This window comes from Trichomycterus rosablanca, chromosome 4, assembly GCF_030014385.1.
Source record: "Trichomycterus rosablanca isolate fTriRos1 chromosome 4, fTriRos1.hap1, whole genome shotgun sequence".
In the NCBI taxonomy this organism is placed as follows: Eukaryota; Metazoa; Chordata; class Actinopteri; order Siluriformes; family Trichomycteridae; genus Trichomycterus; species Trichomycterus rosablanca.
This window is the reverse complement of record NC_085991.1, coordinates 3,672,372-3,744,276: the sequence shown is the minus strand read 5'-3', so window position 1 is coordinate 3,744,276 and position 71,905 is coordinate 3,672,372. Positions and strand designations below refer to the sequence as shown.

Below are 71,905 nucleotides of genomic sequence, written 5' to 3'. Positions count from 1 at the left end.
AATCAGGGTATTATTGATCATGCATGTGCTATGAAAATGTCGGTGGGAATTTATTGTCTGCTACAGATTTACTTCACCAAATACACTCAAATGTCGTCTGTATGTAATGCACTGGTGTAATTTATTAGTAATTTATTATTTACGGGCTAGAAGACGTTGAAGCAAGCAATCAGGGTGGAGGTATTCTACATGATAACAAGGATGTTGTTCTGTTTTTTTTTAGAAATTAAAGAAGAGACTCCTAATGATGAACGGGGCTCTCTCAGAACTAAACCATCCGTATCTAGAGCTGGACATTGGTGGTAGAGTAGAAGAGATAAGGAAGGACGTTAACCTGTATCAGAAACGATGGGTCCTTCAGTTCAGGTCTGCAAACAAATGTTGTTTATCCTGGTAACTTCATACATAAAACCATTTAATAGAGAACATTGATGGTTTCATACTTAACCAAATAATGATAATGAAAATTTCCTTCCTACAGGCAGCCATTTAACTTCCTTCCACAAAGTCTTCATCTCCAGGAGACCTTCACCGTCGATCTCCATAAGGATAACTATGTTCTTGAGTCGAAGGTGCTGGTCCACAACAACAGAAAGGCCATTCATGTGCTGACTCTCGGGTATCAACCCCAGCACCCATATGTGAGTTCAGTCAGATTATCCATAATTTGTCATGAAAAAATAAGCTCAGAAGATTAAAGAAGACAAAGATTTTGGAGATTTTGTTGGCCCGATTGTGGTTTCTTACAGCAGTGTATTAGCTGAAGAATAAAAAACAGAACTGTGGGCCTCCCTTTATACTGCTCTAGTCACGTTACAGTTTCAGCTTTTCCTCTAAAGCTTGGGTGTAAACCGTTCTGTGGTAACTGTTGTTTCTTCTGCTTACAACATTCTGCTATGGCTTAGTGACAGACATGTTGCTTATCTCTGTACTTTCCAACCCAGCCACACTTCCTAAAAACAATACACGATCAGGCATAACATTATAACCACTGACAGGTGAAGTGAATAACACTGATTATCTCTTCATCACGGCACCTGTTAGTGGGGGGGATATATTAGGCAGCGAGGGAACATTTTATCCTCAAAGTTGATGTTAGAAGCAGGAAAAATGGACGAGCGTGAGGATTTGGGCGAGTTTGACGACTGGGTCAGAGCATCTCCAAAACTGTAGCTCTTGTGGGGTGTTCCTGGTAAACCGGCGACAGGGTCATGGGTGGCCAAGGCTCACTGATGCCCGTGTGGTCCGATCCAACAGACGAGCTACTGTAGCTCACAATGCTGAAGAAGTTAATGCTGGTTCTGATAGAAAGGAGTCAGAATACACAGAGCATTGGAGTTTGTTGCATATGGGGCTGCATAACCCCAGACCAGTCAGTTAGGAATGTGGTCATAATGTTATGCCTTATCGGTGTATGACTATGAGGATTTAATGCACAAGCAGCATAATTCTAAGATTCAGATTATACTGAGCATAAAATCTAACCGGTCCAATACACAACTTTGGCTCATTCAGAATGTAGTCTGATCATGCTGTTCCAGTCTTACTCTTAATATTCATACCTACAAACTCAGACTACAAAACCCTGACATTGACCTCTAAATTATTAATGCATAAGTTATTAAATAATTTACTGATCTGCTGAGGCAGTATAGCCCATTCCAAGACGACTGTTTACGAATCGTTAGTCTTTCATGAAGCAGTTAGTGATTAAAAATGTACTTTGTTTATTTCAGTTGTGCTCCTCTCTGATTCATTCCTTCAATTTGAAAAACATCCCTCAAGACTCAGAGATTTGCATCAGTATCCATAAAAAACAGGTACATTCAGGGTGTTATGAAATGTTAACGCTTGTAATGTCACAATTAAATATTATATTTTCATATAAAGATAATATCCAGAGTCTGCAGAGTTAACCTCCAAACAACATGCCGTTACTCAGTATTATCTTTCTTTATCAGTAGTTTGCTGTTTTTGGACGTTTGTTCTCTTTGTTGAAACGCAGGAGCTGCAGTTGAGAATCTTGTCTGCAAAGAAAGAGAAGCTCGTTGTTTTTGGTCAGGTTCATGATTATAGTGAAGAGGCGTCCCAGCAAGGCATCACAATCAAGGTCAACCTGACTCAGTTGCTTCAGGTAAACCAGTAAGATGGTACAAACACAAATTTATTATGAGTAGTTTAATGACGTATTAGCATACTGTGTGCTAATTTCACCTACACTTCATTATAAGATAAGATGAGGATGAGATGATATTTTTTTCTTGATCCATTTGGGGGAAATTCGAGTGCTCCAGCAGCTCCAGCACAGAGTAAATACAGTTAAAGTAAACAAATAGGGTAGAATAAAATATAAATCTTGACTATATAATGGTAATTACTAGGGATGTCCCAATCTGATCTCAAAGGCATTTTTTAACTGATCGGTATCGGCTTTACTAATGCCGATCCTAAACCCGATCTTTTGTTTTACATCAGCATGTCCGCTGTGTGGAATACTTTAAATTGGAAAGTGAAACGAGTCCAACAGCGGTGTAATGTCTGTAATGTGAGCGCTTCACGAGGCGGTGGGAGCAGAGCTGCGTTCATTACTGTAGAATTTTACTATTTATATGGTGTGTGAGTCGAGGATCACTCCGTTTTACAAAACAATAACTTTTAATCCGAGTATGAAAACTTCAGGACCATAACATACAGCTTTTACGAGTTTACGTGTTACAAGACTGAACGACATCTCAGTATCAAGCCCTCTGATTGGCTTAGTTATGTAACCGAGCGTCGTAGTGATGCACTCGCTAAATAAAGATATAAATACACGGTTTATTCACAAATTGTCGGGAGCAGAACACTTTATTAACTTCTTCTGTTACGGCACCGAATAGCGGACAGATAGCGCCATCGCGTTAGCCAAGCACGCTATTCCATGCACTATGGAGGCCCCATCAAACCATTGTCACAAAACAACCACAGAAATGTTTGTTACAGTTATAACACGCCTACAAGTACGGTGGCTCATAAGAAACAAACCAGATATCATTTAACCAAACGATCTACAATTACTACCAATTTGATACGGCACCTAAAAAATAAACACTCAGTCGAATACAGCGAGTTTATTATTATATGATGAGAAGAGGAACCGGCCGTCCGCTAACACGGCAGAGATGCTGATTTTCCTCAAAAAGAACCTTCACTTCATTTTGAGTGTTCTAGTTTTACTACTACGTACAATGCTGCACTAAGTTTGTTTACTTTTATTTTGTAAAAGAACATTAAGCAATAGCTTGGATGCAGGCAATTTTTTTCCTACAGCACTGCAGAGCTATTCAGTTGTTAAACATATACATTGGATTAATTTGAATAACTGTAATGTACTTGAAGTGTGCACTGTGTGAACAGTATTATCCGGTTCTTATCTAGACAATATCTAGAAAATACAAGTATCGGTTTGAGACTCGGTATCAGATCGGGATCAAAATTAATGATCGGGATCGGGAACAAAAAAACGTGATCGGGACATCCCTAGTAATTACTATTATACAGCAGTATGACAAATTACAACTATATACACCGATTAGGAATAACATTATGACCACCTTCCTAATATTGTGTTGGTCCCCCTTTTGCTGCCAAAACAGCCCTGACCCGTCGAGGCATGGGCTCCACTAGACACCTGAAGGTGTGCTGTGGTATCTGGCACCAAAATGTCAGCAGCAGATGCTTTAACTCCTGTAAGTTGCGAGGTCAGGCCTCCATGGATCGGACTTGTTTGTCCAGCACATCCCACAGATGCTCGATCGGATTGAGATCTGGGGAATTTGACTTTGGATGAGTCAACACCTCAAACCCGCTGTTGTGCTCCTCAAACCGTTCCTGAACCATTTTTGCTTTGTAGCAGGGCGCATCATCCTGCTGAAAGAGGCCACAACCATCAGGGAATACCGTCTCCATGAACCTGACCTTACAATATCTTTGGACTCAATGCAAGCAAATTTCCACACAAAAGTGGAGCCATAAAGAAAGAGTCGACATTAATGAACATGGTTTTTAAATAGCACATCCAACATGCTAAAATATCCTCAATCCGACAGTCTTAGGATGCTGAATGTCTGAACAGATGAACAACTTCCTTCTCTTAATTTCCTTCCAGATGGAGATCCCGTCGTTCATGAGCTTTGATGCTGACCTGAGACGTCACCGAACGAACAGAGTGCATGAATACACTGCAAAAGGAAACGTGGTCATTGATAATCACGACTATGATGTAAACACCTACACATGACTAGATAAAATGCTCACAGTGTCAAGCGTCAATAGATTTGTTTGTATTTAAATAAAATGTCACCCCTGTTCCTGCTTGTTTTTCATTTGTAGGCGTATTTAACAATACAGAAATTTAATGCTGGAAATCTCAGCAGCTCAGTGTCTCTGAAGTCTGATGGTAAAATGAAAGCCATGCTAGGTGTCTCGCTGGCTAAGGCTGCACGATCCGGCACTCGTGATGTCAACTTCAGCCTCAGCGTTCAGCAAACTGTATTTCCAACGGTCGCAGCCGATGCTCACCTTCGTCTCATCACAAGTTCTTCATCAGACAGGTAAGTATCGTACATGCTCTAATTATGACAGGCTGTTGTGCATTAAACTACACATTGTGCCAAAAGTATGTGGACACTCCTGATTTAAAAGTTTAGTTTTACGAGTTTAGGTGCTTTATCCACACCCATTGCTAACACGTGGATTAAATCAGTCATGTAAAGGGAAACTACACTGATCAGCCATAACATTAAAACCACCTCCTTGTTTCTACACTCACTGTCCATTTTATCAGCTCCACTTACCATATAGAAGCACTTTGTAGTTCTACAATTACTGACTGTAGTCCATCTGTTTCTCTGCATGCTTTGTTAGCCCTCTTTTGAACCCCCACAGGACCACCATCATTGTCAGCACTGCAGTGACACTGACATGGTGGTGGTGTGTTAGTGTGTGTTGTGCTGGTATGAGTGGATAAGACACAGCAGCGCTGCTGGAGTTTTTAAACACCTCACTGTCACTGCTGGACTGAGAATAGTCCACCAACCAAAAATATCCAGCCAACAGTGTCCCATGGGCAGCTTCCTGTGACCACTGATGAAAGTGCTGAGAATGATTCACCACCTAAATAATACCTGCTCGGTGGGGGTCCTGTGGGGGTCCTGATCATTGAAAAACAGCATGAAAAAGGGCTAACAAAGCATGCAGAGAAACAGATGGACTACAGTCAGTAATTGTAGAACTACAAAGTGCTTCTATATGGTAAGTGGAGCTGATAAAATGGACAGTGTGTGTAGAAACAAGGAGGTGGTTTTAATGTTATGGCTGATTGGTGTATGTGACCAATAAAGGCGTCCTTCTTCTGCTTCTTCTTAATTCTTATATTGTTTTCATTATACTATTGTACCATTAAACATCGACTCCTGTCATTTCTTGTGTTTTCTTCTTAGTTTGTTCATCTTGTGTGCTTTGAGAAAAGAGGAGGGAATGCTTCAGGCTCAGGTGAACGCAGCTCTAGTGAAAGACCTAGGCTTCCTATTATCTCTTTCAGCAGACCTGATTGTCTCAATACTTGGCTTCTCCATGTTGCCACGCATCTCTAGCCTAGCAGGGCATCTAAATCAGACGAAAACACTGAGTGAGGGTATGTCCAGTATGTCCAGTACGTCCAAGATCTAATAAATGCATTCGGTCGTGAAACTTTCATCTCTGATCCTGATCATTGTTTGATTTCCTTTTTGGGATTTTCTGTAGGAAAGCTGACAGTGACGCTTGGTCACGCCGTGTATGCTGTAATGCTAAGCAGGGAGGAAACTAATGGACCTGAACGTTTCGGGATGTGTTTTTTGGCTCAGGATCGGTCGATCTGTGCAAATATTAGCAGCAGCTTCGTACAGCACGGACGGAGGGGTTTTCATGCTCAGCTCACTCACACATTCCCATGGCTGCTATCTGCAGGTACTTTCACATCGTTTGTAACCAATAGCAAAATCATAAACAATCTAAACAGGTAAATTAGCACATTTTTGTGCATAAAGGTAGCATAAAGCTACTTCTTGTTTCAGAATACACAACCCTTGCTCCATTGTATTTTTTTGCATCAACATTTTTCTACATTCATGGGAGATTACACAAAATCTCAGGTCCCAAAACTCAGCCAGGGCTCCCGGATCTTAAAAGTGTGTAGTGTTTAGTTCTGGGCAGGTTAAGTAATCTGTCTGCATCAGAAAGTCATAATAAAAACAAGTGTTGAATTTGAGCCGCTCAGGTGGATCAGTGGTAAAACACACCAGAGCTGGGATTTCGAATACACTGTATCTGCCATCCGGCTGGGCTGGGCGGCTGCATGAACAACGACTGGCTGTTGTTTGCAGGGTAGGATAAAGCCAGATAGGGAGTCCTCATACCTGAGCGAATTACGACCTCTGCTGGCTGGTTGATGGTGTCTGCACAGAGTCAGGGAATCATTCTGATCAGGGTGTGGTTCTCCGTACACAAAGGTGATCCGCATACGAACTCGCCTCGTGCAGGTGAAAAGATGCAGTCGGCTACTGCACGCGCGTCGGAGGGGGCGTGTGTCAGTTCGCTCGCCTCAATCGCGGCGGGCGTCAGCTCCAGTAGAGAGGAAGCGTAACGCAGTTGGGTTAAAATTGGTCGTGCTAAAATCGGAAGAAAAAGGGACAAAATGCATTAAAAAAAAAGTGTGTTGAATTTGTAATGCACTTCATATCTTTTTCTGGAGCAGGACTCCCTTTTAACAGCACTGCAGAGGTGTATGTGAACCAGAGCAAAATCGGTCAGACCGCCGAGGTGGAACTTCATGCCGGAGCCCCAAAACTGAAGCTCAGACTGCAGAGGAGAGTAAACATCTCTACAGAGACTGCTGGACGCTTCTTGGTCAGAACGTTTTCCAAGATTTTACTGCTCTCCTCTCACAGTTCTTGGTTTTTATGTTGTTCTGGTTTAGATTTCATGCCGGTTTGCGTTTCTCATTGGTTATATTTGGCATAATAAACGGAATCAGTGAAATCCAAGGATTAATAAGAGTGAATCCATGTGAGAGCCTTGTGGGTCAGCTGGCTTGTTTTTGGAGGGAAATGCCTTTGATTCCTTGCTCATTTCCCACAAAGAAGACAAACTGAATGGACGTGTGGCTTGTTTTAACAGGTGAACTTCACAGGAGGGATTGGCCTGGACCACATCCTGTGCTACTTCTACACAGAGGCTATGGACCAGACGCTCAGGGTATAAAGCGTGTCTCTCAGACATTTTGTGTTCTGTTAAACTGAATTTGTAGACATTTATTTGTTGTGTAGACGGAACCATATTAATCTATTCATTATGCAATTTTCTTAGATCGAGTTATGGGCCAATCTGACAGATTCCATTAATGCTGTAGCAGAGAATGAAGGGACCTCAGTGTTACTTGAGGTTCTGGGCCACCACCTTAAATCCAGGTTATTTACACACATCTATAATAATGTCCATGAGGTCAACAGTCATTTTTCATTAAGAGCAATGTCATGCAGTCATATGGTGCTTTGATGAAATTTGGTCTCATGCACCACTTTTGCATGTTATCTTATTTTAATTGTGAATAATCAATGCCTGGGAGAGAAATTTGTACCTACTGTACAACACAGCCTCCCAACTAACCAGGCAGAAGCTGAAGAATTTTGGAAACAGGAATGGGCCGAGATGTGCCGGTCAATTTCATTGAGCCTTATAGAAATAGAATACTGACTGTAAAGCCGCCATATGTGACTTAACCGAGTACTAAACATCTCATTTAAAAAACCCACATCTTTACTAAGCAATTAACCCTTGAATGGTCTCACCAAGAACATAATTTCTTAGTTTCTTGGGACTTTACCAACAACACACTGTTAATATACAGTATATACAGTATATTACTAGTGCACACAGTATTTTTAATGAGCCTTAACCAAACAGTGGAGATGATCACAAAAATAATCCAACTTTCGGATGATTTTTCAGCTGCTAGCTTCAAGTTATAACGTCATAAAGTCATAAAGGTTAGAAAGACCTAAAAAAAAAACAGGCATGAGTTATGAGACAGTTCCTATTTGGCTATGACTGTTATACTGTAATATTTGTTTACAAAAAAGTGGAGGATGAACATTTTACACTGTACATAATACTGTGTAAAACCTTCTCATTGAAGTGTTGTTTCCATACTTATAGCACTGGTCTGATGGTGAATGTTCACCACAACATCTCAATCCTACAACCGTATGTGCCGTTAGTCTTCCACACCAAGTCACAGGTATGGATTTTAAAACCCTCGAGTTTTTACTAAGACTGTTTGTGTTACTTGTTATATTTATCTAAAATCCCATATCATCGTGTTTCCATCCAGCTAAATCGTTCATCATCCTCAATTAAAACATCAGCAGAGTTACTGATAGACAGTAATATGATGCGTGCTGAAGGGCAGCTGACGGGGACGAAGCTTGGATTCAAGCAGTCGCTGGAGCTCGTCCACTCGTTACCTCAGGTAAAGGAACTAATGGATGTCTAACATTAGGTTGGCCATATGTCCTCTTTTTTATTTGGGTTGTTTTAAAGTCTGCTTGCACTGATTTCATCTTTCTCTTCATATCCCATGTTCTCGCACTTCTCTTAAAAATGCCCAAGCGTAGCCACTCAGGGCTGGGCAGCTACACGAACAATGATTGGCTGTTGTTCATACAGGGTGGGAGCCGGACAGGGATTCCTCAGAACTGATGCAATAGCACCTGCACAGAGTCGATGAATTATGTGTTGATCGGGGTGTGGCTCTCCAGACACAAAGCTGATCCGCATATGAACTCGCCTCGTGCAGGTGAAAAGATGCAATCAGCTACTGCAATTGTGTCAGAGGGGGCGTGTGTCAGTCTCGCTCTCCTCAATCAGCAGTGGAGATCAGCATCAGTAGAGAGGAAGTGTAATGCAACTGTTTAGCCCACGCTGCCATCCTGCCAGTGTCCAAGTGACAAAGTTTGTGTTCCAATAGTTCAGTCACAGAACCTTTTTACTAACACTGGGTGACCGACAGGATGCAGAAACCTGACCATCAGCTTATCGGACATCCCACTCCAAAACCACAGGCATCACAATGAATTTGCACCTACTTTCAAGGGTGTCCATATACTTTTAGCCATGCGTATAAGCTGTTGATTTCTGTTTTTTATGCAGCTGTTATCAGTTCCCAGCAGTCTTTTGGTTAAAACAGTGTATCAGGAACACAATGGATCACATATCCTCCTCACGCACCACACCCAGTGGATGGACGAAGACTCATCTGGTCCTGCAAGGGCACAACACCGAAAACCAAGACGAACAGGTAACGTACCCGTCGCCATCATTTTATCTGCTCTCACAGTCCATTATATGACACAACTAAATGACCCTCCTGGTCTCCTCTCAGATTCGTTAGGTACTAAGCTGTGTGGATGGAGGACGGAAATGAGGCTCGAGAACCAAATTCGGATGAAAGTGGGTGACGTCCTCGCTGACTGGGCTCTGGGTGGAGAACAGCAGCAGGTAGGAACTGGCCACACATGCTTTCCTACTGAATATAAACAGTGATTAATTCTTATTGGGGAAGTTTTGCCTGGTGGCATGAATTCAAACACATGCTGGACTATATGGCCAAAACTATGTGGACACCTGAGCATAAACTTGTTGGAGATCCTGTTCCAAAGCTTTTATATGGAGGAAATGCTCCCACCCTTCTGGAAAGCCTTTTCAAAAGATGTCTGTGGGAACCTGTGCCCATTTTATGCCCAAAAAAGCATTTGTACTGGACTAAACTAAATGGTTTTTATCAGGTTTGCCCAATGGTGCATTAAAACCTAGAAAATATGACTTTTTAGATAATGGACATGCCATCCTAGGGTCAGAGACCCATTTTTCCTGCTTCAATACATTTTAAGGTGAATATAATATTAATCTTTAGGCTAAATCTAGAATCTAGAATCTGGCTGATGGTGCCATGTGCATTAAATCACTTAAAGAAAGTCGCACCACACTAGATTTTACACCTTATCAGCCCCCTCATCTACTGATCCTAACAATCCCACAGACAGAAATTTCAGTCTGTAATTGTCCCTCCATTGTTTTTGTTTTAAAAACATAGTTTAATAGATGCAGTGTGAACAATTCTGGTCTTAGACTGTGTTTGTGTGCTGTAGATCAGAGCTACCGGCTCCTGGAGCTCATTGGACAGCCAGACTGAAGCAACGCTGGAGCTGAAACAACCGTTTACTTCGACGCTCTCCCACCTACGACTACAAACACTATCACACACAGCAGCACAGGGAAACAGCAGCAACAATCAGGTAAACGCATCTCACAAACGTACATTCGTACATTCATATAGAAATATAGATGCACTTTGGATGTACATGTAACATGTATACATATAGCAATGCCTTAACAGGAGACTAGCTCCAGAATTATAGCTATGAAACCTAGCACATGAATTCCTAACACTTTCCCATGTTGATACTCTTCATATTTAATCCTAATCTACATTCCTGGTTTGAGCTCTAGACTAGTGCACTAAGTGCATCGTCACTCTGGGTTTCTTGCATGCATGTCCCCTTTCTTGGATCCTGATCAGCACAAGCAGTGTCATTATTTCTTTATTTACTTTGATGAATTCATTCACAAACATTTGTATGGACAGAATGGATTCAGTATCATCTCACAGTATAGCGCCCTCTGGTGCCCAGACTTTAAAATATCAATCTTCATGCTGATAATATCATGAGAGTAATAATAATAATTAATAACGAATGTAATAATTCTTATTACAAATTCTTATCTATATGCGCAATATATAATAAATGTAGTAATTTTTATAAAAATATGTTATCAGTGTGCTCTAATTCTAAAAGCACAATTGTCTGGTATGTAGGTGTAAAACACAACCAAACAAACATGCTTGACTGTGGGCAAAGACAAGCAAAAGCTATTTTTATTATACAACTTTCTACATCACCCAAAAAATAATCTTAAGCATAATATCATTTATTATATTATTTATATAGTATAATATAATGATGTAGAAAATATTCTAGTGTTATAGATAACTACAATAGTTTCACTGTATTAGAAAACTCACAGAAAACCTATGAAAGACCTCAAATTTGCACTTGAGAAAAATTACACTTGAAGAAGTGAAATTACAACTGCGATTTCATTTATTTTCCTTATCATTTGTAATGCTGTAGATGGTATGTGTCACTAATAAAATCTATACCGAGTTTAAACCTTTAAAGTAACTTTATCTTCATCAGGTCCAAATCTCCTGGGACCGCGGGACGCCCACGAACGTCTCTGTGATGGTGCACGACGACTCCAGCAAGTGGCAGGCGTGTGTCTCAGTGTCACCTGGACAGGTGTAGTAGAGCATGTTGTCATGAATGTATAGTCAAGGATTTGGCAAGTAAAAATCTAACAATGATTTTTATTATTAATATTATTATATATTCTACATTATTTAACCTATTTTTAAACATTTTGGCTACTTGATTTGGCAAACAAATTATTTCTTTTAATGAATAAATGCTTAAAACACCCCAGTAAGATTATTCTTTTTCTTTAAAAATATTAACAAATGTCTAGAAATGGGTTAAATTACTATTTGTAATGTGTACCCAATTAGTCAAAAGACTTTAGATTGTAAAAGTCAGAGACGATCGCTCATCTATTGCTGCTGTTTGAGTCGGTCATCTTCTAGACCTTCATCAGTGGTCACAGGACGCTGCCCACGGGGCGCTGTTGGCTGGATATTTTTGGTTGGTGGACTATTCTCAGTCCAGCAGTGACAGTGAGGTGTTTATCCACTCATACCAGCACAACACACACTAACACACCACCACCATGTCAGTGTCACTGCAGTGCTGAGAATGATCCACCACCTAAATAATACCTGCTCTGTGGGGGTCCTGTGGGGGTCCTGACCATTGAAGAACAGCATGAAAGGGGGCTAACAAAGTATGTAGAGAAACAGATGGACTACAGTCAGTAATTGTAGAACTACAAAGAGCTTCTATATGGTAAGTGGAGCTGATAAAATGGACAGTGAGTGTAGAAACAAGGAGGTGGTTTTAATGTTATGGCTGATCGGTGTATATATATATATATATATATATATATATATATATATATATATATATATATATATATATAGATATATAGATATAGAAATATATAGATATACATATAAAATCCACTGTTACATCTACAACATCTCAGTGGTCACACAGTGGTAAACATGTCCCTGTCCCATTTTTTTTGATCGAGTTGCAGTCCACAAAACAAAACAATAAAGTTAATAAGATGAAACAGAGTAAATTGTGTGTTTTTTTTTTACTAAATACGGGTCAAAATAAGTGCTGTCTGTTTTTATTCACATTGTTCCTACTGTCACAACTTTGTTGGAACTGGATTAGTATAATGAATCACATCATGGCTCCATCCCAGTCCATAATAGTTTCAGTGTTTTTGATTTCCAGTATTTTAAGCCTAAAACATCCACAACAGTAATGTTTCCAGTTGTGAAAGATGGTGACCTGAACCTCACTGCTCACTGTCAGAACCCTAATGATTAAAAACTGAAGCGTGTTATAAACTGTGAGCGTTGTTTCTAATAACCAGGAACGTTTTAAGCTTCTTTTCCACAAAATCCTTTCTGAAAAAAAACGTCCAGAATTACATCTGTGGATAAAAAAAACACATCGAGAGTGAATTCTCATTCTTAACTATAAATTTCAGATGCACTCCTTCTTTGATCTCCCTCTTTTGGACGCCCACGGGTGCTTTTCAGTGATTCAGGAGGGGAAATTCTCCCACTGGCAGGGCGCAGAGCTCAGATGGGGCAGCAAGAGAATCACACAGAACATAAAATATCAGGTAATGTTAAAAATACAGCATAGAAAATATGACTCAAAAGTATACGGACACCTGAACTTTGCATGCTCTTGCAAGATGTTGACATTGTTATTGAACTGGCTTCACGTTTGCTGCCATAACAGTCTCTACTCCTCTGGGAAGGCTTTATTTAAGATTAGGAGTGTGTTTGTGGTGGCCTTTTGGTCAAACAGCATTTATAAGGTGAGGCAGTTTTGGCTGAGAATGCCTGGCTCCTTCACATCATGGGGGTTGGATCAATGCACCACTGGTATGCAGGAATAGGAACTGTTGCCCCAAAGTTGGAAGCACATGACTTATTAATAATAGCACTGTCTTCACACAGCAAGAAGGTCCTGGGTTCGATTCCCAGGTGGAGCGGTCCAGGTCCTTTCTGTGTGTTCCAAGGAAAGGCAGTCAGGTTCACTGGAGGTACTAAAATCGCCCTTATATGCGTGTGTGTGTGTATGTGTGTGTGTGTGTGTGTGTGTGTGTGTCCCACGACCCCTATTAGGATAAGCGTCTCATTGATTTAATACAATGAACCTAAACTCACTAATTATTATAGGTGTCCCTATACTTTTGAGTGCTCCCACTAAGAGACGGTTCACTGACCTGGACACTCTCGGACGTCCTGTATGTTCTTGCCGTATCGAATAGAGAGCAGATGGAGGGATGCACACCGTCCAGATAAAGGTGGCGGCTCAGAACGTTTCTCCTGCGCCGTGTCCGTCTCACACCATCCAGGCTCAGATCCACACCAACCTCAGAGACACCCTGGAGCACCACGTCCTCCTGGGGCTCTGTCCTCCACAACCGGTGAGTACACTCTTATTCCTGATACTAATTTATCAAAACGTTGTTTGATGTGTTAAAATACTGAATCATGATTTATGATTCAAGGTAGCGTATACACTATATAAGCGAAAGTATGTGGACACTCCTTCCTAAAGACCTGCCGGCATTAGGCAGACACTTTTATCCAAAGCGACTTACAGTACTGTAACAGTGTACTGTCTAAGCAATTGAGGGTTAAGGGCCTTGCTCAAGGGCCCAACAGTGGCAACCTGGCAGTGGTGGGGCTTGAACCAGCAACCTTTTGATTAATAGTCCACTAGTCCGGTACCTTAATCGCTAGGCTAGAAAATTCATTTACATTTTTGGCCCTTAGCAGACGCCTTTATGTAACCTACAATCATCATTGAATGCAATTTAAGCAATTGAGGGTTGAGAGCCTTGCTCAGGGGCCCAGCAGTGCCGACTAGGCGATAATAGGGCTTAAACCAGCAACCTTCAAATGACTAGTCAAGTACCTCTTGTGGTTAAGATGTTACACCAGTTATCTCATAAATAAAGACAGTCATGTTTTCCATATTCCTGCAGGCTCTGTCCTGGTCCGGCACTCACCGCGTAAATTCGGGGAAGGACTTGCTGTACAGCCACACCGGTGTGTCCATCTCCGGTCAGACCCAGCACAGCGCCTTCGTCCTGGCACTCAGGAACACCAGCAGCATCCAAAGCAGCCGCTACTCCCTGCTCACCGAGGTCCTCGCGCCGTCCACTTCAGTTTGGATCGAGACGGATGAGTTATGATGTCATAAAAGCAGCATTTAAAAAAGTGTGATTGTGAATTTTGTGTTGTAGTGGAAGTTGGGGAACTGGAGTGTTGAACTGGGAGGAAGTTCACACTCGTCCAGTAAGAACGCCACGCTGAGGGTTCAGGCCAAACTCGACCGTAGTGAGATGCTCTGGCTGCAGGGGTCGCTGGGAAAACGGTGCCTGCAGGCTGCTGCGGGATACAGCGGCGGTCAGTATTTTATCCAAAGCGACTTACAGTACTGTGACAGTATACTGTCTAAGCAATTGAGGGTCAAGGGCCTTGCTCAGAGGCCTAACAGTGGCAACCTGGCAGTGGTGGGGTTCAAACCAGTTTTGGATTACTATTGGTTGATTACTATAGTTTTGGATTACATATAGAAACCGGTGATGTTTCTGATCCACCCCAATCAACAGGCTATAAAAACACAATGGTAGATCTGATGGTAATTATAACCTCACGGAAAGATTCACGGGGCCATTAAATCTCTCCCGAATCCCTAATCAGATTCATCCGACGACCTCCGAACGACCCTGTGCTTGGAGAGACGCCCCTGGATGACGTTCGAGGCCCAAAGAGGAGGCAGCGACATGGCCAACGAAACCCTGGCGGTCATTTCGGCGGGAGCAGCTGATCACGGCCTGGTGTTTCGCGCCAAGGGATGCGAGGAGTGCTTATCGGCGAGCGAGGTGAGACGAGGACCCGGACAGACGTCCGTATATCTGCCGCGTTCCTCCCTAGACTGAGATGATTTTCTGTGTGCGCAGGCACGGCTCCAGCAGCTGGCGTTCCATGTGAAGAGGAAGCTGCTCGAGAGGGTTCAGAAGCTGAGCCATCTTCTGCAGGAGCTCAGGAGACAGGTTCATACGGGCTCGTCCAGATTTACGATTTGCAAAGTTCATTTTTTGATGTTCATTATTTAAATGATTGTTCTCGCAGGCTGGAGGCGGCACCGCCATGCAGGAGCTGAGCGACACGTCCCTGCGTTTCACCCGTACGGTGGAGAACCTGCTGACGCCGAGAGCGCCGGCGCTTTGGGACGCCTGGATGTCTGGAGCGGTCCGTCGCACCCTGACGAGCAGCCTGCCTCAAACACTGCAGGTCCTACAGCACACGTCTCAGCTCATCCAGCAGGAGCTCAGAAGTAAGCGGCGCCCCCACAGACACTTACACCTGTATGCAAACTTTTGACTTCCATTTTCTTCCATTCTCAGAGCCGCTGGCCACGCTGGCCGGAGCGTACCACGATGTAACCGGGGAGCGTCTGGACAGGGCGTGGGATCAGACGCGAGAGCTGTGGAGCAGGGAGCTGGTGAACCTGCTGCCTGCTGTTCTTCACAATCACCACCTGAGGGCGCCGTTCAGGAACGCTCTCCACAGCACGATCGCTGGGCTGGACCTGGTGAGACTCGCTCAACTCGCTCACCAGCACACAGCAACAGTTTGGGGAAGGCCCTTCTAACTCAGGATGTGAACCAAGCAAGTTTTAGGTCCAAAGATGATGAATAATTTGATGAGTTTGATGTGGAGGAACTCGCCTTTGGGATGAATTGGAATGTCTGTGTCAATTTGTACCCCTTGCTGGCGCTGCTGTTAAGATGTACCGCATTCAGCAGACACTTTGACTCAAACTGTGATTGAATCCATTCCAAGCAATTAAGGGCCCAGCAATGACAGCCTGGCTGTTGTGGGACAAGAACTAGCGACCTTCTGATTACTAGTCCAGTACCTTAACCGCTGAGCTACCACTGCCTGGAGAAGGGTCAGGGCTCTGTGCTCTGTGTTGTCCACTGGAGTTTCTCCACACCTCACTCGTCATCACTCACTCATGTCCACAGTCTAGCTGGAACAGGAAAGGTCCTTCCCCAAACTGTTGCCAATTAAGTGTTTGGGAAATATGCAGATGTAGCTGTAACTGTATTGATAGTACCTGATGTGCTCTCCAGGTCATACAGCACACAGTCCAGTGGACTGAATCCAGATTGGCCATGATGCTTGTGCGAGTCAGACGACAGCTCGCCTTGACGTTCAAGTTCTCCAAAAGGTAAATCCCTCAACCGTCTGAAAACCTGGTGAGCTGCCCTGCTGCCTACTGCCTACCTGATCAGCTGCCTCAGTAGAGTGGGTTCTAATAAGACACGGAACTCATAAGGCAGATTATTTAGACGCTCTACTTAGACGGCACTTCCTCGTTGTTCAGTCAGATTATCACTCAGAATTAAGGCGCCTCAGTAGGAGCATTTTAAGGAATCTAAGAATTTAGACACGCCCTCTTCTCGGGAGTGTAGAATGACGTAAAATGCATCTATGTAGAGAAATCACCAGGTTTTCGGACAGACCCCGGGTTTGTACTTGATGTAAAAACGTGTTTTTTTGGGAACTCCGTATTAATACTGGTAGGAACCCTCCACCCCAGTGTCTCAGTTCTTAGTAGAATGGATTTCATAGATTGGAAAAAAAAACTTTAAGGTTTTGGTCCATGTTTATAATAACTGGTGCAGATTTGTCAGTTGTTGGGACCAGTTGTGTCCTGTTTATGGCCAAAGGTATGTGGACACCCCTCCTAATCACTGAGTTTTGGTGTTTGAGTCACACCCATTGATAAGAGGTGTGTCTGTCTATCTGTCTGTATATCTATCTGTATGTCTGTCTGTCTATCTATCTGTCTGTCTGTCTATCTATCTGTCTGTTTATCTATTTGTTTATTTATCTGTTTGTCTATCTGTCTATCTATCTGTCTGTCTGTCTATCTATCTATCTTTATGTATCTATCTTTATGGCCAGTGATAGCTCAGTGGTTAAGGTACTGGACTAGTAAACAGAAGGTTGCCGGTTCAAGCCCCGCCACCACCAAGTTGCCACTGTTGGGTCCCTGAGCAAGGCCCTTAACCCTCAATTGCTCATCGTATTCCGCTCATTGTGTAAGTCGCTTTGTCTGTGTACCTGCCTGTCTGTCTATCTATCTGACTGACTGTCTATTTATCTATCTGTCTATCTATCTATCTGTCTGTCTATCTATCTTTTTGTCTGTCTATCTATCTATCTATCTATCTATCTATCTATCTATCTATCTATCTATCTATCTATCTATCTATCTATCTATCTATCTATCTATCTATCTATCTATCTATCTATCTATCTATCTATCAACAAGCTCATGGTCGGACATCCACATACTTTTGACCATATAGTATACGAATCAGCTGTAAACGCTGGACGTTGGTTCAGCTGTATAACGAGTGTTTGTTGCTGCAGGGATGCAGAGCTGTCACTGAATCTTCCTTTACCCCGGAACCCATGGGTGAAGAAGTCAGAGGTCGGCATGGTAAAGGTCATGGTGGAGGAGATCCTCATGAAACCTCTTCTGTCACTAAATGCAGGGAGCATCACCGCCGAGCTCTACAGACTCAAGAGGAGATTGATGGACGGTCCTTTCAATCGTGAGTCTCTGGAGTTGATCACATGATTTTATAGCGACACGACGGTAAGACGCATGTGTGTAAATGTGTGTTGCTCTGGGAGGTGGTGCCATATCTACCACAGCTTTCACCAGGATGAAGCTAAAATGAATGAATACATTAGTTTTGATTAACTATGCTTATTTTTTCTTGGTTTCCCTCCCACCAGATCAAGCCTTTCTGGTAGCAGAGACGTTTGTAGTGTCGTTTGATGGACAAGTCTCAGAACTACCGCCTTCCTGCGATCTTGTCTTGGCTGCCGATGTCACCAGAAGCTCGTTTGGCATCATTTTAGAATCAGACAGACGAAAAAAACGTAATTCCCTCGTAGTGCAGCTGCAGAACTCCACTATTACAATACAGCCTAATGAACAGGTACGTTAGAAATATTTAACAGCCTCGAGAAGTCCATGAACAAGAACGGTTATCGGGTGGGAATAATATGTAAATACAGCAAGGAGGACAGCACATTCTATAAATGACTGTGTTAACTGACCAGCACAAGTCGTTTTCCTGAATTTGTATGTACAGTAGTTTGATGATTAGGGGATCTTGAATCACAGTCTCTCACACATGGGAAAAAAAGCCTGACAAAGAATTAGCAATAAGCACCAGGATCTAGCTCTGCTGCCCTAGTCAGAAAGACTGAAAGTGATGAAAATTGGTGTCCTAAAATACAGCAATTAAATAAATAAATATACACTGATCAGCCATAACATTAAAACCACCTCCTTGTTTCTACACTCACTGTCCATTTTATCAGCTCCACTTACCATATAGAAGCACTTTGTAGTTCTACAATTACTGACTGTAGTCCATCTATTTCTCTACATGCTTTGTTAGCCCCTTTCATGCTGTTCTTTAATGGTCAGGACCCCCACAGAGCAGGTATTATTTAGGTGGTGGATCATTCTCAGCACTGCAGTGACACTGACATGGTGGTGGTGTGTTAGTGTGTGTTGTGCTGGTATGAGTGGATCAGACTTTTTAAACACCTCACTGTCACTGCTGGACTGAGAATAATCCACCAACCAAAAATATCCAACCCCCATAGCACCCAACAGGCAGCGTCCTGTGACCACGGATGAGGGTCTAGAAGATGTCCAACTCAAACAGCAGCAATAGATGAGCGATCGTCTCTGACTTTACATCTACAAGGTGGACCAACTAGGTAGGAGTGTCTAATAGAGTGGACAGTGAGTGGACACGGTATTTAAAAACTCCAGCAGTGCTGCTGTGTCTGATCCGCTCATACCAGCACAACACACACTAACACACCACCACCATGTCAGTGTCACTGCAGTGCTGAGAATGATCCACTACCTAAATAATACCTGCTCTGTGGTGGTCCTGTGGGGGTCCTGACCATTGAAGAACAGCATGAAAGGGGGCTAACAAAGCATGCAGAGAAACAGATGGACTACAGTCAGTAATTGTAGACTTACAAAGTGCTTCTATATGGTAAGTGGAGCTGATAAAATGGACAGTGAGTGTAGAAACAAGGAGGTGGTTTTAATGTTATGGCTGATCGGTGTATGTCATCTTAAATAATATTAATTCTTTTGTACCTCAGTATGACAGTAAGCTAGCCATTTTCATATTATTTCCTCTGATGTGTTGCTGGCAGGTGGGGGTGGACTGCGGCAGCGTTATCTTGCCCTTCGGGAATCCTGACGTGATTGTAACAAAGGAGCTGAATCTACTTACAGTGTCCAATAGGAAAGGCTTAACGGTGTCATGTGACGCCAATTTAAGCCTCTGCACTGTAACGCTAGAAGGATGGCTACATGGTGAGCTTTGTTTGGTACTGTATTGATAGACTTTCACTGATCCCATGTCCAGTTTAGGGGGTACAGGGGTACGAGGGCAAAATATCAAGGTGTCCATAAACTTTTTGTAACTTGTCCTTCTCCTCTGCACACAGAGCCCTTACAACAGAGGTGATAATTTCTGTCTCCCCGTCTGAATGTTAAACAAGCCCAACACCTGTATCTGTTTATTCATCTGATTCTTCTGTACTGATTCCAACAGGGATATCCAGAGGAATTCTGGGTACTAATGATAACGAAGCAGGAAATGAGTTCCTTGTTCCTGATGGCTCTCCAGCCCACAGTGTGGATGATTTTACTCCTGAATGGAAGGTAAGATCTTCGAAGTAACATAGTATTTTAATGTGGTCATCTACACCAGCCCACGGCCTCTTGAGTCTCACTAGGTTGGACACAAGTGGCTGTGCCTGAGAGAGGGAGGGACAAATGGGGTATTGCCTCATTGTTGCTGCAACAGTGACACCTGCTGTTTGGTCAAGGCAGAAGCCTAGTGTATATACCTACTGCACCACGTTTAACCTTAAGAGTGTAGAAACTGTACATGGGAAGAACTGAAAACCTGAGTTGGAGTTCTTATCCTCCTGTAGGACAGTGAGGGAAGGTGGTAGGATACGTAATGTATCTTCACCACAGGTATCAGGTATTTACCACGTTGACTGTGTGTGTGTGTGTTCCTGTAGGTGGGTTCTGATTGTGTCATCAAGGAATCTGGAACTTGTAAGAACCGAACCGCAGCGTCTCCATCCTGTTTGCTCTTCTTCTCCTCCAGCACTTCTCCTCTTAGCTCCTGCTTTAGGGTGGTAAGTTGTATTCGGTCAGGTCCAAAAGTCAAGTTCCACTCCTCAGAAATACACTTTTACCTTCATCATTACATCCAACGGGTGTTTAAAATCTATTATATTTAAGCACCTACCTAATTCACGGCCGTGAAATGAGCCTTTTCCTGTGTCATTAAAATGTAAGGTTAGTGTTCAGCGATGTAACATTTTTCATTCGCGTGGCGTTTAAGTGCCTCACGTTTATTGGTTAATCTGAACTATGAGGTGTCCTACCAATCCTACGGCAATTCAGTTAGCAATCGCTTAGTCAAAAAAAAGCAGCTAAAAACACGACTTGGGTAACCGAGTTTGTAAAACTACCAACTAACTTTTTCGTCTTTGAGATCGTAGCTGGATTTTTCTTCCATTTATTCTATCATTCAGTTTATGAATGAAAGACCCTGTCTGAGCTCCATAAAGACCCGGTTCAACCGGTTTGGTGTCGAGCAACTCCAGTGGCCTGAACAGATCCCTGACCCCAACCTTACTAAACCTTTTTGGGATTAATTAGAACAATTGTTGCAAGTCTGGCCTCGACAATTATTACTGCCTGGCTGACACATGCTTTTTACGCTGAACGTGCACACACACACACTCCAACATCTTGTGAATTGCTTTGCAGAAGAGTAACGGCTGTTATACGTGCCAATAATAATAATGGTGGCCAATAATGCCAATGATTTTGGAACAGGATGTCCAAGTTTGCTTGTTTGTTTGTTTAATGGGATTTTATGTTTTACACTTTGGTTACATTCATGACAGGAACGGTGTTACTCATTACACAAGACTCATCAGTTCACAAGTTTATATCAATCACAGTGATGGACAATTGTGTATCTCCAATGTACCTCACTTGCACGTCTTTGGACTGTGAGAGGAAACCGGAGCACCCGGAGGAAACCCACATGGACATGGGGAGAACATGCAAACTCCACACAGAAAGGACCCGGAGCGCTCCGCCTGGGGATCCAACTCAGGACCTTCTTGCTGTGAGGCAACAGTGCTACCCAATGAGCCACCGTGCCGCCCCGATGTCCAAGTAGATTTTGGTTGTTTGTACATATATTTTTGGCCATATCGTGTTTTCATTCTTAGTGGAAGCTTTAATATAAGGAATATATGCACGCCTGCCAGCCAATCAGTAATCAGCATTTTTATGTCCATGGTATCCACTGTATCCACATGGTATCCGTACTTTATTGCTGACCAGATTAAAAGTCTGGAGAAAGGCGCTCAGGTGGGGAGTTTGTGAGTTCAAACCTCAGCTCTGCTACCGGCAGGCTGGGCGCCTACATGAACAATGATTGGCTCATTCGTAGGGTCCTTATATTGGTGCGATTATGACCTCTGCTGGCTTGTAATTGGATATGACAAGACTGGGGAGGAAAACGGGTGGTGTGAGAGTGTGTTGCTAGGGTGTGGGTCACTTATGGGTGCTGGACATGTCTTCTACTCTCCTGTGTTATAATAATGGTTGTTGATCCGTTACCCTCCTTCTCTTTCTCAGGTGGACCCTGACCAGTTCCTCACGGTGTGCAATAGGAGCCGATGTGAAGCTGACGACATTTCCAGAAGCTCTTTGTGCAGCCTGGCACTGGCATACGTTCAACTGTGCCGAAGAAACTACGTTCCCCTGGAGCTACCCATCCAGTGTGGTCAGTATCTTCCACAGTGTTCTGAAGAACCTGCAGTCTTTTGGTTGCAAGAATTGCCAAATTCACATCTAATTCCAAGCCATCAGGATTATGATTGAGTTGGCCCAATCTGCAGGGAAGGTTCTGCCCAAAATTCACTTCCGTTTAACTATAGCAGGAATTGTAGGGTCGGGCACTGTGGCCGATCCTAAAGCACACTTAGAGCTTTCATTTATCCCAAAATGTCTTGGATGGGGTTGGGGTCGAGGCTAAGAGCAGGCAAGTTCTTCTATAAGGAACTACTTCTTTATGGACGTGGCCTTGGAAAGCGCATTTCCCAAGCTGCCACAGCGCCGCAAGCAGCTCAATTCCATCCCGTAGCCCAATTTTACTCCTTCATCAGTCAGCACTGAATGTTTAAGAAGGTAAATTTCTCCCAAGTTGATTGTGAAGCACAGATTCCTACTTGAGACCAAGTTCCGTTGATTAAAATTCGACGCCAACCTTCTTCATTAAGCCATTCCAGCGTAAGCTTAGCCTTGAGCACGGCGATCATAGGCTATAAAAACCTAATCCGCCAAGCTTCAAATAAATAGTTCTTGTCCTGATGTAACCTCCAGAGTCCATATGGAACTCTGTAAAAAGTGTTGCAACCAAGCACAAGTGGTTGCCCAGCCTCCATAACTGAGCTGCTGCACGTAGACATTTGGCTTTACAACTGACCAGGGCAGCTCTGGTGGGCCACAAATCCTTCAAGGCTTTTAAATAGATTTTTAGGGGGTGCTTAGGTTGGTAAACCATGCTAGTCCACCACTGCTGAGATCTGGAGCTTACCAGTTTGAATCTCAGCTCTGCTACCCGTTGTCCAGGTGCCTTCACAGACATAATAGGTTACGTCTCAAGGAGGGCGAGCCAATGAGATTCTTCATCATTGCTGCAATTGTGGCCTCTGCTGGCTGGTTTCGGCACTGCACAGGGGCGGTGAAAAATGAAAATCAATGCGTGACTCTACGTACGCTGTACTGATCCCTGAAAAAAGTTCAGCCTACTGTGTTCAACCAGCGTATGATTCATTTGGGACACATTTGTAGCTCCATGGACTTTAAGTTAAATGTTTAAAAGCTGATGTTTGTGACTGATTACAAATTTGATCATGTTTTTCTTCACAGATTAAAGGTGATGCCATGAAATGCCAACCTGAAGAGGCGTCCGCTGACCTCTGTACTATCAAGTACCACATTTCACTTGTTGGTGCTTTGTCCACATTTTTAAGAAACCATGATTTTTTTTACACAAATGTATTGCTTTTCTTATTGGCTATCGGTGTAACACCCTATACACAATATGCCCAAAAGTATCTGGACACCCCTCCTAATGATTGTATTTAGGTTTTTCAGCCATATATATGGTTAAAAGGTGTATAAAATAATTCTATAAATAAATGCTTTTTAAATCTTCTAAAAAGTAATCTCAGCTCCATAATTAATGGACATGGTTTGAAAATGGAAAGTCTGAAAAGCATAAGGTCAGATGTCTATATACTTTTGTCCATATAGTTTAGTAAAAACGTAAGCATTAGGGCTTTGTTTTCATTTCTTTGTTTCTTTTGGTATTTTGTCATGAGATTTATTCAGTGATCCGCTGTAGAATGAATGAATTCAGTCTGTCATCAATAAAGTTCTTTTTTACCGCAGCGGTAAAACACGCTAGCACACCAGAGCTGACATCTCGAATTCGTGAGTTCGAACCTCAGCTCTGCTACCGGCAAGCTGGGCGCCTACGTGAACAATGATTGGCTTGTTCGTAGGGTGGGTGTGGGAGGGGATTCCTTATAACTGGTGCGATTTAGACCTCCTCTGGGTGGTAATTGGATATGACTAGATGGGGGTATACTTTAGCGTTTTGGTGCAAACGCTAAAGTATACAAAGAACAATGTTAATGTAATGCACACCAGCAAAAAATGCATGTATGCATTTTTCTGGAGTGTAAACTGTTTTGCTTTTTTCTAATTTCTGCATTGTCCCAATTTTGGATATACTCAATTCCCCTGTGCACTCCGCTAACCTCTACTGGTTTCACAATCCCTCACTAGCAACCCCTTCTGAACACTGGTGGATTCTTATAAAAAAGCCTCAGCGGGTCTGGAGGAGCACGCTATTTGCTCTTTATTTCTACACCACTCGTCCCAACACATCAAATTTCCACAGACAGACTTAAAAATCTTGGAGCCTTTCTAGAAAATTGTGTGTTTGTATGTGTCAGTTCATATTAATTGCTATGGCTTTGGGATGGGATGCTCATGACCACAGTCAGGTGTCCACATACTTCTAGCCACCAGAGAACTGGTCTGCCATGAATAAAAGCTGATGAAACATGGAAGACACTGTTCACAGTCAAGCAAGCGCTCTAATCTATCGCCACAGGGTTAGAAGGGAGCCGCTGCTCTGAAATCCGCACCTTAAAGTTAAACGAAACATGCTTGACTGTAAACAGCCAGGAGGAAGCAGTGTGTTACCATATCCAGCCTTTCCGTTCTTAGACAGGGCTAATTCTTTCATTCTTCAAGCTTTTCTTCTTAAGGAAGGTCCAACATCCAACTGCAGAATATTCACAGAACACCTGAGAGCGTTCCGAGAAGATAAGAAAGCTGTTCTGGGTGCAAACGGTTCCGTGTCCTGCTTATCAGTAGCTCATTAGAATGTATAAATATTATTTTTATAAATAATATACGTTTCTTGCTTTTGTCCACCTTCTGTATCTCCCACCACTTTCATATTGGCTTTGGACACGTCTGACTATGCAAGTTCCCTAAACCGCTCCTCAAAGAACAGCGTATTCCTTTTTCTTTTGAAGACGCATCAAGGAACCTATTTTTAAGATTTCGAAATTATTTATGGCAACACAAAAAAGAACACGAGGCACAGCTGCTTATTATTATCAGCCAGAGCATCTAATCCAAGTGAGCAACGTGTTGTTTTTATTTCTGCCCCTAAAGTCCAAATATCCAAGTACACGAAACTATAATTATATCGTTATTTATGACAAATGATACAAAACATGCTCGATAAGGCATTATGTAACGTACTGATGGGTGACAGATTAAAGGAAAAGCCAAAAGCGTGTTTTATGCTTGGCGTTGGTTCTACAACATTTTGGAACGCCAACTAAACTTCTATAATTTACTAATAGTACATCGATCAATTATATAACATAAATACGCTTCCAACCTTGTGGCAACGATTTTGAAAACCTCTTTACTTTTCCAGCATGACTGCACCCCTGCACACAAAACAACATCCATAATGACACGGACTAACCAGTCTGGCGTGGAGGAGCTTAATGAAGGGACTCCAGTGGAGGTTTGGGAATGAATTGGAACGTCAGTTGAAGGACAGACCGTCTCATCCAGCCTTGTTGGGCTTGAAATTGGCACAGACGCCGTCCAAGAGGTTTTGGAAAGACTAATCGAAGGAGTGAAGTCTGTTAAAGCCGTAAAGGGGGCACCTTCATTGGCATTACTTTGGTTTTAGGATTAGATGTCCAACAAACTCATGGTCACAAACTTTTGGCCACATGGTATTTTATTTTGGATAAGTTCAAGCTAAAAGCTTGATGAAACTTGGGTATCTCTGTCCACAGTCAAACAGGTTTTGAAAGTAAAAAGCTTTGACCGGTGCCAATCAATGCTGTGCTTGTGGCTTCTTTTGGCATGGAAACCTTGCAATTGAGGGTTAAGGGACTTGCTCAAGGGCCCAACATCAGCAACCTGGCAGTGGTGGGGCTTTCTTCTGGTGGCTTTTACATTAGATCTGACCAACGTAGATGCATTATGTGGTCAAAAGTATGTGGACACATGATCATGAGCTTCAAAACAATGGGTGATGAAACGGTCCCTCTCCTCCCTCCTTCAGGAAGGCTTTCCACACGATTTAGAAGAGTGTCTGTTGGGATGTGTGTCCATTTTGTCCAAAAAGCTTTTGGAACTCAATCCTTCGGACTGGTTGCCACATACTTTTGGCTATACTGAGGATCTTTGTTTGTTTTCGGATTTCTGATGCCCAGCCGTGAGCACATCGGCAACATGAAAGAAAAACGTTCTTCATTTAAACCAGGATTATGGAAGCCCAGCTTCAGGTTCCACAGCAGACCTGGTGGTGAAGTGCTGCTATCCAGGGAAAGTTCTTCATTCACCTCCACCATCAAAGCTTCTCGTAATCCCTCAGCCAGACCTGGAGTTATGCAGACAGCGTTACATAAGATGCGCTCTCACAGATGCTCTGTAGCCCTAAAGTGACCTTCTTACAAAGCGCTGTCGCCTCACAGCAAGAAGAACCTGGGTTTGATTCTCCAGCCTTTGTGGAGTCTGCATGTTCTCCTAGATACAGATACAGATCAGATTTGTGCCAACAATTCCTATAGTTATTTATTTTATTAGGATTTTACTGTCATGTTTTACACACGTTGATTACACTCATGACAGAAACAGTAGTTACTAATTACACAAGTTATTAATGTCACACAGTCATGGACAATTTTGTATCTCGAATTCACCTCACTTGCACGTCTTTGGACTGTGGGAGGAAACCCACACAGATGCCGGGAGAACATGCAAACTCCATACAGAAAGGACCCGGACCGCCCCACCTGGGAATCCAACCCAGGGCCTTCTTGCTGTGAGGCGACAGTGCTACCCAACAATTCCTGTAGAGAGCATCTGGTGGAAATCATTAGTAACAATAAAATACCAAACACTTTTACAGAACCAGGTGCACCCTATGGTGCAAACGCTATTTTCTGGTGACATTTAATATTTCAGGATATTACCCTTATTAAATGAATCACCTCTTAATTTATATTAACTAATGGAACTACAAGGTGCATGTCAATGTTCAAGAACATTGGTACTGGTACCGGTCCGTGGGTCATGTATTACCAGGCCGCACAGAAAAAATAAATGATTTGAGGTCGCTACATAAGCAATGAAAACACTACTTTTTTACGGGTGTTATTGTCTCCAATCACCCCTAGGTGGAAGCAGCGTTTTATATATATATATATATATATACTGTATATACGTATATATCTTATATGAAACAGGCCCGTAGTGCAAAAAAGGTTGGAGACCGCTGTTCTAGTACATCCCTCAACGATGTGAGACCTGCTAGAACATTCATGGTAGGATTAAAGCTGCTCTAGAGGAAACAGTGCTCGAGAAAAATGATAATAATTATAATTATAATAATTACTTGTACATAACTGACACCTTGTGGAAGCTTTATGTTACATCTTGTAAATCACAGTGGGACCAAATTGTACAGAGAGAGTACGATGCATTGTTTGACTTTAGCAGGTCTCTAGCTTTTATGGATGGCTGTGCAAACGTCTGACACCTGACCTAACCTAGACTCCGGCATTAAGAGTTCCCTAAAAGAACAAGATATTCAAGCCCTTCAAACTTGCTGCTGTTTTTTTTTTTTTTTTTACTATGAACAAGATTTACATCACAAAAAATAACTCACGTCCTCTACAGCACATCTGCTCGTTATTATCAGACAACGTAACCAATCCAAGTCAGCAGGGACCGGAGTGCAAAAGTCCAAGTCCGCTGGCAGGAACTATAATTACGTCGTCATTTGTCAAAAGCAATAGATAAACATAACTAATAATACATTCGGTAACATGCACAGATGGGTGACAGATTAAAGGAAAAGCAAACACGTTTTAGGAAGTAGCTGGACGACCGTTGACCATCGCAGACAGGTGATCCTAGCGTAACAAGGGGGTGAAAAATACATAAAGCATGGTGTGTTCCTCTGTGTAAGGTAATGGCCAGCGGCTTTACGTGTCTCTGAGGAGGCGGGTGCTAGTCTGGATCATGTTCCAAACACATCAGTCAGGGGCAGAAACAGCTGCAGAAATTATTTTAGTCCCAAGACGGTGATGAAATATCTTTCTTTTGGAACATCTTTATTATGGAACATTTAGAACATGCTTTATTATTTGTAGGATCGAGTTTGAACAGTATTTTTGTTGTGTGTCCAACATTGTGTGTCTCACAGTTGCACATTTCCAACAGCCAATACAAACAGACAGAATTGGCTGATAAATCAGGGTGGACAAAGAAAGCAATACCCTGAATTTTTCAGTTCTGTGTGCAGAAGGGAGGATGCGGAGCGTATTTACGAGGTGTTAATAGTAACATAGCCGTGCTCATAACATCTCCGAATTGAACACGTTAACTCTTTTTCGAGCAGCGTCCGAGCCTCCAGCACTGACAGACAGTGTTGAATAGCCGACAGTGACAGAAGGAGCAAGGTTCGCAGCACGGTATATGTGCCGAGCAGTTCTCCATCAGACGGGCGCAGCGCCGCACCGGCCCCGGGGCAACTCCGGCTGGCTCCGGTTTGGGCTTCTGAGACACAGAAAGGAAAAAACAAATCAGCAGATCTAGGCCAGAAAACAAGAAAACAGCATTATTGGGTCATTATGTCGGACCGTGCCAGACGATCGGGTCGGATCTGACATGTATGTAGAAATAATGAACTGATAGTGAAATAACGAGGCCCTACAGGACTCCAGAATACAGTGCTTTAGATACACAACCTACTCAGAGGGTTACAGCACGGACACACGGGACGGTTTGTTGCTTCCCAGAACGTGCTCTAGAATGATCAGAACTTGTGAAGTTGTGAAAACAGATCCACCTAAATGAAGCACGTCTGTAATACAGTTTTTTTTTTTTTTTTTTTAAAAGGGTCACTCTGCCATCTGGGCGGCGACATGAACAACAATTGGCTGTTGTTCATACAAAATGTAAATTTAGAATGAATGTACAGTGGACCCCTGACTTACGAATTTAATTGGTTCCGAAGGGCTGTTCTTAAGTCAAAATGTTCGTTAGTTAAACCTATTTTTCCCATAAGAAATAATGTAAATAGAATTAATCCGTGCCAGACCTCCCAAACCCCCCCTTATCTAACCTCTCTAATGTCTTAAATGCTCTTTTTTGTTATAAATACAAGTTTATTTTCCCTTAAGTCTTAAATTATAGAATAGACATTCCTGTAATAAACAATAATAAACAACAATACACAGTAGCACTGTACATAAACACACATCACATTTCAGTACAGTACGTGTGCTGTATCATACACCATAATACATTTCCTTCTTTTTATATAAAATTTATCTACCAGAAACAACAACTCTCATATTTCTCTATTATTTCCTTCTTTATTTTAATAGTGTTGTATTTTGTAGGTGTAATTGCACAAAAGAAAGAATACTTTCCTCAGCGAATTCCTTCTTCTCTCTCACTCACTGTCTCCTCTGTCTGATACACAGTGACACCTACTGGCAGGAGTAATTATACAACAATAAATGAAATAGATTTTTTCATTTTCTCATCACTACGCTTTCTCTGCACCTTATTTAGGGCCATTTTAATACTGAATTTTACAAAATATAAAGAAAACACCGAAGAGAGACGGTCGGAGTTAACTTGTTCGTGACGTCACGTATTTCACAAATTTAAGTTCATAATCCGAAATTTGTTTGTATGTTAAGTTGAAAAAGATGGTTCGTAACCTGAAATGTTCGTATGGTAAACCATTCATAACCCAAGGGTCCACTGTATATAACACCACATATTAGCTAAGCGCTTATTAAACGCTTTGTTTTTATACTTTTAAAGACAACTCCATATGAATGTTGATAGTTTTGGAATCGGATGTCCAACAAGCTCAAAATATGGTCAAGCTCAGATATGGTGTACATGCTAAAAGCGAGCAGTGTTGTGAAATGACATACCGGTTGGTGGAGTTGATGTTGGGACAGGTATCGCGTCCTGGAGAAAAGCCCCTTCGAGTTCTCCTGATTCTTGGTTCCTGGTGGAGATATATCAAATCAATGTAGTTTTTCTCATAGACGCTACACTTACATTGTAAGACCATTTTAATGCACTACATATAGTGCTGTGAAAAAGTATTTGTCCCCTCAAAACTTAACATCCACATGGATGGCAGGACCCAAAGTTTCCCAGCAGAACGTCGGCCAAAGCATCACACACTGCCTCCGCCGGCTTGCCTTCCTCCCACAGTGCATCTTGGTGCCATGTGATCCCCAGGTAAGCGACGCACACACAATCCTGGCCATCCACGCGATGTAAAAGAAAACGTGATTCATCAGACCAGGCCACCTTCTTCCATTGCTCCGTAGTCCAGTTCCGATGCTCACATGCCCATTGTTGCCGCTTTCGATGGTGGACAGGGGTCAGCATGGGCACCCTGACTGGTCTGCGGCTATGCAGCCTCATACGTTACAAACTGTGATGCTCTGTGTATTCTGACACCTTTCTATCAGAACCAGCATGAACTTCTTCAGCTATTTGAGCTACAGTAGCTCGTCTGTTGGATCAGACCACACGGGTCAGCCTTCGCTCCTCACGTGCATCAATGAGCCTTGGTCACCCATGACCCTGTCGCCGGTTTACCACTGTTCCTTCCTTGGACTACTTTTGATAGATACTGACCGCTGCAGACCGGGAACACCCCACAAGAGCTGCAGTTTTGGAGATGCTCTGACCCAGTCGTCTAGCCATCACAATTTGGTCCTCGTCAAACTATATAAGTGTATACAATAAATATACACACGTGTTTACTAAGAATATATCTAATTAAATTAAATATAACAATAGTTTTAACATATTTTAGTGTAAAATTACTCTAATTAACAACTATAACAGCTATAGTAATGTTTTTCTATTTAGCCTGGAGTTTTAATGACACTAAAATCTTGCAGATTATTTGTAATAGGTTCCTTTTGAAGATTGTTGAAAAAAAATAGGAAAAAGAAAAGAACATATTAAAAAAATTAACTATCCAACAAAAATATACTGTGATATTAAGATGATTATAGGAATGTTCAACCCAGAATGGATAAATTCCTACATAAAACCACCAAACAGATTAAATTTGCAGGGCAGGAACAAACATAAACCAGAAGCATCCGTGTCTGTTTTAGTTCAGGAACACCAGCTCCATATGGAAGCGAACTGCACCCCTAATTCCCTGCAACGTTTACAAAACAAGCCAAGCACGTAATAATTTGTGGTCTGACAGTTTATCCCGTCTAATTCAGTACAAGGTCAAGAATTCTGGCTCTAATCCCCTTTCTGGTAAGAAACCCAGGTGCCTGGGGATATTTTAAAATGATATTGTACTCAAGATCGAATTCCTCCCCAAAAATATAGAGAGAGAGAGGGAGAGAGAGAGAGAGAGAGAGAGAGAGAGAGAGAGAGAGCGAGAGAGAGAGAGAGAGAGAGAGAGAGGAAAACAACAAGGCGTGTTTGGCTCGGTCTGTCCGGTTGCGGCTGCGCTGGAGCATCTGATTGTTTTAGGACATGACAGACCGCAGTAACACCACATTACAAGCGTAACACCCCATAAAAGTCAGAACACTCCCCACATGTGTAGCTGCGGTTCAAGTCGAAAGTCCACACTCGCTACATCTAGGTCACGGCAGCCGTGAGATCTTTATCATTTCTGCGGCTCTTCGTTTCTCTGTGACTGAATGAGTGGAACGTACAGTGTGTTCAAATCTGCTCAATGAAAACACTACATGGACAAAAGTATCTGGACACCCTTTCTAATTACTGAATTCATGTGTTTATAACAGGTATAATAAATCAACATATAAAGGAAACTTTATGCTTCCAACTTTGCAGCAACAGTTTAGGGAAGGCTCTTTCCTCTCCCAGCATGACTGCGCCCCAGTACACAAATCAGAATGTTAAGAAACTCCAGTGACCCTCACAGTCCCACTGAACAGCTCTGGAATGAACCAGAACATCAACTGAGACTTTCTTGACCAACATCAGTGTCCAGTCCAGGTCCCTTAATGATCTATACAAACAAAAGCTGTATGTTCGTATCTATAAAGCGCCTGGAACAACTGTCTCTTTGCCAAATGGGCTTTTTTGTATAGAAGGGAGGTAAGGGTCAGCTCACTGTTACCTCCTAAATGGGCTTTTTTGTAAAGCTTGCTTGACTGTGGACAGCCTGCTTGATCGCGGTTCGAGGATTACGTGCAACCATCCACACAAAAGTCTGCTGACAGTCTGGCTTGGTAAAGCATCAACTGTTCCATGTGCTTTGTAGCTACATACATATTTTATCCAGTAGATCTGGGGACCTTTAGTTGCTCGTGATGTGCTTCCTATCTATTTTCGTTTTAATGCTTTTGGCTTAGTTAAATGGGTGCAATCAAACAAGCTTTATTTATATGGGCACAGAGAAGTAATCTTCTGACAATAGATCTCCAGTTTCCTCACCTAATCCAGTAGAAAAGTAAAACATTTTGTTTTCTTGAAGAATACTCCAGCGTCCCACCAAAAACACTCAGGATTCAGAGCATTCCACTCTGACTTCTCTGTGCCCATATAAATAAGCCTAGTGTGACTGCACTAATTCAAATGTACAATGAAAAGTGCACAATGCTTGTGCTTAGAGAAACTTTGAGTACATGAAAAGACAGACCACCCAAAACTGGTCTGCCATGTATTAGGAATGCTGGAACACAGATGAGAGTGTCCACAGTCAAGCAAGCTTTACATTATTTAGTCACAGAAAAAAGAAAAGCACTAACGGTCAACTTATGTGTAGGGAAACTGTGACTACATGGTCAGATGAACCACCAGAAACAGTTCTGCTATAAATAAGAATTACCAGAACACAGGTGAGTGTCCACAGTCAAGCAAGCTTTACATTATTTAATCAAAAAGAACAGATAAACATCAACGCTCAACTTTTGCTTAGAGAAATTTAAACTACATGGTCAGAAGAACCACCAAAGAACCCAGGTGAACACAGGCGTCCACAGTCAAGCAAGCTTTACATTATTCATTTGCAAGGAACAGAAAAACATAAACGTGCACCTTTTGCTTAGAGAAACTTTGACTACATGGTCTGAAGAACCACCAGAAACAGGTCTGCTATAAATTACAACTGTGGAACACAGGTGAGAGTGTTTACAGTCAAGCAAGCTTTAAATTATTTAGTCAAAGAAAATGAAAAGAAAAACACTAACGGTCACTGTGTGCTTAGAGAAATTTAAACTACGTGGTCAGATAAACCACCAGAAACAGGACTGCTATAAATAAGAATTACTGGAACACAGGTGAGGGTGTTCACAGTCAAGCAAGCTTTAAATTATCTAGTCGCAAAAAAACAATACACTCAAACGCTCACCTTTTGTTTCGAGAAATTTTAAGTACATGGTCTTAAGAACCATCCAAAACAGTTCTACCATTAATTAGAACTGTGGAACCTAGGTGAGAGTGTCCACAGTCAAGCAAGCTTTGAATAATTTGGTCAAAAAGAAAAGAAAAACACTAACGGTCAGCTTATGCAGAGAACCTTTGACTACATGGTCAGATGAATCACCAAAGAACGCAGGTGAACACAGGCGTCCACAGTCAAGCAAGCTTTAAATTATTTAATCACAAAAAAGACCAGCTGCAGAATTTATTAAAATCCATTTTTATTTACTGGTAATAAATAACTGCTTGAGAAAACCAGATGTGTTCCCAGATGTTTAATGCAATACTGATTGTTGCATATACAATATATAAAAGTTTGCATCTATTTAACAATGTGTGTATGATAAATTAGTGAAGGTGATCAGAACATTGTTTATTATCATTTGTAGTTCTCAAAAGTATGAGCACAATCTTACCTGGAGGCTCAGATGAGCCCTGATGTCCAGCGTCACTTACGTGCTTCTGGCGCAAATCTGCTGCAGCCTGAATCAGTGCAAAGCAAAACCACCCGCAGAGCACGTACTTCCCAAACATGATGGATGTTGAAAAATGTGCACTTAAATAAGAACAGACTGCATGATAACTCTGCAAAATCAACAGTTTTATATGCCATGGTTGACTCACGCCCACCTCTACGTACATCTCACTACAGCCAGGAGTTCATTACGCTTCACTTCACACATTCGACTCCACCGAGAAGTGAACTGAACTATGCGAGTTGAAATTCGTTTGATTCACTGCTCAGAGTCAAATGGAATATGATTGCCTTCAGAGTCATTTTGCTGAATCGATTCGGAATCTCTTTCTCTATCCCCATGCTTATTCTCGGTCTCATTGACTGGGCTTCACGAGTCACTTTTCTGAATCGATTCTTTCTATATATGTATGACTAAAATGAACTACGCGAGTCATGATCAGTTTGATTCACTGCTCGACTCGCTTTTATTTTAGTGGATTGAAGTCATTGACATGATCAAAATGTCAACAGGGCCAAAATTGTTCTATCTAATCTATAATAATCTAATCAAAAAAGACCAAGTGATGAGCGAACCATGTTTACATCATTAAGACAAAATTTATAGTCAGGTTGGGTTACATAAATCAATTTCTGTCATCAAGGGGCAATTACAACGGTGTTGTTTTTATTATTTGAAAAAGCTGTGTAGAGCCAGAGCCCAAAAATACAACTGTTTTATTTATTTACTATTTATTTAGCCATGTTTTACACACTTTGGTTACATTCATGACAGAAACGGTTGTTACTCATTACACACGATTCATCAGTTCACAAGTTTACTGTCAAACACGGTCATGGACAATTTTGTATCACCAATTCACCTCACATTCATGCTTGTGGACTGTAGGAGAAAACCCACACAGACATGGGGAGAACATGCAAACTCCACACAGAAACAGTTACAGATACAGTGATGTCACTGGTCTAGTTTTCTCTGGCTTTTTCTTGCTACTGGTTTAAGGAAAACTAACTAACTAATTTTTTTTCCCCATAATTTGGGTGGCACGGTGGCTAAGTGGGTAGCACTGTCGCCTCACAGCAAGAAGGTCCTGGGTTCGATCCCCAGGTGGTCCTTTCTATGTGGAGTTTGCGTGTTCTCCCCGTGTCTGTGTGGGTCCCCTCAGGGAGTTTCCTCCCACAGTCCAAAGACGTGCAAGTGAGGTGAATTAGAGATGCTAAATTGTCCATGACTGTGTTTGACATTAAACTTGAACTGATGAATCTTGTGTAACGAGTTACCAACATTTCTGTCATGAATGTAACCAAAGTGTAAAACATGATGTTAAAATCTTAATAAATACATTTCCCATAATTCTGGAAATAGACTTCTGATATAATAAATAAAATAGTTTTAGATTTGCATTTGTTTGAAGGCACCATTAGAATCTTATAGAGACATGTGCTGCCAACAAGGTGACATCTTTTACCAGGAGGCACAAGGTTATTTCAGCAAGGCATTGGCTCTGAACATTCTCACTTGTGGTAAAACTATGAGGAATTGTCAGTGAGGTCACGGCTGGCCAGTCAAACGCTCTTTGTCTTCAGTTCTGAATGTTCAGCAATGTTCAGGTCCTGAAGATTCGTTCTACAGCTGTAAAGATGAAAGCAATTTTTCCTTCACTTCACAAATCTGACAACTTGATCTTATGAAATCTGTGCCATGTGACCGTAACAGGAATTGTGCTTTGCTTACATTTGTTTGTTCGGTATGATGAGATGTCCTGGAGGGATTCACAGCCGCACAAGCCTGGGAGAAATTAGCACGAGCCTTGTGTATCATGGATTGCGCATGATTAATGATCAATGCACAGTTACATTACTCATTAAAAATAAGTAACCGACAGTTAAATGACTATTTTATTAAGTTAATTGAGCAAAAAGTCATAAAATGTTATGATAACAATTTAATTGAGTTCATGGAACCCAAATGAACATTTTCTTTCCCAAAATCAAAGTTGATTGAGCTTTAACATCCAAATTTGGGCCATAAGGGGGAAGAAAAACTCCCAGCACGCCTTGCATCTTACAGTTTACATCTACAGCATGTGTTTGACGCTTTTATTATTATTTTAAGTCTTACAAGTGTGAGCAAATGAGCGTTAAGGACCTTTCTCAAGGGCTCACAGTGGCTACCTGGCAGCGGTGGGGCTTTAACCAGCGCTTTTCTGATTGCTAGTCTAATATATTAACCCCTGAGCCATCACTGCCTGTTTTTGGACTGGGAGGAAACCGGAGGTCTCGGAGGAAACCCCACGCAGACACGGGGAGAACATGCAAACTCCGCACAGAAAGACCCAGACCGCCCACTTGGGGATCGATATTACAAATTATATATCACTTAATATCAGATCAGTATTGACGATCTGCCAGCCATTAGACAACTGATGTCAATATTTTCAGAAATTAAAAAGGGTCCTCGAAATGGTCTGCACTCAGGTACACTTCTAAACGTGCTGTGGGTTGATTCATGGATCGAGGATTAAAATGCCATTCACTGTGCATGTCTGCGTTCCATCATGAATGAGCAATTAAATTTTAATGCCACTGATCTTCCTTCAATAAGTCATAATAATAAGTCTAATCTCCAGCCAGCTACAGAAAACAGCTACAGCTGCCCAACCACCTAATTGCAGTGCCACATGTTGTAGATCTTTCGATCTCCTGAACTCACTGCAGGAACACAAAATATTTCATACGGAACGGCGCTAACGCAAGTTCAAAACCTTGTTTTCTGAATGTGTTGATTTGTACAAAATGTACCAGGGTCCTGTTCTTCCATTCCAACGAGAGGCCAGGCTTCTCTTCGTAAGCTGGATCCGCAGACTGGTGCTTCTGATGACGTTCAGTGAAGTGTCTGTTTTTAGATCAGATTAGATTCAACTTCATTGTCATTGTGCAAAGTACAAGAACAGAGCCAATGAAATGCAGTAGCATCTTACCTGGGGAACACATGGAACCAGGATGCATTTTGGGAAGAAGGCAAGCCAGCGGAGGCAGTGTGATGCTTTGGGCGATGTTCTACTGGGAAACCTTGGGTCCTGCCATCCATGTGGACGTTACTTTGACACGTACCACCTACCTAAGCATTGTTGCAGACCGTGTTCACCCTTTCATGGAGAGGTTATTCCGTGATGGTTGTGGCCTCTTTCAGCAGGATGATGCGCCCTGCCACAAAGCAAAAATGCTTCAGGAACGGTTTGAGGAGCACAACACCCAGTTTGAGGTGTTGACTTGGCCTCCAAATTCCCCAGATCTCAATCCAATCGAGCATCTGTGGGACGTGCTGGACAAACAACTCCGATCCATGGAGGCCCCACCTCACAACTTACAGGAATTAAAGGATGTGCTGCTGACATCGTGGTGCCAGATTTCACAACACACCTTCAGGGGTCTAGTGAAGTCCATGCCTCGATGGGCCAGGGCTGTTTTGGCAGCAAAAGGGGGATCAACAGAATATTAGGAAGGTGGCCATAATGTAATGCCTAGTCGGTGTATAATACAGTTGAAGTGCAGAAGTGAACAGATAATGCTGATTGTACAGTGTATAGACTAGTATATAATTATAGAGTGATAAAAGGTGAATCAAAGTGGCTAGATGAATGGGTAATGAATGAGAATAAATAAAGTAGAGTATATAAGTATAGCAGATATACATAGTGCAATAGCACCGGTTAGCAATAGTGCAATACAAAACACTACGCCACGATCCAAGAAAATTCCCAAAAGGCTTAGGTTAATGCTCTAGGACTCCACCGACCACAGAAAGTGCCTTTAGTATTTTGAAATAGAGAAGACTAAAAACACCAAACATGTCAAATGTTGTCTTTAAGGAGCTATTTTTTAGTCATGCTGGAAGAGGAAAGAGCCTTCCCCAAACTTTTTTCACAAGTGCCAAGCACATGATCACTTCCAGTCTGGATTCCTGGTGTGGTCCGCTCGCGTATTCCACTGAGAATAATACAATGTGTGAATGATTCGGTAGCACAATAATCTACGTGGCGCTTAGGTGGTTTAGCGATCTATTATGCTAGCGCACCACTGCTGAGGTCCGGGTTCGAATTTTAGAGGGGCCAATAGACATGTCCGGTCTGCATGGGCAGAAAGTTCTCTGGATTCTATAAACCTTTTCACAATATTATGTAATAATGTAGTAACTTGTAAAGACTGAGCCTTTGGTGGATCTCTCTTTTTATGGCCAGTGACAAAATCATCACCTGTTACCAGTTCACCAGTTGAAAACAGCACCTTAATTAACTTTTTACTCGTTTTGCCCTTGTCCCAATTTTGTGTGTATGTGTTTGTGCGGCACCCACCCACACATAGTCTGATTGCCCCCCTGCAGATACAATGGGCAACTAGTATTTGCTGCAGGCACTGCCAATTATGCCCACCAGATGGCGCACAGCCGAGTTTCGAACCGAGGAGTTCAGAATCTCGGCACTGGTGTGCTAGCTGAAAATCTCACTGCGCCACCTGGGCGCCTAGATTGATTTATTTTTGTATATAAGGAGACATTTATTGTTAATGTCATGGCTGGGGTGGCACGGTGGCTCACAGCAACAAGGTCCTGGGTTTGATCCCCTGGTGAAGCGATCCGGGTCCTTTCTGTTTGGAGTTTGCATTATTCTCCCCGTGTCTGTGTGGGTTTCCTCCGGGAGCTCCCGTCATGAATGTAAACAAAGTGTGTAAAACATGACGTTAAAATCCTAATAAATAAATAATGTCATGGCTGCAGCGGTTTCAAACAAAGCTAAGCTTAAGGGACATGTGGACCACTGTGTTGCATCACCCTTCCCCTAAACATAGTAAAAGGAAATGTTTTGGGTAATCAGGAAACCAGTAGTAGTTGTGAAAGTATTTTTCTTCTCCAGCAGAGAAGAAAAAACTTTCATTTGGATTAAAACTGTGTTGCAATACAAAACAGCTCGTGTAGTTCCATTACTTTTTAGTTTTTCCAGGCTACCTGACCAAAACATTAGGGTTTATGGATTGACTGTTCTAATTGCCCCTGGGTTTGAATAAGAAAGTGAATAAGTGCATTGCTCCATGTTCCTAAATAGGCTCTGGATCCAGTGTGACCAAGATTAAACGATTGCTGTCCATTGAAAGGCAGAACAGTGGAACAGCACTTTGAAATGAGTGTGTACATGTGTGTTTCCTCAAGGTTCTCTGGTTACCTCTCAGGCTGATGTCTTTAGATCTGGTGCCATCTTCAGGACGATGTGTGTAACATCAAATCTACCAACTCCAACCTAGATTTTAAAATCTGCAGTAATCACTCATGTCAAATACTATTGTCAGGACTTTCACAACGTTTTAATGTCCCACACCAGGGTCATACACAAAATGACCTATGAAAAGACCATGAGTAGTCATGATGGAGTCAAATCCATGACAGTCTGCTGTGACAATTTTAAAGTTTGATATAATTTTTTTTTTTAATTATCTATTCTTTTCCCACTTTTTCCCCCCAATTTTTATACCTGTTCTAGTCGTGTCCAATTACCATGATTGTGTCCTCTATACTGATTCGACCCTTTTTGCCGCTGACTGAGGACGCCACTCAACTGACTTGTGCCCCCTCCGGCACGCAATCAGTACAGCCTGCATTTTTCACCTGCACGAGCCGAGTTCATACACCGAGAGGGTCACCCCCCCCCAATGTTATTCCTCAGCCCTGTGCAGGCGCCATCAGTCAACCAGCAGGGGCCGCAGTCGCACCAGTTATGAGGACCTATGCTCCGACTCTACCCCTAAGCCCCTGAACAACAGCCAAACGTTGTTCATACTGCCGCCCAACCCAGTCGGAAAGGCAGAGCTGAGTTTCAATACGATGCATCTAGAAACCCAACTCTGGTGAACTAGTGTACTTTACCGCTGCGCCACCTGAGCGGCCCTGATATGAATTAGGTAAAGTATAATAAAATACTCGCAGCTTAGCAATGAAGAGGAAAAAGGGTTTTTATACAAAATAAGCAGCAAAAAAACGGAAAGACAAAAACAAAAAGAGAAAAAAAAAATTACATTAATATTATTCAATTCAGCTCTAAAAAACAAGGTAAAATCAATGTCTTCATGTATTGATAGTACTCAAAAGTCGATGAGGTGGAAAAAAGAAAATTTTATAATAAAAGAAAGAATAAAGAAAAGAAAGAAAGAAGGAATAAAAGAAAGAATAAAAGAAGGAAAGAAAGAAAGTAGAAAAGAAAGAATAAAAGAAAGAAAGAATAAAAGAAAGAATAAAAAAAGAAAGAAAGAAGAAAAGAAAGAAGAAAAGAATAAAAGAAAGAATAAAAGAAAGAAAGACAGAAGAAAAGAAAGAAGAAAAAAAAGAAAGAAGAAAGGAAAGAAAGAAGTAAAGAAAGAAAGAAAGAAAGGAAGGAAGAAAGGAAAGAAAGAAATAAAGAAAGAAAGAATAAGAGAAAGAAAGAAAGAAAGAAAGAAAGAAAGAATAAAAGAAAGAATAAAAGAAAGAATAAAAGAAAGAATAAAAGAAAAAAAGAAAGAAAAAGAAAAGAAAGAAAGAAGAACAGAAAGAACGACAGAAAGAAAGAATAAAAGAAAGAATAAAAGAAAGAAAGAAAGAAAGAAGAAAAGAAAGAAAGAAAGAAAGAAAGAAAGAAAGAAAGAATAAAAGAAAGAAAGAAAAATAAAAGAAAGAAAGAAAGAAGAACAGAAAGAACGACAGAAAGAAAGAATAAAAGAAAGAATAAAAGAAAGAAAGAAAGAAAGAAAGAAGAAAAGAATAAAAGAAAGAATAAAAGAATGAAAGAAAGAAAGAAAGAAGAAAAAAAAGAAAGAAGAAAGGAAAGAAAGAAGTAAAGAAAGAAAGAAAGAAAGAAAGAAAGAAGAAAAGAAAGAAGAAAAGAAAGAAGAAAAGAAAGAAGAAAAGAATAAAAGAAAGAAAGAAAGAAAGAATAAAAGAAAGAAGAAAAAAAAGAAAGAAGAAAGGAAAGAAAGAAGTAAAGAAAGAAAGAAAGAAAGGAAGGAAGGAAGAAAGGAAAGAAAGAAATAATAAAGGAAAAAAGAAAGAAAGAAAGAACAACAGAAAGAAAGAATAAAAGAAAGAAAGAAAGAATTAAAGAAAGAATAAAAGATAGAAAGAAAGAAAAATAAAAGAAAGAAAGAAAGAATAAAAGAAAGAAAGAATAAAAGAAAGAATAAAAGAAAGAAAGAATAAAAGAAAGAATAAAAGAAAGAAAGAATAAAAGAAAGAAAAAAGAAAGAAAGAAAGAAAAATAAAAGAAAGAAAGAAAGAAAGAAGAACAGAAAGAACGACAGAAAGAAAGAATAAAAGAAAGAAAGAAAGAAAGAAGAAAAGAAAGACAGAATAAAAGAAAGAAAGAAAAATAAAAGAAAGAAAGAAGAACAGAAAGAAGAACAGAAAGAAAGAAAGAAAGAAAGAAAGAAAGAAAGAAAGAAAGAAAGAAAGAAAGAAAGAAAGAAAGAATAAAGGAAAGAAAAAAGAAAAGAAAAAAAGAAAAAAGAAAAGAAACTAAGGAGAGAAGGAAAGAAGAAAGAAGAAAAGAAAGAAAGAAAGAATAAAGGAAAGAAAAAAGAATAAAGGAAATGAACGAAGGGAAGAAAGAATAAATAATGCAAAGGAAAAAAGAAAGAATTAATCCAGTTTTTTATCAGTGGACACTTTTTAATCACAGGACGCTGGTGGCTTTATATATTTATTCTTCTGCTCGCGTTGGCTCTAATGTGCCTAAAAATCCCACCAACACTGCTGCACCTGATGTCGTTAGCATGTCAGTGTCCCTGCAGTGCTGAGAATGCCAGCTGTAGGGACTTCCCTATAACACACGGGGACCCCGGGCCCTCTAGCGGAACTGTTCCACGCATACATGCGCAGTAGTGCTTGTGAACTGTGACGCATCCATTCACAAAGAAACCGCGAGTGGGGGGGGGGGGCTATGAGGGGGGGCCGGCTGCACAGTGCAGCTGCTTTCCGTTGCGGACACACCCACACCCACACCCACACCCACACCCACGGTCCGTTGCTCGGTTTCGCTCCACGCCCAGGTTCACGTCACAGCCACAGACGTCACGTGCTCCCGCTTTGGCTCGGTTTGGGGGGGGGGGGGCGTGGCCTGCACTTCCACCGGCTGTACCGCACTCACGCACAATGAAACAACGAGGAGGTACCGAGCCGCACCACGTTGTTTTTTAGGACACGAGAACTGCTACGATTCTGCTTTTAATCTCTAATTCGAGTTCAGATCCGACTCGTATGGCTTTAGATTAAGGATCGCTCGTGGAACGACTTAACGAGTCGTTTTTCTCCCCCCAGCACAACTCGTTCCACGCTCGGGACTCCGCCAGCACGTTGTCGGGCTTTGTTGTTTCCGACTCGCACCCGAGACACGATGGCGATGTTCGTGGATCCAGATTACCTCGCCGCGGAGTGTCTGGTGTCCATCTCCAGCGGGCCGGTTCTGCACCGGGTGGCCGCCCGGGCCCTGAGCCCCGGAGACGCGGACGGATCGAGCGAGGACCGGGAGGTGCGGGAGACTCTCCGGATGGAGGAGGGCGCGGTGGCGGACACGCACGCCGCTTTCCGGCCCATGTCGGCCCACTCGGAGAGCAGCAGCAGCAGCTCGTCGTCGTCCAGCTCGTGCGGAGAGAGCGGCTACGGCACGCTGTGCGAGTCGGCCACCGCGACCCCGACCATGACCCCGGCCGGTACACCGGTTCCCGGACAGTCCGGCCGCAATGCCCTCCAGCAGACCTGGGCGGAGGGAGGAGGGGCCCCGCGCTCCCCCACCAAGCGCCACCCGTGTACCTTCCACGGCTGCGACCGGGTGTACGGAAAATCCTCTCACCTGAAAGCGCACATCCGCACCCACACAGGTGAGGTTATTATTACTATTAATTATTATTACTGTAATTACTATTATTATTATCATTATTGTTATTATTATTACTATCATTATTATAATGACTGTTATTATTATTACTATAATTATTATTATTATCATTACTGTTATTAGGGATGCATCGATACCATTTTTTCCCAACCGAGTACGAGTACAAGTACATGTATTTTAGTACTCACCGATACCGATACCTATTTAGAATGATGCAATCTGGAGCATTATGGAATAGTGTAGTTTTTAGTGTAAAATAGTGCAGTGGAACAGTTGCTTGGGTTGCCATCACTAATTGTAAAAAAAACAAAAACACCGCACAGACATCATTGAGAAAGCTTCTGACAAGCTAACGTTAACGTTCATTAATAAACGCACGTAATTAACGCTGTGCACATCATACATGCGATGCGATTCTGCTGATTAAAATATTTACTTTAAAAGGATAATACAGTCCGATCCCATCTGAGCCGATTCTATCAGCACATACTGTACATTCATGGTTCACCTCGGTAAATCGTAAACGACTCTGAGTCGGCTCCCGCTCTGTGGTAATAACCAGTATAATTAAGCCTGAGCTTTATAATGTAAGCGAGTCACACAGAATGTTCTGTAGTAGTTGGTGTTTATTTACAACCGCATCATTCATTATAACAGTAAACACGGAGAGATGACTGAGAAAAGATGAGTCGACTCCTGAATCACTTGTATCGACACTGTGAACAGAGTATTGAACACAAACACGTCCTATAACAGCGGTCGCTGCTTTTGTAACCGGTTATCTTCGCTGTTAGCTCTATTTTAAGGTTTTTTTTTTTTTTGTCAAACGGAACTAAATAACATTAAACGTGCGTGTGAGCGTGGGTGAGAATAATTCAATCTGTCTCCCGTGGGTGAAAAATGAATTGCTTTAGTTTTAGAAGTAAAAAAATCTCACAGCAACGTGCACTAGGCACAAGGTATCGGATGTTTAGTATCGGAGCCTCGTTTGCGAGTACGAGTTAATGAGCGCGGTATCGGGCTAATACCCGATACTAGTGTCGGTACTCATGCATCTCTAATTATTACTGTTATTATCATTATTACTATAGTTACTATTATTATTATAATTACTATTATTATTATTATCATTACTGTTATTACTGTTATTATCATTATTGCTATAATTACTGTTATTATTATAATTACTATTATTATTATAATTACTATTATATTATTATTATTATTATTACTATCATTATTATAATTACTATTATTATTTTATTATTATTACTACTATATTATTATAATTACTGTTATTATTATTATGTGTTATCTTCTGTTCATTTTTACTTTGGTTTGTGGCTTGTGAATTTTTAACTTTTATTGTTCATTATGTTAAAAGAGTTCTTAATTATTCATTTTTATGTTTTTGTATAGTTTTAACAATTTAGCTAGGTGTGTTTGTGGGTGTGTGTTGGGAGGGTGGTCTGGTAAAGATGAATACATGAATGTTTTCTGATTACCTATAAATAAAAGTTACTGTATATTTAAATATAAAAAATATTTTTGTTTATGGTTAATAAAGGTTGTTGCTTTTAATAAATACTTTTTTGTTTTGTTTTAAATATTTGGGTCGTTTTGAGTTCTATATACATAATTAATTAATTTGTCTTAATTATAGTTTAAATTTTAGTTTTAAAACATTATTTTACTAATTACCCAAATTAAAATTAATTTTAGGCATAGGCATTATCATTCAGGGACATTAATAATTAGGGATGTAACACAAAGTTGCCAAGTAGGGGATTTTCCAGTCAAATTATTTATGTAAGGATATTTTTGTTATTTGTATTATTCATTTATTAATATAATGTTGGATTTGTTTTAAAATTTCATTTCAGTTTTTTTACACAATAAGCATTATTTGGCATAGTTTGTACCTACCTCAGAAATAAAAGGGCATTCATTGTTTAGATCGCATCGTGAACCCAGTATCGTGAATCGTATCGCATCATGGGTGGAATGTATCGTTACATCCCTATTAAGAATTAATTGGGTGAAAGTCCTGCTGTGCTGTACCAGTAAAGCATGGTTAAATTATTCCTAGTGGTAAAAGTAAATGTACATAATTAAAATTTATTTTTAAATTTATTTTATCTGTACTTTTAGTTTTAAGACAGATGCACCATTGTTGCGTAACATTTACATTTACATTTACATTTTCAGCAGACGCTTTTATCCAAAGCGACTTACACAATGAGCAGAACACGATGAGCAATTGAGGGTTAAGGGCCTTGCTCAGGGACCCAACAGTGGCAACTTGGTGGTGGCGGGGCTTGAACCGGCAACCTTCTGTTTACTAGTCCAGTACCTTAACCACTGAGCTATCACTGGCCCCCATCACTGGTACTGCAACGCATCATCAAAACTAAACATAAAGAAGCTGAAATTTAAAGCTGAAACTCTACATTTTACAAGTTAAAGTTTACTTTTACATCATTTGTTTACCATTTTCCCCCTTTTTATTACCCAATCCAGTCGTGGTCAACTGAAGCTTGTCTCTCTGTCGTTGCTACCTCCACCCCCACCCCGACTGGGGAGGGCAGAGGCTGTTTTGCACACCCTCAGATCTGCGATCAGGTGGCAATATCGTGTGCTGAGAGCCACACACTGCCATCTGTGATCAGTCGCTGCCCGTGCGGGTGCCTCGACTGGTCAGCAGAGGTCGTAATTGCCCCAGCAACAAGGAACCCGGTTTTAGCCGTTGTCCCGCCCCCCCTACAGACACACTTTATCTTGGCTATATTAAACAATATAATGGGTTTTGGAATATCAGGCTGTTTATACTGGTTTTTTGGCATGTCAAACCCAATATGAGATGTTTTTTTTTTTTGCTGTTTCTAACCCGATGTTGTGCTTTTCAGTATGTTTAACTCTATAGCTGGATTTTTTCAGTTTTCAGTACATCATACACCTTTTATTTTTGTTTGATCCACCCCTTTGTTGCTTTCCTCTTTAGATTCTGAAAATATAACATAGCCCGAATTATAAAGACAAGATACAATAAGGAGACAGAAACAAAATCTTGCCATAAAATTACACGTACATGTTAAAAGTGGCAATAAAATCCAAATAAATAAATAAAATCCTCTCTAGATTTAACCCGAATAGATTTGACCCGTTGTGTGTTCCAGGTGAGCGGCCATTCCCATGCACCTGGGCCAACTGCGAGAAGAAGTTTGCCCGCTCGGACGAGCTGGCGCGCCACCTGCGCACCCACACGGGCGAGAAGCGATTCCAGTGCCCGCTGTGCGTCAAGCGCTTCATGCGCAGCGACCACCTGATCAAACACGCCCGCCGTCACCCCGACTTCCACCCGTCCATGATCGGCCGCCGAGGGCACGCCGTCAGTCCGGGGTCATCGGTCAGCGAGTCGGTGCAATAAAACGGTCCGGATCGGGACGACCACTTCTCACATCTCGATTCTAATCAACCTCATCGGCTGAAATGGTTCGGAGGAAGGTTCGTCCTTCCCGCAACCCGGCTCTAGACTTCAACTTCAACACATTCCTACAGGTGCAATCGGTCATGATTGACGGGTATAAACGAATCAGTCGCAACTTAACCTCGCAGTTAATTCATCTTCAGGTCAACAGCTCTCTAGCCATAAGCACAACAAGCTACTTCTTCCAAACAGTGAAGCTATTTCAAGCAACCATCAATGCATCAGAATCCTATAAATCCTCACCTGAATTCATTCAGTTGTCTCAGAAATTCTTTAGTTTATACTGAACACAGATATAACGGGTAACATTGTCTACAGTCAAGCGAGCTTTACATCACCACGGGCTTAGAGGTTCTTTTTTGTGGCTTCCTCTAAGCCTGTAGTTGGTGCAGGTCATTTACGTTGTTAATGGAACTTAAGAATGGTGGTATTGATATTAATATTAATATTGAAATTGAAATTCATGATAAAATGCATTTGATTCTGTGTAGCCTCTGAATTTAGGGGGACTCTAATTTAGATTTTCATTCTGCCTCGAAAATCAACCTATAATTTAGTCGTAAGTTATTGGTTTTACTTCCAGTTTCATTTTTTTAATTATATTACACGTCTATTTTTTCTAGTTGGATCACTGACGTCCCATCGTGTTCCTAGGTTCTTATGTTATCCTCAAAATATTTGCGTATGGCTCGTCTATGTGTGTGTACATATATCTAAGCCTAAGGCTTCTAGTAGAGACATTATATAGGGGTGTATAGACCTTCTTTTGCTCTAATTGAATAGGCTAGTGCTGCTTGCTCGCGTGTGTGTAAGTGTTTGTACGTCTTTTATGTGTATGTACAGGTGGGTGACAAATTAAAGGGGGAAAACAAGAGACTTTGTCTGGTAGAACCACCAGCAAGTCTTTGGAACTGGACTGAAGGCTGTTCAACTGGGTTGGGATCTGACGGCTGTAATGGCCATAGCATACACCGATCAGCTATAACATTAAAACCACCTCCTTGTTTCTACACTCACTGTCCATGTTATCAGCTCCACTTACCATATAGAAGCACTTTTTAGTTCTACAATTACTGACTGTAGCGCTGCTAGAGCTTTTAAATACCGTGTCCACTCACTGTCCACTCTATTAGACACTCCTACCTAGTTGGTCCACCTTGTAGATGTAAAGTCAGAGACGATCGCTCATCTATTGCTGCTGTTTGAGTCGGTCATCTTCTAGACCTTCATCAGTGGTCACAGGACGCTGCCCACAGGGCACTGTTGGCTGGATATTTTTGGTTGGTGGACTGTTCTCAGTCCAGCACTGAGAGTTAGGTGTCTGATCCACTCATACCAGCACAACACACATTAACACACCACCACCATGTCAGTGTCACTGTAGTGCTGAGTGATCCACCACCCAAATAATACCTGCTCTGTGGTGGTCCTGACCATTGAAGAACAGCATGAAAGGGGGCTAACAAAGCATGCAGATAAACAGATGGACTACAGTCAGTAATTGTAGAACTACAAAGTGCTTCTATATGGTAAGTGGAGCAGATAAAATGGACAGTGAGTGTAGAAACAAGGAGGTGGTTTTAATGTTATGGCTGATTGGTGTATGATTTCCATATTCCCTTTATGCCCTGTGATTAGTGACGTTCTTGAGGTCAGTTCAGTCAATTACTGTAAAGACAAGTGGACCCAAGCCATGCCGGTCAATTGTACTCCATCTTTACTCCTTATAAATCCAAGCGTTTGAGCTACCTTGAAAACCAGCCAGTTAAACAGTCTTTCTGACCAGACCGCTTCCATTTGTGCCCAATATTGACCCCCTTTTTGAAGTCTCCTTTTTCTCTTTTGTTCTTTTTTTAATTTTGATTTAAATTGAATATGAACCAGATCTGCTGAGCGTCTGCATCTGAACAGATGAAGTTTCTCCTCTCATTTATTAACGTTTATACTTTCATTTCTCCTCCGCCTTTACAAGTAGAGCGGAGAGAACCGGACTCTCACTCTTCTCAGAGAACGGCGGGACACATCAGGAATCTCAGAAAGCCTTAACCTCTGTCTGAAATCGTTTTTGCACCATTGTTTACAGTCACACTGTTTCTGCAGGTAATTTATGCCACAAGGTGGGCGACTAAAGAAAATACACATATGCAATATTGCACTTTTCTTGTAGGTCTCGAAGATGACGGCGGCGGCGTTTGTCTACTTGCAACACTGTAGTTTAAACAAAAGAAACACTGTGGAATGGGAGCGAGACCGTACTGGGATGCACCTTTTTCCAAGTGCTTGAGAAATAGAGGAATTCAGAAAAAAACATGCTTTTTGTACTTGCAGATTGTCTGTGGACTAATTTCAGGTTTGCCTTCGTAACGAACATTAATCCCTTACTGTGTACCATCCAGAAGAACGATATGACTTGATATTATTTCTGATTCAGTCTCTGATCTGTTTGTATTTGCTAACACTTTGTTGAATTCGCACACAACACGACACAATGCAATACGAGGACGGTGTGTCGGGTAGCTGCTGGCAGTTATCCGTCATCACCAGGTCAACTTAATGTCATTTTTCTCATTTATCGCTGGGTGTCTTAGGACCCGAAAACATCCCCGTGTTATGTCTACGTTCTGTTCTGTAATGCGTCATGACCCTGGATTTCTTGTGCTGCCCTTGGCTAATGTTCCTCATTAGCAGATTAACACATTTGGCCACAGTGGCCTTAAAGTTTGTCTTGTCGTTCGATTTCAACTTTAAAATACAATTTTTGTCAAAACGATGGATGTCCCTTCTCTTCATTTCATTTTCCTTTTCACGTGTGATTGGTACACAGGTAGCACTTTCACACTATTGTGTGTCTAGAAAGCACCAAAACGAGTTAAATTCTTAGCTATCCAAGCAAATAAGTCTGCACTGGGCCAGTGGTTCAAGTCGAACGTTTTCATGTACTTGTACAGCCATGAATATGATGGCAGATTAGGGCCACTGAAAAAGATATTTATAAGTTTTGATTTCGAGATTAAAGTCGAAATGATTTTGAGGCTAAAGTCGAAATGGTTTTGAGGCTAAATTCGAAATGATTATGAGGCTAAAGTCGAAGTGATTATGAGAATAAAGTCGAAGTGATTATGAGGCTAAAGTCGAAGTGATTATATAGAATAAAGTCGAAGTGATTATATAGAATGAAGTCGAAGTGATTATGAGAATAAAGTCGAAATGATTATATAGAATAAAGTCGAAATGATTATATAGAATAAAGTCGAAATGATTATATAGAATGAAGTCGAAGTGATTATGAGAATAAAGTCGAAATGATTATATAGAATAAAGTCGAAATGATTATATAGAATAAAGTCGAAGTGATTATGAGGCTAAAGTCGAAGTGATTATATAGAATAAAGTCGAAGTGATTATATAGAATAAAGTCGAAATGATTATATAGAATAAAGTCGAAGTGATTATGAGGCTAAAGTCGAAGTGATTATATAGAATAAAGTCGAAGTGATTATGAGGCTAAAGTCGAAGTGATTATATAGAATAAAGTCGAAATGATTATGAGGCTAAAGTCGAAGTGATTATATAGAATAAAGTCGAAATGATTATGAGAATAAAGTCGAAGTGATTATGAGAATAAAGTCGAAATGATTATGAGAATAAAGTCGAAATGATTATGAGAATAAAGTCGAAGTGATTATGAGGCTAAAGTCGAAATGATTATATAGAATAAAGTCGAAGTGATTATATAGAATAAAGTCGAAATGATTATGAGAATAAAGTCGAAGTGATTATGAGGCTAAAGTCGAAATGATTATATAGAATAAAGTCGAAGTGATTATATAGAATAAAGTCGAAGTGATTATATAGAATAAAGTCGAAATGATTATGAGAATAAAGTCGAAGTGATTATGAGGCTAAAGTCGAAGTGATTATATAGAATAAAGTCGAAGTGATTATGAGGCTAAAGTCGAAGTGATTATGAGGCTAAAGTCGAAGTGATTATATAGAATAAAGTCGAAGTGATTATATAGAATAAAGTCGAAGTGATTATGAGAATAAAGTCGAAGTGATTATGAGGCTAAAGTCGAAGTGATTATATAGAATAAAGTCGAAGTGATTATATAGAATAAAGTCGAAATGATTATATAGAATAAAGTCGAAGTGATTATGAGAATAAAGTCGAAGTGATTATGAGGCTAAAGTCGAAGTGATTATATAGAATAAAGTCGAAGTGATTATATAGAATAAAGTCGAAGTGATTATATAGAATAAAGTCGAAATGATTATATAGAATAAAGTCGAAGTGATTATGAGAATAAAGTCGAAGTGATTATGAGGCTAAAGTCGAAGTGATTATATAGAATAAAGTTGAAGTGATTATATAGAATAAAGTCGAAGTGATTATATAGAATAAAGTCGAAATGATTATGAGGCTAAAGTCGAAGTGATTATGAGAATAAAGTCGAAATGAATATGAGGCTAAAGTCGAAGTGATTATATAGAATAAAGTCGAAATGATTATGAGGCTAAAGTCGAAGTGATTATATAGAATAAAGTCGAAATGATTATGAGGCTAAAGTCGAAATGATTGAGGCTAAAGTCGAAATGATTATGAGGCTAAAGTCGAAGTGATTATGAGAATAAAGTCGAAGTGATTATGAGGCTAAAGTCGAAGTGATTATATAGAATAAAGTCGAAGTGATTATGAGAATAAAGTCGAAGTGATTATGAGAATAAAGTTGAAGTGATTATGAGGCTAAAGTCGAAATGATTATGAGGCTAAAGTCGAAGTGATTATGAGAATAAAGTCGAAGTGATTATGAGGCTAAAGTCGAAGTGATTATATAGAATAAAGTCGAAGTGATTATGAGAATAAAGTCGAAGTGATTATGAGAATAAAGTCGAAATGATTATATAGAATAAAGTCGAAATGATTATATAGAATAAAGTCGAAGTGATTATGAGAATAAAGTCGAAGTGATTATATAGAATAAAGTCGAAGTGATTATATAGAATAAAGTCGAAATGATTATGAGAATAAAGTCGAAATGATTATATAGAATAAAGTCGAAATGATTATGAGAATAAAGGGCAGTGATAGCTCAGTGGGTAAGGTACTGGACTAGTAAACAGAAGGTTGCCGGTTCAAGCCCCGCCACCACCTAGTTGCCACTGTTGGGTCCCTGAGCAAGGCCCTTAACCCTCAATTGCTTATCGTGTTCCGCTCATTCTGTAAGTCACTTTGGATTAAAGCGTCTGCTAAATGCTGAAAATGTAAAGTATAAAGTCAAAATATTATAGCCAGAGAGTGAGCAGCCGTCCTAGGCTTGTCAGTTCAGAGAAGCACGGATCTCAGTACCTGGATTATCTTCCAACGTTACTGTGGTTATATACTGTATAACCCCCGATTATTTTTGGGTGGTTGTTTGTATTATACGCCTCTATCTACATGACATGATGACTAAACCCGTCAATGCAACCATTTATAGCGATACCATACAGCTTTAGTTTATCGTACGAGTCCGTAAAGGGGTTGGGGCCTCGGTTGAAGCACTGGTGACGACACAGACGTCGAGCGCACTGGTGGTGGGTGTTCATCTAAATAAACACAGTTTACACAGATCCAGGATTTCTTTATTTGTGAAACCGATACGAAAGTATACATTTTAACACGAGGAGCTCGCTATAGCCATAATATTTCCACTTTATTCTCGAAATCAGAACTTAAAAAATATGTTTTTTGTAAAAGTGGCCCTAATACGCCATCGTACATGCCAGTCCTGGGATTTCAATGACTTTTCTGTAATGGTTCCAAGAAAACCTTCCAAAAACATTCATTCTGCAACTTCATATTAATTTAGTTGTGTAGAACATTATTATTTAACTTTGTGACATGGCTTCCTAAATTATAAGGAACTGTGCAGGGTTTTTAAGCAGTATGTAAATAGTTTTTTATTGTTACCAATTTTGCTGGGTAAAATTCATTATTTAAAAAATCTACAGGCTTCAACAAACACAAGATTTACAAAAGTCATAAAATAACTCAGAATTACTACATAGACCCGAGCGGTGGTCCACACTCACATCACATGGATTCTTTTACTAGTTTTTCATACTTGGTAATCAAACGTTTCCTGATACACTTGCTGGTTTAGAGTTCATCTTTGCTGGACGTGGGACCTGCGTCTCCGCGGTTTTTATTAGCATGCTGGCGGTCCCAGTCAGTGTTTACTCTTTCGTCGTCCCAGATAGTGGACGTCTCGGTGTCGCTGATGTAGCCCGGTTCTCCTGTATAGTGGGTCGGGTTGAGGAGGAGAGGTTCCACCGAGAACGCCAGCAGGTTCCTGGACGCAAAGTTAGCCAGGTACTCATCACTGGAGTAGGAGAGAGAGTTATCTGGGTAAAAAGGACATTGGACATTGTGGACATTGCTTCTAGTTACCAAGTTTAGGTGTTTCAGCCACAGTTATTGGGTATAAAATGAATCCCATAAAATGTGGTTTGTCAGGTTTAGTGTGGGGGCTTTTCTGTGGTCCTCAACCCCAGTGAACATCTTTGGGATGAATTGGAACCTCGATTGCGAGACAGGCCTTGTTTAACATCTGTGCCTGACCTCACAAAATAATATAGTTGTAAAGATGATCATAGTCTGGTGTCCACATACTTTTGGCAATACGGTGTATCTCAAAATCTTTAATGCAGCCAATCAACTAGAGCCAATCCACTTACTGCTTGCACCAACAATAGAAGTACACAATGTGGACACACAAGCATCATATCTCTATATTTTGGAATATGACTGTGAGGATTATCTTTCATTCAGCCACAGAAATAATGCTGGATATTACAGCCTGTCTAATAGCTTGAGTTCCAATTATTCCATCCTCCACCATATTTCACAGCTGGCACTCGGTATCTGGAAGTACTTGGCTCTTTTGCATTTCTAAACCCAGACTGTTAGCACTGAGCGTGGCTGAAACACCTAAACTCAGTAATTAGTCGCAGTGACCATATTTATAAGGAAGATCTACTGAAATGTGAACCTACTCCGGGTGCTTGTTGAACATCACAGGCAGGAACTCGTCTACTGGCAGCATTTTGCTTAGAGGCTCAGCGTCCAGGAGTTTCCTGGCACCCTGAAGTGACAGGGCGTATCCCAGAGTCCAGTAGGAGTAGTCCGGGTTTACCAGGTTCTTTACCCCCTTCACCCAGCGTTCGGGCTTCTTCACCTGCAGCCTCTTGCGGCCCACATATCTAAAAAAAAAAAAAGATATATGTACTGTATATACATACACCGATCAGCCATAACATTAAAACCACCTCCTTGTTTGTAGTTCTACAATTACTGACTGTAGTCCATCTGTTTCTCTGCATGCTTTGTTAGCCCCCTTTCACCCTGTTCATCAATGGTCAGGACTCTCACACCACAGAGCAGGTATTATTTAGGTGGTGGATCATTCTCAGCTCTGCAGTGACACTGACATGGTGGTGGTGTGTTAGTGTGTGTTTTGCTGGTATGAGTGGATCAGAAACAGCAGCGCTGCTGGAGTTTTTAAACACTTCACTGTCACTGCTGAACTGAGAATAGTCCACCAACCAAATATATCCAGCCGGCAGCGTCCAGTGACCACTGATGAAGGTCTAGAAGATGAGCAACTCAAACAGCAGCAATAGATGAGCGATCGTCTCTGACTTTACATCTACAAGGTGGACCAACTAGGTAAGAGTGGACAGTGAGTGGACACGGTATTTAAAAACTCCAGCAGCGCCGCTGTGTCTGATCCACTCATACCAGCACACTAACACACCACCACCATGTCAGTGCAGTGCTGAGAATGATCCACCACATAAATAATACCTGCTCTGTGGTGGTCCTGTGGGGGTCCTGACCATTGAAGAACAGGGTGAAAGCAGGTAAAAAAAAGTATGCAGAAAAACAGATGGACTACAGTCAGTAATTGTAGAGCTACAAAGTGCTTCTATATGGTAAGTGGAGCTGATATCATACCCAACCTACATCAGGTCCCAGTCGAGCTGCGTTCGCCGAACATCCTCCATGATTGTCTTCAGGCGGCTCTTGTAGTTCACTTCGAAGCGGATGTCGTCCTCCAGCACCAGGACCTGCTGCTGCTCCCGTTCCACCACCTGAGGGAGACAATTAGTCAGGAATGTCCAGGTACGATCACTGACTGTTGGACATTCATTTAAGGATTTTACTCCCTGCCCCCATTTACCCACCTCCCCTTTTGTGTGGGAACAATACTAGAACACCACCAGTGCCAAGAGCTATTAGTAAAATAGTGGATTGTTCCACAGCAGGTGGGTTCTGCACAGCACCAGGGATCTCGGTTTAAACCCCTTTTGTTTACTGTCTGGGAGTTTGCTCTACCCATTCTGGGCGGCACGGTGACTCAGTGGGTAGCACTGTCGCCTCACAGCAAGATTCCCAGGTGGAGCGGTCCGGGTCCTTTCTGTGTGGAGTTTGCATGTTCTCCAGTGTCTGAATAGGTTTCCTCCAGGAGCTCTGGGTTCCTCCCACAGTCCAAAGACAAGCAAGTGAGATGAGCTGGAGACACAAAACTGTCCAAGACTTGAACTGATGAATCTTGTGTAAGCAGTAGCTACCTGTCCTGTCATGAATGTAACCAAAATGTGTGTAGTCACTCTCCTGGGTACTCCAGTTTTCTTTCACCTCCCAAGATATGCATGCTGAAAGTGGATTGGCTGATCAGTATGTTAGATTAGGCGTTAATAAGAGTCACGACAGCTAATTATTCTTCTTATTGCAGTACAGACGGTGCAGTTACGTATTATGCAGCACACAGGATGTGGTTGGAGTCGCAGCCCGGCAAGCCCTCGTAAACGCGTCCACTTGAGTAAATTCAGATAACTGTGACGTTTGTTCCTTATTCTTTTAAGAGAAGTGAGCAATGCAGTATGAAATGAAATGTTTTTTTTTTTTGTAGGATAGAAAGTACAGACTACGCTGTAGAATTTATAGAAATCTCTGTACAGGGTTAAATTAATTATTTAATGAATTAATGTATTAATAAATAAATAAAATAAATAAAATACTTAAATAACTTAATTAAATAAATAAATTAAATGAATAAACTAAATAAATAAATTAAATAAATACATACATTAATTAGATAAATAAATAAATAAATAAATAAAATAAATTAATTAAATAAATAAATTAATTAAATACATAAATTAATTAGATAAATAAATAAATTAAATAAATAAATTAAATAAATAAATTAATTAAATACATAAATTAATTAGATAAATAAATAAATTAAATAAATAAATAAAATAAATAAATAACAAAGATACAACACCAAAGCAGAATGAAATAATCTCAGAACAGAACTCAATCAAACAACTAGTCTAATTCTAAAACATATGCTTACAAGACTTGGATTGAATTGCTGCTCAGGTGGCGCAAAACACGCCAGCACACCAGAGCTGACATTTCGAACTCGTTGGTTCGAAATTCATCTCTGCCATCCGGCTGGACTGGGTGACTACATAAACAACGATTGGCTTGTTGTTCATACAGGGTGGGAGCTGGATAGGGACCTCATAACTGATGCAATTACGACCTCTGCTGGCTGAGTGATATAATGCGTTGAATAATGCGTTGGTCAGGGTGTGGCTCTCCGTACACAAAGCTGATCTGCATATGAACATGCCTCGTGGAGGTGAAAAGATGCAGTCGGCTACTGCACACGTGTTGGAAAGGGCAGATGTCAGTCTCGCTCATCTCAATCAGCAGTGGGGATCAGCATCAGTAGAGAGAGAGGTTGCGGCTTCTCCGGATTTAAAAGTGCATCCCCAAACATTTAATTTTGTTTAATTTAATTATATGATGCCACCCGACCTCGCCAGACTCCCATTTCAGAATCTGACCGCATTAGTACGAATCTCCTGCTGCTCCTACCTGAGTCCAAATATTATAATGACTGAGGAAGCAGCCGATCTCCCCTCTCGTGAGAGCCCGGCCGGAGTACGGGTCACGGTAACCCGGCAGCATCTCGATCCCTAAAGTCCGGAGCTGTGATGAGTTCAGAGCCCTGAGACACACAGACAGATAGAGAGATTTTCAAAAAATACGCCAACATATGATGGACAGTCCGGAGGACCGGTAGTGACCTCGTACGATCTCGTACTTGCCGTCCACCGCCTCGGTTACCGTGACGTCAATACCCAAAACCTCCATGGTGCGCAGCATACGCTCCCTACGGTCCGCACGCCGCTTCAGATTAATCACAAAGATCTGCCAGAAAAACAGAACACTGGTTGAATGATTGAATATTTAATAAGTCACTCTATGGCCAAAAGTGTGTGGACACCCCATTTCAGCCACAGGTGCATAAAATGAATTCTATTAGATGAACGAGCAGTTTGGGGAAGTCCCTGTGCTGTCCCATCAAAGAGTCCAATAGTGGAACTCCACTGGCCTGCGCATAGCCCTGACCTCAAGCCCATTAAGCATCTTTGGAACGAATTGGTATACCGTTTGCATGCCAAGCTGTCTTGTCAAATGCACCAACATCTTGTGGACAGCCTGTTATAGCTGCAAAGAAGAAGGATGAATCTATTAAAGCCCATGGTTTTGAAACAGGATGGCCAAGTGTCCACATACTTTTGGTCACATATGGTTTAAACTCTCTGAGCAAAAACCGGTTGTTCTTTGTACTGGCTGAAGACGTTTGGTCTGCTGAGATGGTCATTAATTTATGGACAGTGGTTCTGTAGACACGTGTGATACACCGATCAGGCATAACATTATGACCACCTTCCTAATATTGTGTTGGTCCCCCTTTTGCTGCCATACGCAACAAACAGTGATGCACTGTGTATTCTGACACCTTTCTATCAGAACCAGCATGAACTTCTTCAGCAGTTTGAGCTACAGCAGCTCGTCTGTTGGATCAGACCACACGGGCATCAGTGAGCCTTGGCCGCCTGTCGCCGATTTACCACTGTTCCCTCCTCGACCCCCTTTGATAGATACTGACCACTGCAGACCAGGAACACCCCACAAGAGCTGCAGTTTTGGAGATGCTCTGACCCAGTCGTCATTTTTCCTGCTTCTAACATCAACTTTGAGGATAAAATGTTCACTTGCTGCTTAATATATCCCCCCACTAACAGGTGCCGTGATGAAGAGATAATCAGTGTTATTCACTTCACCTTTCAGTGGTCATAATGTTATGCCTCGTGGGTGTATAAATGACCTGTGAGGAGATGTGATACTCACCTCATCGAAAGCCATTCTGTCCTTGTTTTTGGGTGGGATGTGCAGATAGCGTGAAGGCTCCAAGGTGAAATCCACTATGGATAATAAATATTTATCAGTGATTGTTTTTATTAGTAAAGAATAAGCACTTGGTCGAACCTGTTATCCAGTGGGACTCAGAACTGGTACAGGAAACTATGGATTCAGAGGCGCCCAGGTGGTGCAGCGGGATATTTCACGAGCACACCAGCACTGGGATTCTGAACTCCTTAGTGACACCCCATAGTGAGCACTATTAACAGTGCAGAAATTGCAGCAGGCTTAAATGGGGCGGGGTCGTCGATACTGTATAAGGAACCTGGTTAGTAGCCCAAGGCGTCTGTACAGAAGTGAATGAACGCAGAGATCAGTGAGTGACTCTCCACGAGTGAGACTGGCCTCACATGCAAATCCACCCAAGTACAGGGGAACAAGAAGGGGTTGATGGACAGGTGTCGGAGGGGGCATGTCAGGCAAATATACCCTCAAATATAAATAGAAAAAAACTATGGATTAAGTTTCTTGCTCAAGGGTCCAAAAGTGCCACCTTGAGAGTGGCAGGGCTTGAACTCTAAACTGATGAGCCACCACTGGCCTTCATGGCTTATACTGGTTCCAGTACACCACATTCCCAAAACTATGCAGCAGTTTGGCTATTTCAGACACGCCTTTGGCTAAAAGGTACATCAAATCTGTCATCGATCCACCACAGAACCTGCAGTTCTCAACCTTTGGCCCTTGGGCCCTTTGCAGCCTGGGACACATGAAGGTCTGGGATGCACTTGTCCATTATTTCCATACGTTACTGCATGTGTGTGGCCTGTGAGATCAGATTTTGTTTACTGTTTTAGCCCACTGTGGCTCATTTGACAACATGTTTGGGAGGGCACTTGGGTGGTGCATTACTAAGACATGAGTTCGAATCTCAGCGGTACCACCAGCCTGGTCACTTAACAGACACAACTGGCCGTGTCTGATGGAGGAAAGGTCGGATGTGGATTCCCAGCCTCACCATGGTAACAGAGACAACAGAGAGCATAGCGTGATCCTCCACACATGCTAAAGCTCTCCGTGAGCAGCAGTCGCCGGACTGGTTAAGAGAACTGGATATATCCAAATTAGGATGCAATAGGAAGCATTGCTCGGTTACCGATGTGGAATGTGTATCTGGATCATGTGACTCACACATGGCCTCCGTTAGTGTGTGGGTGAAGCTCTCGGCCTCGTCCTCCAGGGTCTGCTGCGTCCGTACCGGTACGGGTAAATACCCATAATGCTCTCTGTTACTCACAAACATCTGCACCCCTGCAGGGAAGTGAACAAAACACCACATGACCAAAAGTATACGGACACTCAGTGGAAATATTGAGATGTTTTAGCCACACACGCTGTAAATAAATAACATGCTTTCAACTTTGTGGCAACAGTTTAGGGAATGGGCACAAATTCCCACAGTCTCCAGTATCCCGTGGAAAGCCCTCCCAGAGAAGCGAAGACCTTTAAAGCCATATTTGCATGACAAGATTAAAACATGTCATTGTTCAAAACTAGATTTAGTCATGCCCAATTCCCCACGCAGAAACAATACTTCCTAAATTCATACGCCGCTCATTCCAGCATCCTGGCCAAACAGTAGGTGTCGCTGTTGCCCAGTGCACCAAATTGATAAAATGAGTTCTAGATTTGGCCAAATTTCAAATGTGCCAATCCACCTTCTGCATGCTTTTGGAAGGTGGCAGAGAAACCCATCCAGACTTATAAAGAAGATCCCAAACTCCTTACAGACAGTGAGCAGAGGCAAGGACCCTAAACCCACATGTGTGCAGAACCCACTCTACCAGCTGTGCCACCCAGGAACTATTGAATACAATTTGAAGTAGACTGAGACATTTTAAACTGGTTTTAATGGTTCTGCCGTGCACAGCTCACCTGCTTGTCTTGCAGAGAAGGAGAAGGCCAGGATGTCATCCAGGACCCACGGGTACATCTTGTGGAGCGGGTAGAAGCTGAGGGCACGGCTGGTGCTCCGTCGTAAATCTAACAGCATGGTGGAGTGAATCATGGGCACTGCGTGGCACCCAGTGCGCTTCCAGTTCCGAATGGGAACGTACTCATCCGTCCTCTTGTAAAAACCCTTAAGGAAATAATGTACTGTGAGTTTGTCGTTTTCATGCCATGAAACGTGTTCGCTGAGACGTTTCCTGCATTTACAGGCCGCTGAACGTACCTGTGCTGTCATGCCACACCAGAAGTTGGAGTAGAGCGTCCTGGACTCCAGCATGGGAGCCACCAGGGTTCGGTTCTCGGCGATCAGCAGGTTCAGCACGTTTGGGTTTGTTAGCAGGTTATCGCTGTCTGCAAACTAGAGAAACCAGATCAATAAGACTTGACTCATTTAACTTACACATACAATCAACAGTTTAGGGAAGGCCCTTTCCTTCCTGTTCTAACCTAACCATGCCCCTGTGCACAAAGCAAGGTTCATAAATGACCTGGAGCTCCAGTGGTCTGCACAGAAACTCTGAGAGCACAAATGCTCACAGGCACACTCCAAATGATTGTGGAAAGCCTTCTCTTAAAAATAGAGACTGTTACAGCTGCAAATTGTGCACAGCTCCATACTAAATGCACATGAGTTTAGAATAGTCACCAAGCTCATAGTCAGGTGTCCATATACTTCTGGCCGTGTAGTGTATTTTTGCTAATGAGACAAAATAAAGCAGATGCCTATGGAGAAGGAACCACATACCAGTACTAAAACATCATTCCAGCTGTAAAGCGTGGTGGAGGGAGCTTCATGGTGCTGTCTTACGGCCTGGACAGCTTGTAATTGTAATTAAAAGAAGAATTGATTTGAAATTGTATCGCAGAATTTGAGGATAGGCGCTTGGGTGGAACAAACACTGAGATCCAGGTTCAAAGACGCCAGACGTCCACACAGACGATTGTCCTGCGCCCAGTGTTTCCCAGTGAAATCGTACCCGCCACGACCCTGACCAGGCTAAAGCAATGAATAAATCTCAGATCGTCAGTCCATCACACAAGATCAGATACAAGTTGAGATGATCTGGTACGACCTAGAAATGGGGACTCGAGTCCAATTCGCACGTAAGTCGCACAAACAGTGACTTCAGACTCGGACTCATTTCAAATGACTCGGACTCGACTCATGACTCGCAAAAAATGACTCGTAAACAACTAGAGTCTCTAGCGTCACCACGTGGTAACATTAGTTACAGTGTATCACAAAAGTGAGTACACCCCTCACATTTCTGCAAATATTTTATTATATCTTTTCATGGGACAACACTATAGACATGAAACTTGGATATAACTTAGAGTAGTCAGTGTACAACTTGTATAGCAGTGTAGATTAACTGTCTTCTGAAAATAACTCAACACACAGCCATCAATGTCTAAATGGCTGGCAACATAAGTGAGTACACCCCACAGTGAACATGTCCAAATTGTGCCCAAAGTGTCAATATTTTGTGTGACCACCATTATTATCCAGCACTGCCTTAACCCTCCTGGGCATGGAATTCACCAGAGCTGCACAGGTTGCTACTGGAACCCTCTTCCACTCCTCCATGATGACATCACGGAGTTGGTGGATGTTAGACACCTTGAACTCCTCCACCTTCCACTTGAGGATGCACCAGAGGTGCTCAATTGGGTTTAGTCCATCACCTTTACCTTCAGCTTCCTCAGCAAGGCAGTTGTCATCTTGGAGGTTGTGTTTGGGGTCGTTATCCTGTTGGAAAACTGCCATGAGGCCCAGTTTTCGAAGGGAGGGGATCATGCTCTGTTTCAGAATGTCACAGTACATGTTGGAATTCATGTTTCCCTCAATGAACCGCAGCTCCCCAGTGCCAGCAACACTCATGCAGCCCAAGACCATGATGCTACCACCACCATGCTTGACTGTAGGCAAGATACAGTTGTCTTGGTACTTCTCACCAGGGCGCCGCCACACATGCTGGACACCATCTGAGCCAAACAAGTTTATCTTGGTCTCGTCAGACCACAGGGCATTCCAGTAATCCATGTTCTTGGACTGCTTGTCTTCAGCAAACTGTTTGCGGGCTTTCTTGTGCGTCAGCTTCCTCCTGGGATGACGACCATGCAGACCAAGTTGATGCAGTGTGCGGCGTATGGTCTGAGCACTGACAGGCTGACCTCCCACGTCTTCAACCTCTGCAGCAATGCTGGCAGCACTCATGTGTCTATTTTTTAAAGCCAACCTCTGGATATGACGCCGAACACGTGGACTCAACTTCTTTGGTCGACCCTGGCGAAGCCTGTTCCGAGTGGAACCTGTCCTGGAAAACCGCTGTATGACCTTGGCCACCATGCTGTAGCTCAGTTTCAGGGTGTTAGCAATCTTCTTATAGCCCAGGCCATCTTTGTGGAGAGCAACAATTCTATTTCTCACATCCTCAGAGAGTTCTTTGCCATGAGGTGCCATGTTGAATATCCAGTGGCCAATATGAGAAAATTGTACCCAAAACACCAAATTTAATAGCCCTGCTCCCCATTTACACCTGGGACCTTGACACATGACACCAGGGAGGGACAACGACACATTTGGGCACAATTTGGACATGTTCACTGTGGGGTGTACTCACTTATGTTGCCAGCCATTTAGACATTAATGGCTGTGTGTTGAGTTATTTTTAGAAGACAGTAAATCTACACTGCTATACAAGCTGTACACTGACTACTCTAAGTTATATCCAAGTTTCATGTCTATAGTGTTGTCCCATGAAAAGATATAATGAAATATTTGCAGAAATGTGAGGGGTGTACTCACTTTTGTGATACACTGTACGTGTGAAAATTAACCTGTTTTGGCCCACTTAACACACAACGCACGCAATGGGTAAATGTTACAGCCAGCTTCCGGCGTAGTGATGAAGCATCGCTCCCTACTCCCTACACAGTTTGAAGTTCACTTCATTTAAACATTTTCGTTACCTTTGGATTGGAATCTCACTTAAAATGGTGAAATACCCTACGTAGTGCACTTTACAGGAACAACTGGTGTGAATGGAACGCTCCAACAGAATTGGCGCTAATGGTTGAAAGACGCTTTCTGCACCAATCAGACCTTCTGATTTTAATTTTAGTAAGAAATGCTGTTATTTGCATTTATTCAGTTGACTCGGACTCTAGCCTAAAGACTCGTGACTTGACTCGGACTCTAGTCTAAAGACTCGTGACTTGACTCGGACTCTAGCCTAAAGACTCGTGACTTGACTCGGACTCTAGTCTAAAGACTCGTGACTTGACTCGGACTCTAGTCTAAAGACTCGTGACTTGACTCTGACTCTAGTCTAAAGACTCGTGACTTGACTCGGACTCTAGTCTTAAGACTTGTGACTTGACTCGGACTCTAGCCTAAAGACTTGTGACTTGACTCGGACTCTAGCCTAAAGACTCTTGACTTGACTCGGACTCTAGCCTAAAGACTCATGACTTGACTCGGACTCTAGTCTAAAGACTCATGACTTGACTCTGACTCTAGCCTAAAGACTCGTGACCTGACTCTGACTCTAGTCTAAAGAATCATGACGACTCGGACTCTAGCCTAAAGACTCATGACTTGACTCGGACTCGAACATCTCTGGTATGACCTAAAGAGAGCTAATCATGCATGAAACCCCGGAGAGGTCTAGAAGGTCCTCCTCACTGTAGCACAAGTCTGATCAGCAGCTACAGGACACGTTACTGCAGCTAAAAATGGTTCTACAGTCCAAAACCTCCAGTCTGTGTTTATTTTAATTCATTTTTTTATTAATTAGAAGGCAGACAAGGAAGGAGGAGTCCACGTAACGTACCAGGATGTAGTCGGCCCACTGAGCCCGGGCCGATCTGAGAGCGGCCTGCCTCAGCTTCATCACGTGGCTGAATCTGGAATCAGGCCAGTGCTTGGGACCCGACTCATCCACGTAGGATCTGTAATTAAATTCGTCAGCGTGTTAATATAGCATGTTTATTATAAAATAACTCTCAGTCATTCAGGCAGCAAAGAGCATGTTGCAGGTTTAAATCCCAGGCAGTGGAGTGTTCATTGCGTAATGTTGTCTGTGTAACTGTTGTTTCTGCTGCTTTCAGGTTATCCTGCAACTAGCTCACCTGTCCGGGGACGACTTGCCGTTCCTCGTACTTTCCACTTATGGAAAAAGAACCCAGTTGTACTTGTGTGAATGTTCGCTGTGTTTTCTGGGGCTGAGGTCAGCCAGTATACAGTGCCCCTGAAGTACCCTACACTCAAGGGCCCAAAGCCCTGACCACTGAGTGACTACCTCTGTCTTGCAGAAGCCATTTCTGTTACCCTTGGGTCCTCAACGCTGTACTCGACACACTGTGCTCATAGTGTGATCATTGCAAGACAGAGCAACAGAGCAGCTCTACACAGAAAGGGACCCTGGATGCCGGGCAGGGGAATCAAACCCAAGCCCTGCTTGCTGTGAGGCAACAGCACTACCCACTGCACCACAGTGCCACCCACACCCAAATTTTAACCAATTATTTCGTAGCATAATATAAGCGTTTATAAAGCGTTTATTATTATTTTATTTATTATTATTATCACCATGTGTCTAAATGAATGTAACAGGTCATGTTGAATTGAACCTCCTACCTCTGGTCATCCTCTGTGGTCCTGAACCGGACGGAATGATACAGAAGCTCCACTCCAGTTAGCCACTCCTGCAGCATGGCAGTCGTGTTGTCAACGCTGTGGTCCGCTGCAGCCCTAAAACAGGGTCAAATCCTTCAGACGCCAGTGGCAGATACACCGACCAGGCATAACATTCTGATCACTGACATGTGAAGTGAATAAACTGATTATCTCTTAATCACGGCACCTGTTAGTAGGTGGGATATTTTAGGCAGCGAGTGAACATTTTATCTTCAAAGTTGATGTTAGAAGCAGGAAAAATGGGCGAGCGTGAGGATCTGAGTGAGTTTGACGAGGGCCAGATTGTGATGGTTAGAAGACTGGGTCAGAGCATCTCCAAAACTGCAGCTCTTGTGGGGTGTTCCCGGTCTGCAGTGGTCAGTATCTATCAAAACTGGTCCAGGGAAGGAACAGTGGTAAACCGGCGACAGGGTCATGGGCGGCCAAGGCTCATTGATGCCCCTGTGGTCCGATCCAACAGACGAGCTACTGTAGCTCAAATTGCTGAAGGAGTTAATGCTGGTTCTGATAGAAAGGTGTCAGAATACACAGAGCAGCACAGTTGCAGGGCTGTTTTGGCAGCAAAAGGGGGACCAACACAATATTAGGAAGGTGGTCATAATGTTATGCCTATTCGGTTTATATTCAGCTTACCTGATTTTTTTTTAATCCATATCAGACTCAGTTGATGGCTTGTATTTTCATCAGCGATAAAAGCGTCTGCTAAGTGCCATAAATGTAAACGTCAGCATAGTGTGTTTCTGAAACTCAACTCAATAATTAAGAGGGGCGTCCAAATACTTTTGGACGTATGTGGTATACGTTTTCAGCTCACACTTTCTGTCCTTCTCCTTTTCTGGGCATTCTCTCACTGCACTGTGACTTTTGTTGCCCCTCGATGCTGTTTGTTCTCCAAGCGCTGAATATTTCAGACCCCGGTGCTGAATCGAACCCTCGGCTCAGTCAGCGCACCCCTTCAGTACAGACATGACTGACTTGTTCTTTTTCTGTGACTGAATCCACACCTCAAACGTCTACATTTGATCACCATCAACAAGCTTCTGGAAAAACTCTCAGTAAACTCTCAGACTTCTCAGTGCCCATCTAAACAGTGCAAGTTTGACTGCATTCATTAGTAAATGCATTGGAAAGAAAACCCAAATTGTTATGGGCAGTTGTAGCCTAGTGGTTAAGGTACTGGACTAGTAATCAAAAGGTCGCTGCCAGGTTGTCACTGTTGGGCTCTTGAGCAAGGCCCTTAACCCTCAATTGCTTAAACAGTATACTGTCACAGTAGTGTAAGATGCTTGATTGGACTAGTAATCAGAAGGTTGCTGGTTTAAGCCTCACCACTGCCAGGTTGCTGCTGTTCGGCCCTTGAGAAAGGCCCTTAACCCTCAATGACTTAGACCTCATACAGAGCTGCTTTGATTAAAAGCGTCTGCTAAATGCCGAAAATGTAAATGAGGGGTGTGAGGGGTGTATTTTTCTCTAATCATCTAATCATTGCCAGTTCCTCTATTGCAATTGTTTTGCCGCTTGTACCACCCCCGTGCTGGCCGAGGAGAGCTGAGACTATCAGGCATCCCCTGGAGTCTCACAGAGAGCCGTATCGCATACATATTCATCGCCACATTGTCCCGTCACTGTAGAACATCTGACTGCATCCAAATTATGTTAAGTTTATTTTTCATCTTTATTTATTATTCCATCCACGTTCTGCAATGCAACAGTGGTGGGCAAAATACTACCACCACTACGCCTCACAGCAGGTACAGTGTCGTCATCCTGTCTTCTCCAAACACACGACTAGTCATTTTGGAAAACCCACATTAGTTGTTGTTTAAATGACACTGTATGTAAGTACACTGTATGGCCGAATGTATGTGCACTCCTCTTGTACTTACTGGTTTTAGGTGTGCAGAAACTCTGCTGGTTCAGTTGGGCAGTTGTAGTCTAGTGGTTAAGATACTGGACTAGTAAGCAGAAGGTCACTGGTTCAAACTCCACCACTGCTAGGTTGCTGCTGCCCTTGAGCAAGGCCCTTAACTCTCAATTGCTTAGACGGCATACTAAAGCGTCTGCTAAATGCTGAAAATGGAAATGGTTCGATGGCCTGCACAAAGCCAAAATGTCAATTATAAAACGGATAGTTCCGGTCCTAAAATCTGATTGGCTGAGCCGCGTTCTAAGCCGTTGTAAAATCCCCGATAAACGCACACCTAGGACCACCTCACATCATTCCATATTAATACGCCACTGAATACAAAAAGTTAATGTTATTTTCGCCCTCATGTTGCCTAGCAACACTGTTAATCGAACTATTTTGCGTCGCGGAAGAATGCTTTATTGTAAGTTTATACACAATAAATACATTTATGAATTAAACATTGTTGTATTTATTATATTTTATGTTGACCGCCGTTTTATAAAAGCAATAAGCCACTCGAGAAGTTTTCCGCTTCGCGTCGTGCCAAAAACGTCATCCCCGTGCTAAAATCACAGTAATGCACGGCCTCTCGTGGCTTATTGCTTTATTGTAAACCAGGTTTTTACATCATCAGTCCCTGAACTCACATTTTTTAAAATAAATAGACACACAATTCACACTTTCACAAGAGTGGACGCTTGTATAGCCACAACTGGTGGGAGGGAACAGAATGTTCAACAAGCGAATGGTCCGGTGTCCACAGTCTTTTGGCCATATAGTGTAATTAAATAAATACACAGCATTAAAAAACTTAGATGTTATTTGGTAAAACCATAAAGGCAGCGTACTGCTTTATAAAAACCAAACATGTCTGTACTTTACACTAGCAATTAAAATACTTGATGGTAATTGAGAGCAGCAACTAATCAGTTTGTTCTTTTTTAAATGACGTTGTACTCACTGAAATGGTATAAGCAATTATTATTATATTGTATATATTATTAGAGGTATAATACATTTCTCATCTCCCATAAACAAATAGTTACTAGCCACAACATTCTTAAGCCCCTCAAAGAACTCTTGCTTCAATAAGAAATAAATAAATGCAAAAATGATCATCAATCACCACACAAACAACAGTTACCAGATAGCAATCCGGTCCTTCGGATAGTCCAAGCGTTCGATGCAGCCCAGGTAAAAGGGAAGACTGTGGTCAGCATTGCGAGCCAGTATGGTGATCATCACCTTCGGCCTGAGCAGAGCCGACTCGCTCCAGAGGGGTTCCAGACCCGGTAATCCATCGGAAAATCCGAACCTCAGTTGGATCGTGAGTCCAAACAGAAGCTGAATGGATCTCCGTAGATGCAGCATGGCCTGCACAGTACTGTCCCGGGTCTCTCACAGGGAGAGAAAGAATGTAGCAGTCAAACAGAAAACTGAGGGGTCTGTTTTCCTCCCGAGGGGAAGCGGCCACAACCTGGACGCTCGTCTCAAGTCCAAAAAATTATTATTTTAAAGAAATGGTGATTGGGTGGCACAGTGGCTCGGTGGGTAGCACTGTCGCCTCACAGCAAGAAGGTCCTGGGTTTGAGCCCCAGGTGGGGCGGTCTGGGTCCTTTCTGTGTGGAGTTTGCATGTTCTCCCAGTGTCTGTGTGGGTTTCTTCCAGGAGCTCCGGTTTCCTCCCACAGTACAAAAACATGCAGTCAGGTTAATTGGAGACACTGTGTGTGTGTATGTGTGTGTGTGTCTGCCCTGCGATAGACTGGCGCCCCGTCCAGGGTGTTACTGTGTGCCTTGCGCCCATTGAAAAGCTGGGATAGGCTCCAGCACCCCCCGCGACCCTGATTGGATAAGCACTTAAGAAAGTGAGTAAGAGAAACGGCGATTGTCCACAAATTTATTGGCTATTAAATACATGATGTCTATAACAGATGTAAAATACATACAGAAAATCATAAACATCATTTATTTATTTCAAGTTAAATGAATAAAGGATCTATCTACACTAAATGGCCAAAAGTATGTGGACACCTGACCATGAGATTGTTCGACCTCTCATATTAAAACCATGGGCATTGATATGACACACACACACACACACACACACACCTTCACCCCAACTACAGCTTTAACAACATAATTTGCTTTTCTATTATTTTGGAGTGTGCCTGTTGAAATGATGATTTGTGCCCACTGATGTTTGTAGTGGGGTTGAGGTCACAACTATAAACCCAGACCTGATAAAGACACATTTATAAATATATGACAAATCCCACATGCCATTTATTGCTATTATTATTGTTGTTGTTGTTATGGGTGTGGCTAAACCACTTGAACTTAGTAATTAGAAGGAGTGTCCACATACTTTTGGCAACATAGTGTACCTGCATACATACCTAGCTAGCAGTATACACCGAATATTTTGGTGCTTCTGTAAAAAATGGGTCCATATTTTATTAAAATGCAAGGGTACCAATATTATCTGTCATATCCCGTGCTAGTTCAGTGCTGGATCCAGCGATGTGGAAGGATCCGGATGGTGGCCGTGCTCTCGCAGGTCAACAGACTGGTCACCTGATCGAGGTTCAATCCAGCCACCATCTCTCCGTTCACCTCCAGGATTTCATCCCCGACTCCCAGCAGGGCGGTGTAGATGATCTCTGTGGTACTGCCTCCGACTTTCTCCACGTATATTCCTGGGAAGAGAGTGGAACATTTATTTTATTATGCTAAGATTTATACCCTGGGGTGCCGTCTAGCTGCCTCATATATCAACAAAATTTCTTACAGTGCTAGGGTCAGTGTATGACTATATATGAAGGCCCTACCTGAAAATATTTTGCCCTACCTGAGTCCGGTCGACCTTTTCCTCTTGAAATGACGAAGCCGAACGGCGCGTTAACTGGTCGCGTGAGCTCTAACAGCAAAGTACCATCAGGAAAAGACTGAACAAGTCGACCCAGTGGACCTGAACCTTGTGATTCATCTGACTTGCCCGTTCCCTCCTTCCCCTTAAGATCTCTAAGAAAAGCAGAAATAGATGCTCAATCAGAGATCCTCTGAACATCTGGGTTTGATTTGAATACCAGAAACAGCTTTTTCCACCAAGTCGTCATATCCAATTACTTGATCGCGTAACTATGTTATGACCGAGTAACTAACACACTAACACTAACAAACGTCTCTGCCAGATGTTAAACTAAGGCAGGTTCTTATGGAGATCGCACATTGAGTCACGCACTGATCCCCATTATTCCCCGTCTCTTGCAGTGCCATCAAACAGCCAGCAGAGGTCGTAATTGCAGCGATAATGAGGAATCCCTACGGCCCTCCCACCCTCAATCATGCATTAAAGATTTATCTTTTTAACACCGGTTCTAATTGGCTGATTTTGTGATTTTTCAAACATTTGGGCCCCATGTTGTCATGCCATGAATCTTATCTACTGACATGATGGAAGCAAACAAGAACTCATGATCTGTCAACAAAATACTAGGCAGGTGTAGCCTAGTGGTTAAAGCACGGGACTAGTAATAATTAAGCCCTTAAGATGTCTGCTAAATGCCAAATTCATAAAAGCCCTTTACAATAGACGACTTCAAGACTCCAATATATCCTACTGTATCACCTACTGTGTATTATCATCTAGGATTATTTTGTACTTAAAAGATTTGCAAAGCTCCCCCTACACACCTGGATCCAAGATTAAGAGGTGAAGAAGGGTCTCCAGGTAAAGCTGATCGCTCATATTTCCTCTTCGGAGACTGCAGGCTCTGTACCGAGGAGACTTTGCGCAGCTGAGCGAGTGGAGACTCCTGATGGACATAAACGAATCACAACACACATTAGAAACCCGAGGCACCCAGATATCCACGACATAAATCTCATTACAGCTATACTAACAGTATGGAGGGCCTGCAGAGAGGGCGTCCTCTGGAGAGGAGCAAGGCTTTTGTGAGTGGGGCTTGGAGATGCTCTGGGCGTGCAGATGGACAGCTGTTCCATGCTGCTGGACCGGTTGCCCTTTACCAGCTTTCCCATGCTGTTCAGACCCATGGATGAGAAGAATCGTCGGAGAGAAAGCTTGGGCCTGCCCTCACGCTCAAATGCCCTCCTGTGAAAACATCAAAATTCACAATCAGTCCAAATGAAGCATCATTTTATTATTTAGAGCTCAAAGTTCTGAAGGACTCACTGGGATACGGATAAATGGTCATCCCACTGAAGATCAGCTTTGCGGTGCTCTGATTTTCGGAGGTCTTCGGGCTGTAATACTGCCGGGCCGCGGACCATCGTTCGACGTTCTGGTGGATGAGATGCAGCACAAATAGAATCCCTGCAGACATCATCACTTGGCGACTTGGCTAATAAATAATAATAAAAAATATTGAAATATGGATTCCTGGCTCTGTTTCTTTATTTAAGAAGAAAGGTTCAGCCATGGGAAGGTGGACCATGGAGCCCTGACAAGTTAATATACTGCATCCTGTTTGCATCGGTCAGTTTTAGTTCCTAGAGGTTTTGTTGTGCCTAAGGAACCTAAGGAACCATCTCAACTACCTTACATTTGCGGCATATTTGGGACTCAAAAGTCTAGCCTTAGGTTACTACCAGTTTAAGCTTACCGTCAGCCAGGTCGTCAACATCCCACATCGCTGAAGCCTGGAGTTCAGACTTCACCACAGACGATGCGTGTCTAATAGAGAACGGTTTTATAAATGAAGCGAGTCCTGGGTCCTGTGATGCCTCTGAAGTTTTGAAGCTGAGCTGCTCCTGACGTGCATCATCCAGGTGGTGAGAACCTCCATCCAAGCCCTTGTCCGTATTAATGAAATGATACTGAACCGAAGGCTGAAGCTTCACTGCCCGTTGCACCACTGGCCTGCCCTTGGATCCTGACTTTAAAGCGGACTTGATGGGCAGCTGTAGTCCAGCAGATGTCTTGAAGCTTCTAGAACCTGCAACTGCGGGCAAAGAATGATCGATCGCGAACGTCACACCTCGTACAGGTCTCTCTTTCTGTTTCAGAACTCCAGAGGTCTCCTCCAGACTCGATCTGGTTCTAGAATTCCGTCGTTGGGCTAAGAGTTCTTGACCTCGAACGTAAGGACCGTGGCCTGCTTCAGCTCGGCTTTCCCCTTTGCGGCTTCTTCTGCGAAGCTTGCCGAAAACCGACACCCTCTCCTCGGTCTCACTTGCTCTAGAGGCCTCGACATTTCCTGTCAGACTGAAGCTCCCTGTCAATGTGACACCTCCTAAAAACGCTGAACGATTGGTTTGATGACTTGATTGACCAGGACTGGCTGTTAGATTGGTTGATTTGTTCTGCCCCTCCAGACTTGACTTAGTGGAAGAGTCTTTGGCATGAGTGGGTGCCAGGATGCTCCCACAGGTCTCACATTTTCTGAAACCATCCTTCAGCAACACATGGTCAGAAGAGGGTTGTAGTTTAGGGAGCCCTAAACTACCCCAGATGAATTCAGAACCTGTGCCCGTCTGCGAAACCACAGGACCCAGACCTGCCATTTGAT

General features: G+C 42.2%; 4 protein-coding genes across 4 annotated transcripts; 2 read left to right on the top strand and 2 right to left on the bottom strand.

Annotated features, from left to right (window-relative positions):
* Window positions 1-13,626: 13,626 nt before the first annotated feature.
* Window positions 13,627-18,014, top strand: LOC134311229 (uncharacterized). Its single transcript, XM_062992833.1, has 9 exons — window positions 13,627-13,770; window positions 14,335-14,496; window positions 14,596-14,758; window positions 15,056-15,237; window positions 15,316-15,408; window positions 15,488-15,692; window positions 15,763-15,950; window positions 16,495-16,592; window positions 17,804-18,014. Exons 1-9 carry the CDS (start codon window positions 13,627-13,629, stop codon window positions 18,012-18,014), a joined length of 1,446 nt encoding a protein of 481 aa, XP_062848903.1.
* Window positions 18,015-28,281: 10,267 nt separating this feature from the next.
* asip2b (agouti signaling protein, nonagouti homolog (mouse) 2b) lies at window positions 28,282-34,139 on the bottom strand. Its single transcript, XM_062992832.1, has 3 exons — window positions 34,022-34,139; window positions 30,098-30,174; window positions 28,282-28,700 (listed from the first exon to the last, which is right to left on the bottom strand). Exons 1-3 carry the CDS (start codon window positions 34,137-34,139, stop codon window positions 28,524-28,526), a joined length of 372 nt encoding a protein of 123 aa, XP_062848902.1. The 3' UTR covers window positions 28,282-28,523.
* Window positions 34,140-42,369: 8,230 nt separating this feature from the next.
* zgc:153115 (uncharacterized protein LOC768186 homolog) lies at window positions 42,370-46,422 on the top strand. The gene is made up of 2 exons (XM_062992937.1): window positions 42,370-42,978; window positions 46,172-46,422. The coding sequence occupies exons 1-2, from the start codon at window positions 42,495-42,497 to the stop codon at window positions 46,420-46,422; spliced, it is 735 nt and encodes a 244-aa protein (XP_062849007.1). The 5' UTR covers window positions 42,370-42,494.
* A 6,199-nt stretch (window positions 46,423-52,621) lies between these two features.
* On the bottom strand, window positions 52,622-68,768 carry colgalt2a (collagen beta(1-O)galactosyltransferase 2a). The gene is made up of 13 exons (XM_062992831.1): window positions 68,759-68,768; window positions 67,517-67,769; window positions 64,404-64,517; window positions 63,598-63,715; window positions 59,985-60,119; window positions 59,687-59,891; window positions 58,943-59,062; window positions 57,740-57,813; window positions 56,646-56,752; window positions 56,417-56,549; window positions 54,488-54,615; window positions 53,518-53,724; window positions 52,622-52,844 (listed from the first exon to the last, which is right to left on the bottom strand). Exons 1-13 carry the CDS (start codon window positions 68,766-68,768, stop codon window positions 52,622-52,624), a joined length of 1,827 nt encoding a protein of 608 aa, XP_062848901.1.
* Between the last annotated feature and the right edge of the window lie 3,137 nt (window positions 68,769-71,905).

What these genes read in the sequence shown, in the direction of transcription:
- LOC134311229 (XM_062992833.1), top strand. Translation starts at nt 13,627, where the DNA reads ATGCACACCGTCCAGATAAAGGTGGCGGCTCAGAACGTTTCTCCTGCG. An exon ending in AGTGCTTATCGGCGAGCGAG is followed by an intron (nt 15,238 to 15,315) that starts GTGAGACGAGGA and finishes CTGTGTGCGCAG; the next exon opens with GCACGGCTCCAGCAGCTGGC. An exon ending in ACGTTCAAGTTCTCCAAAAG is followed by an intron (nt 16,593 to 17,803) that starts GTAAATCCCTCA and finishes TTGTTGCTGCAG; the next exon opens with GGATGCAGAGCTGTCACTGA.
- asip2b (XM_062992832.1), bottom strand. Translation starts at nt 34,139, where the DNA reads ATGTTTGGGAAGTACGTGCTCTGCGGGTGGTTTTGCTTTGCACTGATT. An exon ending in GGGCTCATCTGAGCCTCCAG is followed by an intron (nt 30,175 to 34,021) that starts GTAAGATTGTGC and finishes TATCTCCACCAG; the next exon opens with GAACCAAGAATCAGGAGAAC. An exon ending in AACATCAACTCCACCAACCG is followed by an intron (nt 28,701 to 30,097) that starts GTATGTCATTTC and finishes TCTGTGTCTCAG; the next exon opens with AAGCCCAAACCGGAGCCAGC.
- zgc:153115 (XM_062992937.1), top strand. Translation starts at nt 42,495, where the DNA reads ATGGCGATGTTCGTGGATCCAGATTACCTCGCCGCGGAGTGTCTGGTG. An exon ending in GCACATCCGCACCCACACAG is followed by an intron (nt 42,979 to 46,171) that starts GTGAGGTTATTA and finishes TGTGTGTTCCAG; the next exon opens with GTGAGCGGCCATTCCCATGC.
- colgalt2a (XM_062992831.1), bottom strand. An exon ending in ACCACAGAGGATGACCAGAG is followed by an intron (nt 63,716 to 64,403) that starts GTAGGAGGTTCA and finishes ATTTAATTACAG; the next exon opens with ATCCTACGTGGATGAGTCGG. An exon ending in ACCGAGGCGGTGGACGGCAA is followed by an intron (nt 56,550 to 56,645) that starts GTACGAGATCGT and finishes TGTGTGTCTCAG; the next exon opens with GGCTCTGAACTCATCACAGC.